Consider the following 71,237-nt stretch of genomic DNA (forward strand, 5'->3'; position numbering starts at 1 on the left):
AGGTCACCACTGAACTTCCTGGGTAGAATGTGCTAGAGATGTGAGTTGTGGTGTAGCCATTGCCAGAGCTGTCCCAAACGGGGATCAGAAGCCGGGATGATCCCACGGGGTGGTTTCCCTCTTTACCATTGGATATTTAATGCTGGGCTTGGTGTGGAAGCAGAAAAGGTGCTGGGGGGAAGATTTTTCAGAACCGATAAGGTGTATGAGGCTTAGTTTAGCACCATGTCACCTCCTCCATGTGGCGGATTGCCTGAGTCGCCAATTGAAGCCCAAGACTCCTCAGAGGTTAGACGGCAGGAAATGATAATTTAATCAAATTTCTTTTATCATTCCTAATCTTTCTAGCATCATCATCTAAAGTTTTCTGGTAGGACTGATAGAATTGAAATGGTTCTGAAGGTCATCCAAATTTCAGTAGCAACAACAGCATACGCCATTAGTTTGCTCATCTCAGGCGAGTACAGTTAAATCTGAAAACCAGTCTGCCTATGTAGACAGAGTCCACTGTTCTCATGCCTTTTTTAATAGTGGGAAGTTTGAGACATGATGAGAAAATCTTTATAGTTGTAAATGTTGATGAAATATTGCATGCAAGAAAAATAAACTTTGACTTGAGGTTTAATAGCAAAATAAATATATATTTTTTAGAATATTTCAAATATGATCCGACTATAAAACCAGAGTTCTGATGTGTAGATACACTCCAAGACAAATGGGGCAAGAATATTGTGTAATTTAGGTTATATTTGCTTAACTTGTATCCACATAGTTCTATCATAATTAGTTGAAAAAGTAAAAAATAAAACATACTTTCTACATCAAATTGGATATTTTTAATTGAATAGTTTTTAAATGAATTAAAGAAATTCCTCATTTATTTTAGCATAATTTAAACATAATTTTTATTCTAAAAGTCAATTTAAAAAAATTAAATCTTATATAGCATCAGTTGTTTATGGGTTTGGGTAAGAGTATTTCTCTATATCAAGGTTTGTAATCAGCCCTCTAGAGCTAATAAGTAACACTTAAAATTTTATTGTTTATCTTTCCAAAAATTTCTTCCAAATAGGTTCCCACCTCCAGCCTCCAAAATAGTATTCTCGAAATGGCATTGTTTAGATCTTAATGATTATTTACATTTTCACAGTATATGAATTAAAATGACATCAAAGAACAAGACAGCAGGCTGCTCAAGTTACCATACACAGGCCAGGATCCAAGAAAGTGATCTTCGTTTACCCAGAATTGATAAGGTTCAGGGCGAGTGACCCCTCTAACTAAACTTACAAGAGACTGATAAACCAGAATGTCAGTGTATTTATTTACAAATTAGGAGACTTCTTTCTTGGGAGTGGATTCTATATTTCCATTCTCCGGGGTATCTAGTTTCCCAGCATTAAGTCATGGGACTGAATTGCTAATCAAAAGGTTGTTGGATTCTGAATTAGAATCACAGTGTGAAAACTGCATGGTTTCAGAGATTTTTTATGAGAGCAAAGCCCAAAGAAAGAATGAAGTCTCCAGGACAGAAGATGTCTTGATGACAAGGGAACAGTCATATCCACCAGATAGAATGGCTGTTTACACCGAAAAGTTAATATCAGCCTTAAATGCATTGACTGTCCATTTTCCTGATTTTTGATTACAAGCTGTCTTCTTAAATCATTTTTGAACAAAAACAGACTTTAAAGATTAAGATAATTTAGGTATATTGCACTCCCCACAGAACACCACCTTCCTAGTACTTCACCACGGTTTCGTAGAGGTTGGTTCCAACGTAATTATTTTACACCCTTCCTTAAGAACATTTCTGTTTGAGAATGACCTTGCTTACATTTGGCTGTGTCTCAGGTCTCTCTCAGAACACAATGACAAACTGACTCGTCTCTGACTCTGCAAGCCATTACAAGTTGATTCTAACCAGCTTCACTCTCCCATTTTTTGAAAGGCCAATATATTGAGATAAGAAATTCAGAAAATCAGTTCTCCATTAGGCATCTATGTTCCTTTGTCAAATCTTGTTACTCTATCTTATAGATAGTTTTAAGGGGACTGTGGTTAACATATTGTCTTATTTACTTACAAAACCATTTAAACAATTTTTAATGTGTTAAACTGTATTTATAAATTTAATCTGTTTTTTATTCATCCTATGGATGTGTACTTGTGATCTCCATTTTTTCCACTTTATTTTGAAAAAAAAAAAAATTGCACCTATAGAAAGATGAAGCGGTACAATGTTTGCCCATAAAAACCTCACCTAGATTTGCCTTTTGTTAATATTTTGCCATACTTGCTTTATTTATAAGTTATAAATATCATGACATTTCAACAAGCAGTGCTTCAGCATATATCAATTGAAAACAAGGGCATTTTGGTATTTGATGGCATATAATTGTTTATAGTATTTTTGTGACATGGATGTACGTAGAGGGTAGTATGCTAAATGAAATAAGTCAGACAGAAAAAGACAAATACCATATGATCTCACTCACATATGGAATCTAAAGAATAGAAATGCACAAACAGAAAAAACTCATAGAGAACCGATGGTTGTCAGATGGAAAGGGGGTTGGGAGCTGGGTAACAAAGGTGAAGGGATTAAGAAGTACAAATTGGTAGTTACGAATAGCCATGGGGATGTAAGTACAGCATATGGAATATAGTCAATAATATATATACACATATGAAAGGAGAATTCTGTGTAACCCCGCCATTATGCCACCTAAGAAAGCACTGACACAGTAACCAGGTCTAATAAGTCCATATTCAAATTTGCCTGTCTCCAAAATGTCTTTTAGGGTTTTTTTGTTTGTTTAACCCAGGATCCAATCACAGGTTATGAATTGCATTTGGTCATCATGTCTCTTTAGTTTTCTTTAATCTAGAACAGTCCCCTGCCTATATTTGCTTTTGTGACATGTATATTTTTGAAGATTCAGGCCAGTTGTCTCATATAATATCCCACAATCTAGATTTATTTTCTCATGATTAGATTCAGTGTAAACATTTTGGCAAAAATACTACAAATAGTGTATATTTCCAAAGACATCTACAACATGAGATAAACATTAGATTGTGCTGTTATTGGTAATGTAATTGCAACCATTGGTTAAGGTGTATCTGTCAGGTTTATCCATGTAAAAGTACCTTTCCCCTCTTTTAATTGAGGCGTTATTTAATTGAGGTGTTAACTTTGCACCCATTGGCAAAAATGCCTGAATCAGTTATTACGTTTGGTGCTTGCAAAGTGATACCTTCCTTCTCAATTTCTAGTTGGCATTCTGCTGTAAGGAAGAACTTTCCTTGCACCCAACCCCACCCCTTTTTATTTGAGAATCCCTATGGACTTGGATTCTTTTATTTTGGGGGACCATCTATTTTTGCTGATACTCAAATACTGCCAGATTTAGCCAGTGGGAGCCCCTTGATACACCAATTTATGGAGTTTATTGGCTTATGTGTTCTTTTAGTATATCCCAATCTTTCAAGATCTCCGAACCAACTGGCAAGAAATACGGACTTTCCTGATTGGGTTACTGATCAAGATCTATCCACGGAGCTGGCAAAGGTATCCCCCGAGCCACACAGAGTCTTGGGAAGAAGGCTGGATACTTAAAGAAAAAAAAAAAAAAAGCCTCTTTTATGAAGGCAAAAGGGTAAAAGATGATGGGTTTAAGCTATATTGACAATCAACAGCTCATCAATATTTTGATGTAACCATATATTTAAAGAAGTATATGAATTTAGCAAATTCCATCTCAGAGAACATTGCTGGAGCAGTGGTACATGCCTATTCCTGGTCATTCACTAGAACCAGAGAAGCGCAGTCAGCTTCTTCAGAACCAGGCATGTCTCTCGCCCCAAATCCAGGGCTGTTGGAAAAGAGGAAGAGAAACGTGAATGTTGGGAAAGCAACCATCTGCATTTTCTAATATTGGCCAAAAAGAGAAGTATTAAAGTCATTGCTATTGATTACAAATCTGACATAAAATTTATGGATTGGTTGTGGAGAGTTCATACCAATGGCTTCTTGTTGCCAAGGGAACTGTAAAGACCTTTTGCCTGAGTCACATGTAAAAATCACCTCAGACATAAAATATTAGCTTACTACACAAAATACTCCAATCCAGACAGGTGACCAGGACCTGTGAATATCCAGCAAGAGTAACATTATCGGTTGCCTAAAATACTTCACTCTAAGCTTTAGAAATGTGAAAACAGGAGTGAGATGAGGTAGAACTTTCCAGGGAAGTTGGTTCCAGGGCAGTTGAGGTTGATAGCAAAAGGGGCAATGATTACTACAAAAAGTCCTTACAAAATTTTATCCTGATTGCAAGGATTTGTACATCACACCCCAAAAAACACAGGAAATAGCAAATTACATGGACAAAATGGCTTTCACATATTTTGCCAGCCTCAAATGTGTTGAAAATAATTCCGTCTCCCTATTTTATCGATAAAACTGATTTCAGCTTCTGTCCAGTCTAACGTCTTAGGGCATAAAGTTGTGAAATGAAAAGGCCTCAGCATATGCTCTCCCAAAACATGTTCCAACATTTTCGGAAAGAGGTCCAAGGTGACTATTATTATTTTTACATACTCTATTGTAGCTGCAGTAGGGCTTCTTAATTTAAACTGTTAAGGATTTTTTTTTTTAAATACCCACCTTTTACAATTAACACTCTAAAGATCCAGCTGGGTGTTAAAAATTTGGACGATGTTGCTTAAAAACAAACAAAAAAATAAATAAAAAACGACAGCGGTGCCAGTGATATATTTTGGAGGTCTTGAAACCTTAAAAATGTAGCAAAAGTTTTTTTGAAAAAGTTGAAAGCCTGTCAAGGTGGTAGGTTACTACTTTCCTCATCACAGGAATTCACATCGGCACAAGGATTCAAAACTTGTTATGCACAGAAACGCTACTTAGCAAATACAATGATTCCCAAAAGATGGAGGGTCTGGAGGGGCTTTTGTTAAACTGTCGTGGGAATAATTTCCAAAGAGCGTTGCAGACCAGAGGCAGCCGTTAGGCCCGAGAGTGGCCACACCAGCGTGTCCCTTCTCGGCGCAAAAGCCGCGGGACTCCCTCGGGTCGGCTGGCCTCTGCGTCCCCGGAGCCGCACGTCCCCACCTCCGCACGCTGCAGCCGGCAGTCGGCGTGGGCGCTGGTCCGGGATCGCGGCGTCCGGGCGCCCCAACCCCGGCCACCACTCTGCCTCCTGCTCCAAGTTCCGCGATCCGCAGCACAGAGTCCACACAACGGAGCCTTGGGAAGTTGCGGTGGGAGTTATCCCGCTGCTGACTTCCGGAAGGTCAGCGGGGCTGTGGCCGCCTAAGAGCTCATCTCGGGCCCGGGGGGCTCACGTCAGAGGAACCCCCACTGCTGCGACGCGTTCAGCGCGGCAGCGAAGGGAACCGGGTGGCGCACGCGGAGGTGGGGCGGCGGCACGAGCGAGAAGGCAGAACAGGGGAGTCCGTAGTCAAAAGCGGAGCTAGGGCCCGTGGCAAAGGTGAAATGCCCCCACTTCCCGGCTCTCACATGTGCCCCCCCACGCTTCTCGCTGCGCTCTGGCTCACCCAGCTGCCTCCCCACGGGGCCACCCATGTCCTCCCCACAGGTGCTAACAACCCGACTTTAAGACCGCGCGGAAACCGAGGAGAGAGGCGGCCGGGTAGCAGTTGGGCGTGGCTTCCCGGAGAGGCGGCCCCTGGGGGCGGGGAGACCACGCAACCGTCGGCTCGGGCCGCCGATTGGCTGCAGTGCCTCCGCGGAGCCCGCAAGCGTCTCCGCCCGGCCCGGGCGCTCCTCCTCTTCTCCCAGCCGCTCGGTCCGCCCCCGCTCGCGAGGGAAACGCTCCGGCGCCGCCGCCCCAGCCCAGTGAGGACGACAGGAGAGAGGGAGGCCGCGGACACACTCGCTCGCTCCCACCAGCACCAGGGCTCCCAGAGCCGGCGCGGAGCCCAGGGGGAGGAGCTGCCGCGGGCACGCCCCGCCTCTGGCCCGGGAAGACGTCGCCGGCGACCTCGGCGGCCGGCCACCGCCCCCTTCGCCGGCGGAGACCCGCCCCTGGACCCGGCCCTCCCTCGGCGGCATGGAGGACCCCGGCTCCTGACGGCCGCGCTGCCGCCTCGGCCCCCGCCCCTCCCCCCGGCCCCTCCCGCCCGCCCGCCCTCGCTCGCATGTCCGCGCCGCTTTAGCCGAGGATGCTGAGGATGAAGCTGCCGCTGAAGCCGACGCACCCCGCGGAGCCGCCGCCCGAGGCGGAGGAACCCGAGGCGGACGCGCGGCCGGGCGCGAAGGCGCCACCACGCCGCCGCCGTGACTGCCGCCCTCCGCAGCCGCCGCCCGCGGGCCCGCCGCGGGGCCACCCGCTGCCGCCCCGGGGGCTCGGGCCGCCTGTTGCTGGCGGAGCGGCGGCAGGGGCGGGCATGCCGGGCGGCGGCGGGCCCGCGGCGGCGCTGCGCGAGCAGGAGCGAGTGTACGAGTGGTTCGGGCTGGTGCTGGGCTCGGCGCAGCGTCTGGAGTTCATGTGCGGGCTGCTGGACCTTTGCAACCCGTTGGAGCTGCGCTTCCTCGGCTCGTGCCTGGAGGACCTGGCGCGCAAGGACTACCACTACCTGCGGGACTCGGAGGCCAAGGCCAACGGCCTCTCGGACCCGGGACCGCTGGCTGACTTCCGAGAGCCCGCCGTACGCTCGCGCCTCATCGTCTACCTGGCGCTGCTGGGCTCGGAGAACCGTGAGGCCGCCGGCCGCCTGCACCGTCTCCTGCCCCAGGTGGATTCGGTGCTCAAGAGCTTGCGCGCGGCCCGGAGCGAGGGCTCGCGAGGCTGCGCGGAGGACGAGCCCGGCGAGCGCGGCGAGGAGCGCGACGGCGAGGAGGACCCCGAGAAGGACGGCTCCGGCCGGGAAGGCGGCGGGGCCGAGACCCGCGCCGGCGACGGGCTGGGCTTCAGGGCCCAGGAGGAACTGCTTCTGCTCTTCACCATGGCTTCGCTGCACCCGGCGTTCTCCTTCCACCAGCGGGTCACCCTGAGGGAGCACCTGGAGAGGCTCCGCAGCGCGCTCCGCGGGGCGCCGGAGGACGCGGAGGTGGAGCCGTGCAACTTTGCTGGCCCCAGGGCCCAGGTAGGGCGCGCGAGCCTCCCAGCCCCCGCGGGGCGGTCACCGCCCCGGCTTTCGGACACCCCGTGGCCCAGCCTGACCCCGGCGCAGGTGTCTCGGAATCCCCACCGCGCGCTCCCACACCCGGAGTACTCATCTTTTTGCTGGGCCACTCAGTTCCACTCTCCCCCTCACCTCCCCCGCTCCTGCACACACAGGCACCCGCCATAACAGAATGCTCTAGAAATCTCTTCCGTGCCGAAGTGCCAAAGGAGCCGGCGTGTTAGCTGCAGGCTGGCGGCGGGCAGCGGCTTCCCTTTCTGGCTGTCGGGCTCCGCGTGCACGCTCTAGAATAAAGCCCTGCCCTACTCCTCGGCCAGGTGGCCTAAGGTGTGCTGCCAGCCTGCTGTCGTCTTTGGTACGAAGGGACTTTTTAAATTTTTCTTCAGCGTGTGCCTGAGTTAAAAGGGGTCGTAAGGGTCTTTTGGCTCCTGGTTAGAGAATTTGGTTTGCAGAAGAAATCTCAAGCGGGGACTGCGGACTGACTCAAGTAAAAGCGCGCGTTGTCTGGGTAAGAAACCTTTTTTTAGGGTGGACTGGTTATGCCTTTACCTCTGGCGTAACCTGCTTTCTAACGGGTTCGAGTCGTGCCTGCGGATTTGTTCCGAGGGCAATTTGTTGGGCCTTTACTTTAGGCATAAGTATTGTCTACTATAAAGTTATTAAACACCAAAGTGTAGTAGATGAGAGACCAGATGAGTCACTTGTCGTAAACATTAAAGATGAAATTTTTATGGAGCCGCGAAAGCAATTTAATAATATAGGCCCCATATAAAGTACTGGAGCGTGACAGTTTATTTAATGAAGCAAAGAGGAGAGTAGGTTTCAGTTAGAGTAACAATTTTGTATAATAAGTTTATTATGGTTCACAAGTTCTTAAAATGTATTTGGATGGCTTACTTTTCAATTTAGGCGATTTCAAGGATGATATGTTGGAACAGGGGATCCCCTCTCCAACCTTGCTTGAAAGTTACTTCAACTCATATATCTGCTGTCATTCAGTACCTTGGAACTACAACTGGGCATTGTATTTATCTAGTGGCTGTGCGGACTCAATACCCATAGAATCAAGGAATTTGGGGCTAAAAGGGATTTAGCAATAACCTAGGCTGAGCCCCTCCTTTTTAAAACGAGGCTTCTGTGTGAAGTGACACATCAAATTCAGATGTAGTAACGCCTAGTACCCAGTAGTACCCATTTATCTTACAATGTTTATTTACTACTAGTATGCAACTGTGTATTCGATGGTAAAAACCCTTTCAATTCTTCAGCCTATAAAATATTTTCTAAAAGTCCTATATACCACTGCCATTACATTTTGAGATAAATCCTGAACTCAGGAGCAATACTTATTGTTTAAACATTTGTTATAGAACATATTGTAAAGATAACCTTAGATTTTAAGTATAATGAAAATGCCTCATAATGGAACCGTTTATATCATTTCATTCATATCATTACTGGGGTAACCAATTTCTGATTCAACTGCTAGTCTTTTTTTCCTTTAAATTTTGCTTGTCATGCAAGCGTTGGAAGGCGACGAGACAAGGGAGATGCTTGCAAACCAGAGTACTGAGATTTTCATCTTGACTGCAGTGTGTGGCCTTCTCTGGCTACCAGTGAGTGCTGGGAGGAGTATACGAAGTGAGGCTGGGCATGCCGCCATTCATTTCAGCACATCGTTACTTCTCAGGCAGTGCCCTGTGCTGTGGCCATGAGTTGAAGTGGGGCAACAAATTATAGGATTTACACATACTACAAGTGACGCTGAAGGCTATGTCTAGACACTGGGTGGTGTGTTATACTTTTTTCTCCAGCAGTCGTTTAGGGTTACCGGAACAAATAATTTTCGTTTCAGTAAATTGTTAGGACCCCGCATTTTCTGCTTGTTAGCGTGGACTCCGGACCCTCCAGCTGTGGCATGTTCTTATGGCCTTGAAGACATTTCCGCGGATTTTGTAGCTTCCAGGCTGTCACTCCAGAGGCTGCTGATGAGGGTGGATTGATTTCAATCCCAATTCGCTGTAGTCGCGCCCAGCTGTTCCTCGACCTTCCGCCTGCGATGCTCCCGGGAAGTGTTCACCTTGGACTCTGCAAGGAGGCGCCGGAATCTTATGCGTTTCTCGAGCGTTCCTCGCGCGTCAGTGCCGCAGGTCGCGCGAGCGACCCACCGTCACGATCCGCGGCTCACCAGCGGAGGGCGATTGGGGGCGGTCCCGGGTGGCTCCTCCCCTCCCCCTCCCGGCAAGATGGCGGCCGCTCGCCGCCCACGTGACCGGCGCGCAGGCCCCTCCCCTGGGGGGCGGGCTGAAGGCAGTACTCCCTCGCGTCGCTGGAGCCTGCTCTGGGCTAGGCCGGTGCGCGGGTCTCGGCGGAGAACCACGTGGATGGTGTACTCTGGTAGTACTAGGGGGAATTCCCGTGGCAGCCTTTTCTTGCCCCGGAAGAACTTTTAGACACATGTTTGTAACTTTTTAATTGCTTAGGAATCATCCTGCTTCTTACTACGGTTTAAGTATCATCCATATTAATGAATAAAGTAGAACTAATCTTGTGATTTTCTTTTTTGGTAGAGTAAGGGTTTACTGGCCCAGAAAGTGTTCCTGACACTTTAAAGACTTGTATCCAGTACCTAATATACAGCAGCTTCTTTTTAAAACTTTTTAAAAACGTTTACAGGTAGAATTTTATATTAATTGTATGCTTTCAAGCTGAACAGGCTCAGCAACTGTTTAGTGACATACCATAGTTATGATGCCAATAGTTGAGGTGATAAGTCCATAAACTTAACCACTAGAATAGACTTATCAGATCATTTTAGAAGAATGGAGGAAGAGTAAATAAGTGTATTTCGAACAGTAATGTTTCTAGAGTTTTCCTGTGTGATCTGGTTGATTTTAGAGTAAATGTTAGATTGGATTGTAGTTAAGTGTTGGCAATGCCTTTTGGAGACTTGTGTTGTTCTTCACAACTACAGTTGACTGCCAGTCACTTGGGTAAAATTCAACAAGTAGGCCAGTGGGCAGTAGTGAAACTCCTGATTAACAGTGTACCTAGGAAGTTTGGGTGATTGACATAGTTATGTGTTGAGAAAGTTAGAGACTACATTTATAGTGTAAGGAAAAAGATCTGGTTTTAAAAATGGTTCCCTTCATGTTAGGAACCCAAACTATAAATAATGTGTAAGCAATAGCAACAACAAAACTGCATACTTTTTTTTTTTTAAAGGTAATGGTTTTCTTTTGCCTTGAAAAGAGGAAAGAAGAGTCAAGCTTGCTTTCTTTGAATCCTGAAAGACACCCTTTAACTGCTCTTGAAAATATTACAACTTGTGGAGATTTAACTCCCCAGTTACAAACAAAGGTGAAAAAAGCATAGACTCTCATAGTAGTGGTTAGTGGTTAATGTCGTTGGTATGGCAGTGTTTCTCTGGAGATTGTGTTTTCAGTATCCTCAAAACATAGTTGCTTGGCAGATAGTACTCATGTTTGAATTAAAGGTAGAAACAAAACTTCTGATAGTAAGAAATACAATTATCCTGTGTCTTAATGTTATTCGAACTTGCAAAATATATTTGAACTCACAAAAATTAAGTAGCCGTCAGTCCTTGATTTACAGAAATCAATGGGGTTACTAAAAAAGAAAACTTTGCAAAATTGTTACTTTCTCATAGCATAGATTAATTAGCTATATTGTACTTGATAGCAAGTACTTCATCTCATCTTAATAATACAGATCATCATGTCTTGGTAATGTTGGGGCCTGAGAAAGAAAACTTTTCAAAGAGTTTTAACATAAATGCCCTCCTCTGAGATAACTGGAGTGTTTATATAGCAACCAGAACCCTAGTGAGAGAAAATGATGGGAGAAGTTAGTGGTCAGGATTTCAGTTGTTATTTTATTAGGCACTAAAAAGATGCTTCCTAAAAATGATTTCTAAAAAGAACAATTCTAATGCTCACAGGTAATAAATACCTTTCATTTGTGGGCCACTGCTAGGAGATTTTACAGTGAAAAGTATCACTGGGCAGTGGGCGCTGTCTGAGAAAGAAAGCTTTTCTCACTCCTGCAGGAAGGACAATTACTGTGCTTACATCAGGGTTGTTAGGGTTAAATGAACAAGTACTTGTAGAATAATGCCTGGCTCAGGATCTTCCATAAATGTTAGTTAGCAATTGTAGGTAAAAGTTAAGTCTTGTTTGGAAGGTGGTGCCTTTTGAGGTGGTAGTGATTGAATTAATGAGATAAAGTGCAAAATAATTCACATACTGTCTTAAGCACAAGTTCTTTGCTGAGAATGATAATTTCTTTTTCTTTTCCACTGAGACTCAGTCATTCAGATTGTGATATCAGGTCCTTTTAGGAATGGATTTTTTTCCCATCTAATAAAAGTCCATATGGTGTAGTATTTTCTATATCGTTCTCTATTACCGTCCCTCTAAATTGATTGGTGTTCAGGAAGAGTGGGTAATTGAAAAATAGTATTGGAGACACATTTATTTGGGGCAGTTATTTTTGTTAATACTTACATTGTAAAGAGGCCCAAAGAAAGCATTTCTCTGGGTCACAAATCATTAAGGTACATATTCTCCCCATACTGGTTTTGGAGATGGGAGTAGAGAAAATATCTATATTTAGAATTCGGGTTACTAACTGTCGAGAAACCATAGTTTACTTAAATCTTTACCCAGTTTTCACATTTGGCTGGGAAACTATATTTTAAAGCTATTTCGCAGTTTTGTAAGTTTTATGATTTTTCATTAGTTCAATGCACAGTCTGGAATCCATTGATGATTAAGGAACTTTTTAAATGTATTTTTTATAGATGTTATGAAATTGAGAGTGGGGACCAGTGCTAATTTTTATGCTTACTTAATATTTTCATCCTTCTTGGAGAAAAATGAAGCCAAATGTTTTCTTGTTGTTTGTTTTTTAAAAGAAGCGAAAGGCCTGCACCCCTGTCCAAGCAGATGAGCGTCACTTTACCTACTCTGCTTCTTGCTGTGGAGGACTGGGTGTGACAGCACTTCTTTTACTCACAGAGAATGCTTTGTTGCAAAAGCCTCCTTTCTCCAGTCTATGTAAACAGTCCTGGGTGGGGGAGGGGGGTGCCTCATAGGTGTTTATGTTACAGGTGGCAGAGCTGAGGGACTGTCCGTTTCCTTCTGTTCTTCCTATGCTCCAGGGAACGTTTGGCCTTTAATTCTCTTCTAAATGTCTTAGCTCTTTAGAAGTGTTCTGTGCTCATTCAAGAAGTAGTTCACTTAAGGTCAGATTAGGTTTGGAAAAGGTCAGTTTGGCAAGTTATTTAGTCATTACAGGTTTCATATAGCTCAGTGTGAAATAGGGATATTATCACCATTTATTGCATATATAACTGCTGTGATGATGAACATACTATAATGTATGTGAAAATGCTTTGTAAAAAAGATATGTATCAAGCTCTATCGATTGACTACCACAATTTGGTTGCAATGGATGAATGGAAAACAAGTTTGAAGAGGGCCTTGAAGGTCAGGTGAGGAATAAGTTGCCAGCAGTTTGCAGTGGAAGCCATTGCAAATTTGTGTGCTTGTGCACGCCTGAACTGGACACTGTCACTTTAAACTTAGTATGTAAGAAAAGAATGCATCATTGATTTAAAAAAAATTTTTTTCAGACACATCTAGTTCTCTCAGTGGTACCATTATATTTCTAGTCACTTTCTTATTTGCTTGATAACCTTAATCCTGATATACCCTCATCTCCTGAATCTACCCCTTCCTCATCCTTTCTGATGCCATTCACATTTGAAACCTTATGCCTAGACTTGAATAACAGATTCTCCTGCTTTCAGCCTTATCTGTTGGCTACTCCTGCCGATACATCTTCCTAAAGCAGTGTTTAATCACAGCATGTTTTCTGGCAGTGACTGATGGTGCCTGGCCACTAATAAATCTTTGGGCTCAAAATCCCTTTTTCCCATAATTTCTTCATACATTCTGCCTCTCATTCAAGGCTGTTTCATGCCATAACTTCTTGTATTGATACTCTCTGGAATTGTCCCCATGGTGGTCTTCTTATAAGATCTTGCCACCTCCGAATTTCAGTAGAATGTGTATTGTGTTATAATTTTGATACTACTTTGATTTTTTAAAATTACTTTTAATTTATAAAATTGACCTTCCGTCCTGGATTTTAAGTTCCCCAAAAGCTCAGGTATCACATCTCATTTTCTTCTATGTTGCATATATTTTAAGTGTTCAGTCAAAATTTCCTATGCTTATTTAGGCTTTTCACATAATAGCTCTGAAATGTACCAGTATGATAAATGGCTGGAAGACAAAGTGCGTCGGGAGTGATTTTTTTAGTCTTGTATTGAATTATACTTACCAGTTATTTTATAAAAATATTTGCAGTTGTATAGTCACAAATGTCTTAGAAATAATAAAAGCAGTTGTTTAGGCAAAAAGCATGGGATAGTGTAGATTGGAACTAAATTTTCAGTGAGTGAATGTTGAATACTTGTGCTTATTACTCTTAAAATCTTTATCTTTCCTGAGTTAACTAAGCTTCGTGGGGAGAGAGCATACATTGGTGCAGACCTACAGGTGATGTTTTGATGGGATGGAAAAGGTCATAAGTTATAAACTATTTTCTTATTGTTTGGGTAGCATGTGTCGTTGTCTGTTGTTGATCTCCAGTTTATGTTTTGCTTGGGAGCGGTATGAGTCAGATGCCGAGTTGAAATAGAACCTTGCTTATGACCGGAAAGTTAAACACTTTGGTCATTGAGTGACCAATCTATAAGAGTCGTGGAATTTTTATTTTTCTTGTCAGGAATGTCTAAATCGAGATAGTAGAGAAACAGTTTTCTTGCAGTATAATTGATTTTTATTTTGGGAGTCAAATGATTGAAAATCACTAGCGGTCTTAGAAGGGACAACGTGGCCATATGTGAATTAAAATGCTGTAGCATTTTGGAGAGTACTTCCTGGAGAACGGAGTTATCATACTTAAAAGGTTGCTCGATGAGCAGGTGGTGGTGAGTGGTTTTATTATTTTGGGAAGAGTGCCTGTTCTAACAGGTGACATTAAACACAAATCCTAATGCAATGTTTCTCAATGCTAATATTTACAAACCTATAATTCACTCACTTTCAAGGATCCTTCTCAAACCCTATAAGCTTTAGTTTCTACACGGTTCCAAGAACATTTCTCCACTGGGTTTGCAGGCCGTGTGTGGCTCTGGTGTAGGAGTTAGAAGTTCCTGATGCGGTCAGTGGCTGTTACCTTCTGAGCCCAGGGCTCGCTTCCTACCAGGTGCCCTTTTTGCCCCCTTGCTCTCGTCTCCTGTGACCATATGCGGGCTAGGGAGGGGCGGCGCGCACCATCTGTCGATCCTCTTGGACCCCCGTTCACTGGCGTGTGCTTTTCCACCTCACCGGATAACACCCTGGCAAAGTGGGGATTTAAAGATTTGGGGGCTGCTAGCCCAGAGGTGTAGCGATTCCTTGGTTCAGCCTCCTAGTTTTGAGGTAAAAGAGATCTCTTCCCCTCCGTGGTAGGAGAACAGACGGCTGGTGAAGGAAACAGATGCTGGTGCTAAAGAGAGGGGACCCTGGCTGTGGTCCGGGCTGGGGAGCCGCTTCCACTCCCCCTCTGCATGGTAGACCTTGGTCGTTTTCTGGGCCAGTAGTTCATGTTTTTCACCAGTCCTCCTGTTAACTACGGATGGCATCATTCAGGTTGAAATAGAACCACAAAGGGAGTGTGACAAGGAAAACAAGGCCAGTTCTTGGGGAAAAACTGCTGCCCTCACTTCTCTTTCATCCCTGTAGCCTTAGTGTGGCATCGGGGCGCTTTCTTCCGCCGGATCTTTTCTCATCGTGGGCCCTAAGGTTCCATTCTCTAGAAAAGACAATGACATCAACAATTTTAGTGTTTCAATTTGTGATAAATTCATAGAGTTCCTCAAAGCAAAGTTACGGCGATGGATTTCCCTCCCCCATCTTGTTCCACCCACCCGGTTCCAGTTCACCCTCACTCTGCACGGATGACTACTGCTCACTAATGGCATGTTAAGAACTGCTAGTGCGTGGCCTGCTCTGGTCAGTGGGCTGTGATGGGGAAGAGTGAACACAGATTAACTCGTCTGCCCTTCGCCCCACGTTCAGTAGCGAGAGTGCATTTAGTCATGCTTGTGAGAGCGTTCTGATACATCGGTCTCGGGGAGTCACGTTATCCCCACGTTTCTAGTTAAACTAAAATAGTTACATAGGAAGCGAGTCCACGCTCCGCATAAATCCACATTACACTGTTTTTGAGCTGTTGATCGATCGGCCTCTCTTCTCTCTGAACTGGCGCGTCTGTTTGGTCGTTTGCAGCACAGCTTTTATACGTTGATCGGCCATGCCGCTTCTCGCACCTGACCTTGCCTTCTACCAGGTGCTGTAGAGTGATCGAAGGCATTGTTTGGGGTGGGTTGTGCTATTTCTTTGAGCAGAGACGAGACAAACGTCAGCTTTTTCTACTCTGCCCTCTCAATTAAAGAGGCAGACAGTAAGTAAGTCTTAAATTCTCCCTAGTTTCTTCCCTCTTCTCCCGCTAAGTAAAATCAACATCTCAGTAATGTTTCTAATGATGAATCGTTTTCTGACATTCAAGACGTTTTATGGATCTTGCTTAATAATAGCGTTTGCTTCAGTTCTTACCCTGGTTATTTAAAGAGAATTTAAAATTTGTAACTGGATAAGTTACCCCAAAATTAAGTGGCTTAAACTAACAAGCATTGTTATTTCTGACAGTTCTCTGGGCCGGGAATTTTGACAGGTAACTAATGGCAAGGGTGACTTGTCTTTCCTCCAGGATGGGGATAGAGCTGGGGACTGGAGGTCGCTGGCTCTCCCTCTCCTCTCTCTGCATAGTCTCTAGCATGGCAGCCTTCTTGCACGGTGACTCAGGACTCCAAGAGCAAGCGTTCCAAGGGGCCCAGACTGCAAGGTTTCTTGTGACCTACCCTTAGCACTCTGGGACATGCCTTCTGTCACTTGGTATTGGTTAGACAACTCTCTAAAGCCAGCCCAGGTCTGCCGTTTGGAGAATTAGACTCGCCTGTGATGGGAGGAGTATCAAAGTATGTTTGGCTGTCTTTACCACAGCAACTCAATAGGGTGTTGTCGTTATAAACTCATATTAACATTCTAGGTCTTATTTGAAGAGAGTAAAGATTTGTGAAGAAGTTAGTAAATTTGGTTAAAAAAAAAATTAAAGCCGAGAAACTTAATTTCTGCTTTTTTTAAAATAGAGAATGTCTTCATATTTTTAAATTTACAGTATATATCAAAGGAATAGAGGAAATATGTAGAACATTGTTAGATGAGCTAAAATAAACTCTGCTTCTAGTTAGAACTTTGTTAAAGTACAGAGCAATGTGACCTTTGTTCTCATGGTGTGTTTTCAGTGAAGAGTCTTTTTAGGACCGTCCAGCCACTTGACTGTTACACAGACGTCTCCACACTAAAGAAATCTCAAGTGTGTTATTGTAACGGATCTACATGCGTAACGTTAAATCTGAGTAACTTCTGGAATGAGCTGGATGTCCAGCTCACCTTTGTTATATGACACATGGATTTGAGTTAGCCAGGAGCTCTTGGAGCAGGCTGGCCGCCACAGGACAGAAAAGGCTGTACTCAGATGCGTTATAGAAAGAGCACATTCTAATATTCTCTGTGTTCTGCCTGTTTTTGTGGGCTTAGGATTTTTAAACTTCATCATCTTGACCCAAGCAGAGAAAAGTTCTCCACTTTCTGTTTGGTCCTGACACTTTCATCTAACAGGTCTTTGTAAAATGCCAATTCTGGCATGTCATCTGTATTTCATTTTCATGGAAATCTGAACTTACTGGAGAAAGTGGATGTAATTCCTTTGTAAGATTCCATTAAGCCAGTAATTTTCAATTTTATGGCACTCTTTCCCCTGCTCAAAATGAAGGAAAAGCATGAGTAACGTGGAAAGAGGACCGGCATGTGCCAAGCAGAGCTGACCGCCCGTTCACCGTTGGGGCTGGTCAAGTTCATGATCCTGACCCCTGTAGCTCCTGAGGCCTTAGAGATTACATTTTTATTAAATTAGATAAAATTTAAAATTATTCACATTTTAAATTTTATAAGTAGTTTCTAAATTTACTCTAAGTGATATGTGCTGAGTCTTGGGGAGGGAGGACAGAAAACTTAATTAGTAGGTATTTCATGGGTTAATGAACTTAGGTCCTTGGATAAAAACTCAAACTCCATTTTTCTTCCTAGGTAATTAAACAGGAGACTTTTTCTTGGCTGTTAAATTTTGCTCTTAAAATTTTATTTTGATTATGAAGCAAACCACTTTCTCATAGTTGCTTCAATATAATATTTGTGGAGGCAACAGGATAAAATCGCTATTTCAAATGTTCGTTTTTTTATTGTAAAATATACATAACAAAATTTGCCGTTCCAATCCTTTTTGACTGTACACTTCAGTGGCGTTAGGTACACTCACGCTGTTGTGCAGCCAGCACCGCTGTCCCTCTCCGGAACTTTTCTTTGATCCCAAACTGAACCTCTGTCCGTTAAGCAAATACTCCCCAGTTTCCTCTCTCTGGCCCTTGGTAACCACTATTCTACTTTCTTTCTCTTAGAATTTGACTCTTCTAGGTCCCTCGTATTGGTAGAATCATACGACATGCGTTTTTTTGGGGGTTTTTTTGCCTCTCTAGCTTACTTCACTCAGCCTAATGTGCTCAGAGTTCACCCATGTTGTAGCATGTATGAGAATTTTTTTCCTTTTTAAGGTTAATATTCAATTATGTATATACCACATTGTGTTTATCTCTTTGTGCGTTGATGACCCTTTGAGTTGTGTCCTTTCGGCTGCTGTGAGTCGAGTAATGCTGCAGTGCACGTAAGAGTGCGACTGTCTGTCTGAGTCTCAGCTCCTTTGGATGGACACCCAGAAGGGGACTTGCTAGATCCTCTGTGCTTCATCTGTTGAAGAACGGCTGTACAGTCTTCCACAGCAGCCTCAGTATTTTCCATTCCCACCAGCAATGCACAAGGGTTCCAGTTTTTCCTTGCTAATACTTTTCTGTGTTTTTGGATAATAGCCATCCTAATGAGTATGCAGTGGTATCTCATGGTTTTGATTTTTTATATCCCTAGTGGAAATTGTTGTGGGGTTTGTTTTTTTTTTTTTTTTTTTGCACATTTTGCACCTACTTATATTTGAAGGTGTGTGTTATTTTTAATCTATGAACCACATGTAAGCACAGTAGAACAATATATTGTAAGAAATAGCTGACCTAGTCAACTAAACTTCTTCCTATTAACACAAGTATTTGAAAGGATTACAGTGCTTTATTGTTTTTTATTATTGTTATTATTTTTAAAGTACTTAACAGCAGTGTTAGGCTAAGGCGGTTTTATTACTTTGTAGTAAATGATTATATGGTGTGGATTAGGATATACACGATTTTGTTATTGTTAGAGGAATTCCTATATCTACCTTTTTAAAATCAGTAATACCAAAAATTGGTGAATGCCATCATGCTTAATATTTCAGAAATTGGATTTTGACTTAGGAGAGCTGTGCTCTTTTCATTAAGTGATTCTGTTTAGGCAATCTTTATTTCCTTAGTTTTCTAGAGGAAGACGAACTGCTGTATAAGGCTGATACTTAGCTCCCAAGAGTAACTAATGTGATGCTTTATTCCCAGAAATGGAGCTGTCAACTGACGACTCACACTCATTGTCAGGCCAGGATGCGATTAGACAGCAGAACAAAATATTTTGACTTAGGATTCTTGGGAAGTTTAGGCTCTTGTTGTTTGCTTCATTTCTTTATACAATTTTAAAACATGAATGTATATTTATTGCAGATTTATACAATTGTAATTCATTTTTGAAACTGAGGTGATTTTGGTCTCAGTAGTGTTTTAAGATGCTGAACATGGAGAGGGATAAGGTGTAGTTTTGATAAAGATCTATTAAAAGGCTGTTTTATTGTTTGGCTTCACCAGTGTGTTATAGTAACAACATATACATGAAGACGCTTTAATTCTGGAGGGCTGTATATAAGATTACATTAATTAAGCATGCTCTTAATTACTTGAGCAGCTGTCCTACGAACTCCAGTTCACTAATGATTGCGCAAACTCAGATTTAGAGCACCCAGTAGATAGATGGTTTCACTTTAGTAGTACACTCACTGTCCGTGCATTCTTGTTTAGAAGGGTTCGGCATGTATCGATACCTTGTGTAAAACTTTTTCCTAACAAGGCCGCTTGTTAGACTGTCACTAAAACCAAGTAATGAATTAAAATTGTGTAATAATTAATGTAAAACATACCAATACCCTTACATAATGGGGGATTCGCATCAAAGGTACCATCTCTTGTTATATGTGTTCCTTCAGTTCTGGTTCACTTTGGTATAGAAGTGAAATCATTGGCAGTTCTGAATGGTAATATAGTAATAGTAGTAGTAATATGCAGTAATAGTAATATGCAGTATGTCCCAAGAATAATTGGTAGAATATTATTGTTAAATGGACATAAATATTAATTAATACTTCTCCTTTTCCTTACTGTTCTGATCCTTTGTGCCTTTTTGCCCTTACTGTGTTATCATCTATTTGATCTCTACAAATTCCAATTAGAATAGTTGCTATTAAAAATGTAAGAATCTAGAGGGTGTCAGATAGAGAAGGACAAATATGATCTCACTTATGTGTGGAATTTAAAGAACAAAATAAGCAAACAAAACAGACTTATAGATAGAACAAACTAATGATTGGCAGATGAGAGAGAGGTTGGGGAGCTGGATGAAAAAGGTGAAGGGATTAAGAGATATGAATTGGTAGCTATAAAATAGTCACAGGTGTATAAAGTACAGCAGAAGGAATATAGTCAGTGCTACTGTAATAACTAAGTATTGTGCCAGGTGGGTACTAGACTTATCAGGGGCGGGGGGAGGGTCACTTCATCAGTTACATAAATGTCTAACCGCTATGCTCTACACCTGAAACTAACATAAAGTGATATTGTCAACTGTAATGGGGGGGGGGAAGTATGAGACTTTAATCTGGCTTATTTTCATGGAATTTACTCTTCTTAGTCTGCGATGTAGATTGACATGTGCCCCTTTCTCATCTAGAATGACTCTGCTCATGGTGATTACCTACAAAGTGCCGAGGCCAGTTTAACAGAACAAGCCCCGGTACCTCACGACGGACTTACTGTGGCACCTCATAGAACACAGCGAGAAGGTATGCTGTCTTTCTTATGTGAACTTAGAGCATTTTTACCTGGAAGGACTGCAGAGTGCTGTTTACTTTGGTTAACTCTAATTCTTCTGTCTCCTTTTTGGAGTAGAAAAACCTGCTGGTCCTGGGTTTAGCTCAAGTGCCAGCCCTTCCACTTCTTCTGAGTCTGCATCCGGGCCCTTGCTCTGCAGTGCTTGCTTGCAAGGCCTGTCCTAGTGCTCGCTTATTTGGCTCTGCCTTGTAGTTGGTTGTCTTAAATCTGGTTGCATTTCTCTGGAGGGCAAAGACCTTAACATATTCCCAAAGTTTTTAATATCTGTAAAATGTGCTCAGCTTCTACTGAAAAAGTCAGTTTCACAAAAGGGCACTGGAAGAGAGTTGAGACATTTTTTACAAGTCTATGCTTCCTGCAGTAATGCAGTTTTCAAGAGGGCTGGGATGGGGGATTAAAAAGACATTCCCATGTGAAAAAAAAAGTTGAGATATTCTCTTCTTTTAGCATTTGGAGGAGTCCATTACCCGTGTTTAGGGAAAACATCGAAATGGAAAACGTAGCCTGCCAGCTGGGCAGCCTTGGAAGAGTGAAAGATAGACAAAAAAGCGTCACACCGTTTATTTATAACAGCTTTGAATTAACAATATTTTGTCTGTTTTTAGTCCCAATAATAATCCTTTTTGTGTAATACATTTTTTCCCACAGAGGAAAAAAGATATGAATGTTTTTAAAAAATTCACATATTTACCTTTTCTATCCAAGACTATGAAACTACTTGAGTCATAGACAGCTTCAGCCAAGCTCACTGAACATGCGAGTACCCAAAGCAGAATTTGGTTTTACAGCAAAGGTCCTTTTTAAAAAATGAAACAAAACAGAAAACAAAGACTACATCAAAATGTTACCAGTTAGGGTCATACTATAGATGATTTTTCTTACAGTCTTAATTTTTAAACAAATGTTTGTAGTCTGTGCTTTTCGGTTTTAATTTACGAGGGTTGGAGGACGATTTCCCATTAGCAGCCATTCCTCACCACGTACTCTTTTGTCTTACTCATCTTGAGTAAGATTCTGATAGATCACAGCAGGTATAACTTGAAATCAAGGCCGAAGACACAGCCGTATGAGTTTCCATATTCCATAATGCCCCAGTTGTCTCCTGCCTGTGGCCCACTGATCTGCGGGAGTAGAGCTGCTTTGTATTTCCGAACATAGAGTAGTTCAGATGGCTTTTATTTAATAGCATCACATAACGTGATAGAAAAGCTTTTGCAAGCAGCAGACCCTCCGTTCCCCACTTGGGCCCTGATGCTGCTGCAGCAGTTGAGGTGGAGCAGCCTCCTTACCTGGCTTCTGAGATCTTCTCTTGTCTCCGTCATCAATGTTTTTCACCCACTAAGGGCCCAGAAGCAGGCCACCACACACTGAAGGTTGGAGAGCTGGCGCACAGTGCTGGTAATGGTATTGCCTCAGTTTATCATGAATGTCTTTACCGGCCAGTCTCGTCATCTTACGTTCCCTGCTTTCTCAGTGCCCACCTTCTGTGATCTCTAACAATCTTAATTCTTCCTGTATACTTTCGTTACTTTGCACATTCTACTTCTTCTATTTTAACTTCTTTCTCTAAGGCATAGTGAATCCTTCCTTCCTCTTCTCCATCCCCTCCCTGTCTCCTAAATTCAACTGGGACCCTAGTCTGTTGAGTCACTTTCCTAGCTTCCTCCCTGTGACCTTCATTATCTTTATTAGGCCAGCCTCATAATTGTTTAAGTATTTCTTTTGAATGACTCCAAAATGCTGTATTTGTAGTAATCTGAATGAAAGGTTTGAAGATTATCATCTAGAAAAACTCTTTACTGTAAGTGCCTTTTATTATCTATCTTTTTTATCTTTGGTGCTTAGCAGAGTGCTTGAAACTACTTAGTCGCTCAGTGCTGAATGGAGATAGGAAAAAATTACTTCATGGATGGATGGCACATCGCAATGCTTCTGGGTTTTTTGCTTTATTTCACGACTAAAGGGCAGTGGGAAAGGTGGAGATAAGTAGCTTAATCGTGTAGCGTTTGTCACATTGGGTAACTGACGTGTGTACCTATCTCTGTAGAACAGTCAGCATGTTTTCTTTCTTTCAGCTGTACACATTGAGAAGATCACGTTGAAAGGAGTCCAAAGAAAAAGGGCTGACAAATATTGGGAGTACACCTTCAAAGTAAGCTACTCTCACCCACAAAAGATACTTCATATACTCTGTTAAATGATCTTTTATAAAGAATTAAAATTAATCTTTGGAATAACTTGTGGCAGATTTAGTAATTTACAGAAGCCGTGCATATGTATGTTTGTCTTGATGAAGGGAGTGTACTGCTTTCAGTGTTACTACATGGTTTGCCAAGTTTAAAAATTGTACCACATTAAAATGACTGACAATGCTATTAAAAGAAAGAAGAGCCTTAGATTTAAGGAATAAGATATATTTTTTAAAAAGTAAAGGTAAACGTTTTCACCAGCTTTGTTTCAATCAGGATCCTGGGCTTTGTCTTTTCCTGGCGTTGTTTTCCCTGATGCTTTTCTCCCTTTCTCCATGATGGTCTCATTCTGTGGCCATGGTCGCCTTGTCTTCTTATCTCTAATTGCCGTCCTGTCATTCTGTCTCAAATAGCTCTGAGTACCCACAGAGCCCAGCTCTGTCACTCCCTCGTCTCCTCTTTGCCTGTTCATTGTAACATGGATTCCTTGTCCACGTCTTTCTTATTCCTCTCTGCTTGGGCTTCCGGCTCTAGCCTTTCTTCCTAAGGTGACTGTATGTACCTTTAAGCCACGTGGTGGAATGATGCCACGTTTCTGTGTTTCCTCACTTCACTTCCTCTCCAGAGGTGTTGCTTGCCAAACTTTAGCTGTATATTACTCATGATATCATTTCTGATCCTCCAACAGAATCGTTTTTTCATTCACCTGAGACATACTACCATCTTACCTTTCACGGGTTCTTACATTGGGGTTACGTGTTTTTTCTTTCCAGTAAGTTATCATCTCATGGAGAGCAGAAGTCTTCATCTTCTATCATCCCACCATATCTGACTCACTTAGTTCATTCGTTGAATGAATTTCTGAACTCTGGCTTCCGCTTTGTGGGAGAAATAGCCCCACTTTGCATATTTTCAGTTCTTATCTCCGTGTTTTGTACCATTTGGTACAAGCCATGTTTGCTTTCTTTGTTGAGTTTCCCCAGCTCTTCGTTTGTTGCTGGAGCTCTTCGCTTGTTCCTTCCTTAAGGTCTTTGTCCTCGTGCTCTGGAAAGATCTACCCCCAGACCGTGACGCAGCTCACGTCCCTTCAACTCACAGACCGGCTCAAGCGCTCCCTCCGCTGAGGGCTCTTTCGGCACCCGTCCGATGTGCTTCATCCTGCTCCCACACTGCGCCCTGTTTGTTTTCTCTGGAGCACTGACCAGTGATGGGAATCCTTACATACGTCCATTTGCTTTGATCTGCTTCTTGCACTCGACTCTGACCTCAGCCAGCAAAGGCTTCGGCCGTCTTGTCCTCTCTGTGTCCCTCTCACTGGGAGCAGTGTCCAACATACTGTTAAAGACATGTCAGTTAATATGGATATTTGCTTTGAGGGTTGCTAGATAAAATTTTATATGTACAGCAGGTCCTCAAATAGCATCGTTTCATTCAGCATTGTTTTGATATAATGTTAATGAGATGCCTTAGGAACTTAACCCTTGTTTATATCAGATAGCCTGTGGTAGAATTGGTTTCATTTTATGTTGTCTCCTTTAAAGTCACAGAACCTATCAATAACATTAAGTGAGAACTGTATTTTTAAGTATCTAATTATGATACTACTAGTTGGCAAGGCTTAGATCTAAGCATAGTTTAAGTATTTACTTAGCTCAAACAATTATTATAAAGTAGAAATTATTAGTGGCCCACCATAAGGTCCACCGAATTAAAGGTACCCAAGAGGTAAAGAGGCATAATAGATTTCAGTTCTGGCTCTTCTGCTTACTGAGGGTCAGACCAAAGTACATGAATTTTTTTGTTTTAGTTTCTCCATCTGAAAATGAAGATAGTCATACCTGTGCCCCATCCATTTAATAGGATTTTAAAGAATTAGGATAAAGTTGATATCTCTTCATAAACCACAAAGCCCCATAAAAATACAATATAGATTACCAAAGAAGGGTGATAAACACTAGTTATTTCTCTTAGGAATGTATATTTTATAAGTTCCAGGATATACAATTTTTCTCTTTCTTGGGGCATAGATCTGTATTGTCAGAGTCATTTAGAGTCCTACAACTTCACAAAAAGGAATGTAAGACACTTCCCTTTCTGAAAAATTACTAAAATATAGCCAAATTTTTAAAGACAGCTTTTTTAAAAAACCATGCAATTTGAAACAAGTTATTTAAAAATTTTTTGAGACTATGTCAATGTGCAATTTTAACAATTTTGAAGAAATTATGACAATGTCAGGTTAACTTTATATTGCTAATTGTTAAGCTTAATCAATTTAAATGAGGCCCTTTGTTTTACACATGGCTTTTTTCTAGCCATTTCACTCCTAAGAAATAACCATATGTGTGTTTTTTTTAAATCAGGTAAATTGGTCTGATCTTTCAGTTACAACAGTAACAAAAACTCACCAAGAACTACAAGAATTTCTACTGAAGGTAAAAGTATAGATTTTGTTGTTAAACTGATTTTTACATAACACGCAGAATCCAAAAACATAATATCAGAAACACCAGAAAAATTAAAACACATATATGATAAAGGTTTCGGAGAACTCTCCATGAACGTTAGCTGTAGAGAATATCCTTTTATTCTAAACATAAGTTTCCTCACCTTGTGTTACTAATATAGGGAAATAATGAAGGGGTTTCCCCATATTAAAAAAAAAAAAATGAAACCTCGTTTCTACGTCCTGGCTGAGATGTATACTACTGTTGGTGGCTGCTTGCAAGAATAATTCCTATGAAAAGAGTGCGTTTGCAAAATGAGATGAAGCTCGTTTGCATTTGCCAGTGATTCTCAGACCTAACAGCTCTTCAGCTCTCAGTGGGCTTTCCTAAATAGACGTCCATTTGTTCCTTCTTTGAGTTCCAGGTCCTCCTCCCCTCCCCAAACTGATAGAATATCAGAGTATTGAGAATAAGAGATAATGGAAGCATAGACTTGTAGAGGTGAAAGGTATCAGGTCACTTTGTTCAAACTTTTGTCTGTTTCTTTTATACTTATTTTATTGAAAAGTGTGTGGGTAGAGATAAATATTAAAAAAGGAATAGATTTAAATGGTTAATCAATAAAATAGTATTTCTCAATAAACAAAAATTTATTGTTAATAGGAAGATAGAACAAAGCCCAGAAAGAGGAAACACACCCAACTCAATTATTAACTTACAGGTAAAGGTGTGACATAGTTATTGAAACAGTAACAGCTGAAATTTTCAGGATAGTGCTGGTTTTTAAGTTGTGTGCTTGTCACGATAAGTATATACTTTCAGAGCACGCGGGTCTCCCTCCATTCTTAAAGTCAAGAGGCTGTTCGTCACCCGCTTGCAGAGCTTCGAGCAGCACAGCGGGTGCTGGCTCTGAGGAGCACGCAGTCTGATGTGCTGCCACAGTGTGAGTTCTGCTGGTTGAGGATACTCAGCGACAACCTGAATGTTCCCATTCACCTGTGGCTTATTGGATAAGGGATGAGGACTCCCTTCAGCCGCTTCAAGCTATTGACCTAACTACATGTAAAGATCGGGACATCATTAATTTCCAGTCGCCGAAGGTCACATGCAGGTGCCACGTTAGCCTCGGACAGCGTGGGGAGGAAGGAGAGAGCGGTGGAAGGAATGGGTGCATGCGCACTGTCGTTCGGGGAGAGGGGCCATCAGCACCCCCAGTGAGGAAAGGCAGGCCTGCCTCACCCCAATCCCACACGTGCACTTTTAAATAATCTACTTGTTTGTGACTTTTCCCTCTTGCTAGAAAAAATCATCACAGTTGAAGTGCACACCATCATGAGCAGCTTCGTCTGGGTTAGGGAGGAACGTGCTCTTTCTTCTGTTGTCCTTTCCATGGCAGGATTCCGATGCGATGCCGGGGCAGGGAAGAGGGAGCTGCAGGGGGTAGAGAGCTCAGGCTGAAACACCTCGCAGTGTGGAGTTGGACAGGGCGGGGGTCCAGCACTGCCTCCTGTCAAGGCAGGTTACGTAACGAGTTTGGCTTAGGTGCTTTAAAATATTACAGCCCCACTCATTCATTTATTCTCAAGAATTATGGTAATTAATGATCCTTCCCTGCTTAGCGAACGTTTGAATGTATACAGTATTTTCTAAAATAGGGCATATGCCTTATCATATTATATGAAATTATCTGCAACATCATATACTTCTAGAAACTAATCGCCTGTTATAAATTACACTTTTTAGTTTATCATCTTTTTTCTTTCTTACCTTCCTTTTAAAATCATGGACAAAAGAGCAAAAAGTATCTTTTTGACAGCTGTAGATTCTAGCTTGTCGATGCTGGTTAACCGCACTTCTCGTTTGCTACCATGCAGAAGAGTGAGTTTGAGGTCAGTGCTTTCAAATCCTTTTTTCCCACGTAAAAGGCAGCCTCTGTCCTCCGCATCCTCCTAGCCACCTTTACCTGCTGCTCTTAGCAGCTTCAGCTGACGCCCTGCCTGTCGTTTCTCATAACCGGGATGGAAGCTCCATGGAGACGGGGTTTTGTGTCTTCTATCACTGTGTATGCACGGGGCCTAAAACAGTACCTAGGACAGGGGCAGAGTTCGAATATTGGTTGACTAAATGAATGAACGAGGACTTACGAAAACTAAATTGTGATGAGATATTATAAATGGTTATCCATTAGGCCTCAGTGCTTTTAAAGAAAAGCTTGCAGTAGCAGGGTATAAATACCTTCTAGCACTCTGAGCTTGCTCTGAGGCTGAGCCAGGGCTCTGGAGGTCGAGGCTGGGTGCATGGTAAGAAAATCCAAAAGAGTGACTACCATGGAAGAGACATGATCTAGAGCTATATTTTTAGCAAATATGCCTTCCTCTAGCACTGGAAATTGTCTCTGGAAATTAAAACTACTTGAAAGTAAATCAGTTTGCAAATACTGATGCCTGCACATCTGCCCTCTGCCCAATCACATGAACAGTCATTGACTAGGTAAAAAAAAAAATTGATGTCCTCCCACCTTCCCGTTTTTAGAAGAGCCATCAGCCATTCAGTAGTTAAAGTAGACTTGTCCATGAAGCTGGGCGGATTTGGCTGGGTACAGGTATTCAGGAGACATCATGTTTAAAATGGGGGTAAAATATATCTAGTGTCCTAAATCTGTATTAAAATGATAATGTCAAAATGTAAATATTGAATAGTCATTTCTTTGTTTGGAAAGCATGCAGATTCAGAGTTTGTTTCTTCCCGTTAGTGGTCAGAGGGCTGACTTCTGCGGTGGGTATGTGGGTCACCAACAGAGCCTTCCGCCTTACCAGGTTAATGAAAGAACCAGAAGAGTTTCATTTTCACATAACTTCTTGATTCCATAGTCTCACTGTGCCTAAAACTAGTAATACTTTTGCTGACTTTGTTATATTTTCCATTTCTGAATTGTTGACTCAAAATCTTTATTTGTCAAAAGAATACTTAACTTTGGGATCTCAAATTAAAGATTGATATGTAAAATGGCAATTGGAATAGATTGATATCTTCCTGGGGCTCCTTAGGTACTCTTAATTTTAGTGAAAGTGCCAGTAATTCAGTTTATTGCAAAGACTATCAAAAGTCAAATTTAAAACTTTGAATTCTTGAAAGACTTGGAAAGTTAGTTTTTTAAAAAAGAATACATTCATTAGGAGTTTTTTAAAGTAAACTGATTAATAAATAACTTAAAATTTTGTTTTTAATTTAAAAATTTTTTGGCCAAATATTAATTTTTCGTGGTTTCTTTTATATTACTCTGAGGGTGACTTCATCATCACATCAAGAAAAAGGTTTTTTTTTTTTTTTTTTTTTTTTTTTTAAGTAAGATTAAGAGTTTTCACCACGTCTTTCACACCCAGTTTTTTATCTGCCGTATAGCATTGGTAATCTGACCTTGCCTCAGGTTCAGAGGTAAAGCAGGAAGAATGAAAGCGATAACTGTAAAGGCAGAGATAACACTTTTCAGATTATAATTTGAGGATAAAAAAAAATACTAGCCATGTTATGCAAAATGTGCCCCTTATGAAGAACCTTGGTGTGGGAGTCACTGTCGTGTAGCATGTGGAACTTAGAGTGTGAGGTATGTGCAGGCGTGTCCCAGACCAGAAGCATGTCGGGTGCTGCTGGTTCCCCTGCACCTTGGGGCGTCCGGGGCTGTGCCTGGAGGGCAGGCAGCGGCTTCAGAGGGGGGTACTATGTGGAGAGGGTTAGAACAGGAGCTGCTCTCAGATGGTGACCGAGCAGGAGGCATTCCTCTCCCCGTCATGCCTGTGGCTTGTCACATACTTAACAAGACGTGAGGAACTGAACACTGGCCATGCTCTTTTTCTTTTCCAGCTTCCAAAGGAATTGTCTTCAGAGACTTTTGACAAGACCATCCTGAGAGCCCTGAATCAGGGCCCCTTGAAAAGGGAAGAACGGCGGCATCATGATCTAGAGGCCATCCTAAGGTAACGATTTCTCTGACCCTGCCACAACAGTGTCACACGCAGACTGGGTCCCGGGCTGTCCTGAGGACTTAGACTGGAGCGCTAAGGGACCTCACAGAGCTTTCGCTGGAGTACTTTTTAAAGTGGACTTTTTGAGATTTGTGTCGTTTAAGTCTAGGCTCACAGTAAGATACCAGACTGAGTTTTTTTTATCATTGTACTCTTCACCTCTCTGAAATCATAAATGAGTGCTTCTAAAATAAGCAAAGATTCTGTGAAACCTCTTATTTTCTCTGTAAAACATTTACTGAAAAAGGTCCTTGTCCAAGAGTGCAGCCTTTGCTTTGCGTAAGTTGTCAAGTAAGAAGATTGGGCTAATGGGTGAGGAAGGGAAAGGAAGTACTACTTCCGGAACGTCTGCTCTCTGTCCAGTGGTGGTTCAGGCACAGCGGTGGCGGTCGAGGTTCCCTGGAGGCTGAGGGCAGGTCTTGGCCCTTGTGAGGTTGACGGGTTGTTGGAAAAGAGGGGTGTAGGTGAGGTGAGTGTTACCTGTGCTTTCTGGGTGGGGGCGGGGCACAAACCTTGTCTTGCGTTAGCTCCCTCATCACCGTGTGCCCTCGAGAGAGGAGGCAATGAAGACAGAGGCCGGAGAATCATTGGTGGCACAAGGGTCCTGCACAGGTGTGGGTGTGGCTATGGGTAAATGTGCTCGTTTCATGATGGGTAGTGAGGGATCTTCTGCCTCCTGGCTTATATTTTTTCTAAAGTAAGAGAATTCCTTAAGGGGTAGATTGAGGGTTGGGGGGTGGGGGGGGGGGTGGATCAACCGTTTGAGAGTAGAAAGCATTTGAAGTATTTGTGTGGGGGTGTGGAAAACAACCCCGGCGGGGGAAGCTAGTCGGCCGGGCAAGGGTTGGAGTCCGTCAAGATTGAAGATCAAGAAATGACACTGTGTGACTTTTTAAAAAATCTGGCTGGCAGTTCAGGCCCAGGTGTTAGGAAAGCATGATTGGATTTGTTCTGGATAAGGGCCTTATTGGATGTGACAAGGACAGTGAGGGTATATTTTTTTAAAGTGTTTTTAAAAATGACGGAAAGCTAGATTCTTAGTGAAAATAGCTGAGTTTGCTGGATGAGCGTGGAGACGGGCGTCATGGGAGTGATGGAATTATCGGGTTGAGATGAGATGAGACGTCAGGGTGGTGAGTTTGAGGTGACAGTTGCTTGCGATGTTAGAGGCCTGGAGTGCAGTTTGGGGGATTGTCACACTCACCTCTCACAGAGCTTCCCTTTAGGGGAGAGGAGTAAAGTAACTGGCCGAGGAAACAAGTGCTGTTTCACTGGAAACTTGCAGTTCTTACTAATCAAGACGACCAAAAGCAGTGGCCCAGAGTCAGGGCTTGAGCGAGGCTTCTTATCTGCCCTCTGAACGGAAGACGGCCCAGTTTCAGACGCAGACTGCGAGAGGGAGAGCAGACAGCGCCGTCATTTCCTTGGGGGGGCGGGGCAGTGAGTGTTCTCAGGAGGAGGAGGAGCTGGGAGGAAGCCATGAATGTTTGCTCTTGTGGGCGAGAAGCAGAAATCGAGAGGGACAGTATTTACATTGAATGCCAGGGTCCAGGTTGTGACTGTGGGAGTAAATGACCGAAATAAAATAGGAGATGGAGTCACCGGGGCCAAGGCAGCCAAGCCTCGAGTGTTCAGTGGTCACCCATGTGGATTTCGGGGTCCCCCAGGTGGAAGACTTGGAGTGAAGAGGACAGCGAGGCAGGGACTGATACTGAACGTGAATGTGAGGGGCGGCCCGGGGGTCGGTGCGTGACTCGGCCAGCCTCGGGAGGGCCCCGTCCCCGCAGCCCGCGCCCGGCAGGAGAGCCGGCGAGTCCCTTCCACCCGCACGGGCTGTGAGGGAAGCCGGGCCCCGGCAGCCGGCAGGATTTTACTCAGAATGAGGAGGTGCAGGCCGTGTCCACCGAGGAAGGAGCCTGAATGTCTGGGCCGTCTCAGAGGGCACAGTGGGAGGGTCTGGAGAAAGAGGAGGGGCCGTGGGTCCAGGGAGTGGTCACAGCATTCCGGGGGTGAGGCCGATGGAAGTGTGGGTCATGGTGGTGAGGAAGAGTCGGGTGAGTTCCTAGGTCCCCACGCTACCCAGACTTCCATGGGCACGTGCGTCCCTGGGGATCTTCCGAAAGCGCGTGTGCCGTAGGTCTGAGGTTCTGCTGGGCTGCAAGAGATGCTGGTCCCACGTCAGGTAGCAGGCCTCACTGGGTGGTGGGCACTCAGCTGTATCTGGAGGGGGCTCAGGAGGGTTTCTGCAGCTATGACTTTGGGGGGGCTGCTCTAGCAGTGCGCGCCCGGTGGTCTGCGCTGGAGGAGATGGTGAGGACACCAGATGGCCGCCTCTGGGGTGTGGTGGGCCGAGTCGGCGTGTGCCGTCACCTGGTCCTCGCCAGCTTCAGTGTGTGCTTGTCCTTAGCCAGACGGTGCTTCCTACATGGCTTCGCATTTCAACCAAGGTCCTTACCTTGCCTGAGATCACGTGACTGACCAGTGGTAGACTCGAAGTCCCACCTTGGTGCTGCTCCAGTACAGAGTGATGAAATACAAGAAAACCTTCAGTGTGTTTTTACACAAAGTGCCTGATAAAGAATCACTTCATTTATCTTAGGTAGTTTGGGGCTTTCATGGTATATCTAATCGATGCTTAATATAGAACATTTGGCAAATACAGAAAAGTAATAAAAACATGACAATTGCCCAAATAGCAGTTATTGACATTTTTTAATTTTTCCCTTTAGCTGCTTTTGTTTGCCTGTAATACTAGTCATGTAGTTTATATCCTGTTTTTACCCTCAAATTATAAGCATTTTGTTTCTAATTCTTCAGAGTAGTTTGGCTGAAGACTATGTCCCATCTGGCTGTATACTCCTTTGACTGTTTCTTCTTTTTTTTTTCCTCCAAAAATAAAGCTTTCATCGTTTTTATGCCTCAAACATTTCCCAGATTTATGAGTAAATACTGAGAAGTTTTTTGAAATTGGTTTACTGATTTAAAGATCGTGGCCCTAAGAACCCCTGATAAATATGATACTATGTTCCTTGCGGAAAAGTTACATAAGTAGCAGTGCACACTCCCAGTGTTTGAACTTGCCTGCTTACCACAGCCTGGTGAGCGTTGAGTATCATGTTTTAAAATACTTGCTAATTTGATAGATGAATGATTATCTCATTGTCTTAATTTTCATTTCCTTAATTAGTGAAATTCAGTATCTTTCCATAAGTTCATCCATTCGTGTATTTCTCTTAGATTTTTAAATGAAACCCATGTTAACGACGTTAGTATATAGTATTTTTTAGTTAGCTATGATTTTTCTTTAATGAAGGTTGAAATATTATGTTAGATCTATCAGTCTTTGTTCTGTATTCCTGTGTACCTCTTCACAATTAAAAAGTCATTCCCAGATTTGTCATTGAATATTAACTGTATCTTGGTAGTTATGTGGAAAACAATTAGGCTGCAATGCTGTCATTCCTTACATCACAATTAACTCCAGATGGCTCAAAGATTTAATGCAAAAAAGAAAATATGAAATTTGTAATCTGAGTATGAGGAATTTTTCCAAGCATCACAATACCTAGAAATCATTAAAAACAAATTTTAATATTCAAAAATCAAAATTCTGTGTGATGTAAAAAAGAAAATACACTATAAACAAAATGAAGACAAATCTCAAGTTCAGGAAAAAATGCTGTAATAACTTTTTCTTATTAAAAAATCTCCTAAAAGTTAGTGATGTAATAAAAACCAGTAGCTTAAAGCAGGACGGGGAGGGAAAGAAGCAGGTACGAACATATAGCACACAGAAGCTGGAATTTTAGGTGCCATTTAAACATAAAAAGATGCCCCTAACAAGAAATATAAATTAAAACCTTGAGTTTTTATTTAACCTGTTGAATATGCAAAGATCAACAAATTTGGCAGGTACTCTTGGTGATGAGAGACCTAAATTGAGTAATCCTTACACCCTTTGCTATTTGATGATAATGTAAATTTATAAGCAGATAACCTTTAAATAATAGTTCCACTTCTATTAATTTATCCTAGATTTATATATGTAGATTTATTCCCACTTACACATGCAAAGATGAATTTCAGGAATGTTTACTGTCCTGATTTTTTTAAGTAGAGAAGTCTAGAAATGTTTAGATGTTGATGAGGATTTGGTTAAGTCACGGTACATTCATTTACTAAGATACTGTGTAGCCTTACCAAAAGAGAGAGAAAGGAAAGATACGTTAAGTAGTGCTGGGTGAGAGCAAGGCGGGAAAGTTAGTGGAATGTCACCATTTTAAAGAAAGGATGTGGACATGTTTGTGTCCATAGACTATCTCTGAAAAAAAAAATAGCAAAGAGGCTTGTCTCTAGGGAGGAAGAGAGGGTGCCTGGGGAGTGAGAGAGAGATTAATTGGTCACTTTGTAACTTCCGAGTTTGGGCCCTCTATGTTTTTTACTTATTTAGAAAAATTGAAAGCTAGTCCTCCTTGGAAACACAATCATTTACTTTTCCTGTGTGTGATAGTTTTGTTATTTATTAATTTTTTGAATTTATTTTTTTATGCCCAATGAAGTCAAGATCTAACTTTATTTCTATTTCCAAACAATGAGTTGATTCTTTCCTAAATTATTGATTTCCTGTGTAATTCTTTGTCCTGCATTCTTAGGTCTGTAACATGTTTCTGGATTTCTTATTCCATCAGTCTGTCACTTTTTCCAGGGTCACTTTTTAATTATTACATCTTTATAATTTATTAATAGCCGATAGATCTGGTTTTTCCAATCCCCGGTACTGTTTCTAAAATACTCTTCCATATTCTCAGATATTCTGTAGCTTAGACAGTTATTTTAAAATGTATTGCATATGTACTCTAGGAAATATGTTCATCTGTGGTTCAAGGCTTAGTGATAAAGTGCCTAGGTCCTTTATATGATTCATTTTTCAAGAGTCACTGTCAACTCCTACCCTCTTTTCCCCTGTCCTGAATGGTGGAGTCCTGAAGCCATTCAGTGGGACAAGGTATACAGCAGCGTCAGGTTTGGAGGATGTGGCCGAATGGACTAGAGAAAAGAGCCCTCAGCGAGATGAGGAAGTCATTCACTCCTCAGCAGTGGCGGGTGGCCTGACACAGTGTTTCAGAGGACATGCACATGAGGGTGGCCCAGCAGGGACTTGGAGCCCAGGCCAGAACAGCTGGGCATCTGCACAGGGGTAGGAGGGAATGTTGAGAACCAGGTTTCTCTTTTTTGGAGAAGGGAGACAAATAAGGAAAAAGAAAAAACCAGGATGAACCCTGAAGTGTCTGATTGGAGTAGAAGATGGTGGTGCATGTAAGTAGATACAGAAACAGATACGGTCATGTATGCACATGCATTGCCTGGCTCTGTCCCTCGCAGGGGCCTGGAAGCAGCTGCTCCCCAGGAGCCATGGGCATGCCTGGTGTCCAGAGCTTGTATTGTAGCACTGTTCCCGGAGGACAAGCGGGTCGCAGGGCTGGAGCCAGAAAAGTACAGAATGAGCCTGTTGTGCCAGAAAGTAAGGAAGTGCTTGAAATGGTGTGGCTTGGGCAGAAAGACACAGAAGCCAGTTTGAAGGGCCTCCTGGTGGTCAAATCTGGGCAAATTAGACATCAAAAGAAGTAGTAGTAACATTGAATAAAATAGGAGCCCTGAGTCTCATGTTGAAATAAATAATAAATGAATTGATAATTTGAGAAGTAGGACATTTACAGTATCAAAGCCCCTTCCCACAAAAGAATGCTTTTTATTTACAAAGGAAAGAAGAGTAACTTTAGAGTGGAGAGGCCTGACAGTAAAGTGCACTTGATGAGTGAGGAGTCGGTCGTGACTGGCCACCGCGCAGCGGGCCGCAGTGAACGAACACAGCCTCAGGCCCGCGTTGAGGAAGCGACAGACAAACCCAATTTGTGACCATGTGACAGAATCCCTGGGCTGTCCTCTCAAAACCATGAGAGTCAGGGAGGGACAAAGAGCTGGCAGCTGGATGCGGCGCAGTATCTGAACTGGGTTTTTGTGGTAGAAAGGACGCTTTAGGGTCAGCTGGCAAACTTAATTGGGGTCTGAGGATTTCCACAAGGAGCCACTTTCAGAAATTTGGCTTTTTTTAGCCGAGACTGCAAATAAGGGGCACATGTCTGATTCCTTGTTACAGTTTTTAGGGGTCTCAGCGATGATCACGGTGTATGTATGTTAAGTAACCTTATTATTATAAAGGTGTTTATGCAAACTATTTATGAAGAAAGTAAAGGAAGATACAATGTGGAAAATCCCTAATTTTTCTTTCTCCAGGTCTATTCACTAGACATAACCTTCATTAAAAATCTTACGTAACATTTCAGAAATTTTCTATGCAGGTAGACACCTTGAATTTATATATTATATTTGTGTGTATTTTTTTTATGGTGCAAATTGAATCATCCTATACGCTTTTCTGCTGCTTAGTCTTTTCATTTACTAAATTAGACTTGGTGACATGTCAATACACAAAAACGACTGCCTCCTTGTTTATTATTTGCTGCGTAATATTCTGTTTTTAGTTGTTCTGTAATTAATCAACATATTTCGTGGCTATTATGGTTATTTCTAAATATTTTGAAACCACAAACATTACAATGAATGTCTACATGTATGTTTTGTAACATTTGGGTACATTTATTTGTAAGAGAAATTTCTAGAATTGTAGTTGGTCAGAAGTTTTGCATTTTTAAATATGTAGTATTTCCAAATTACTTCTAAGAGGGGGTAGAGCCACACTTTATACAGTAGGAATCCTCGTATTTGTATTTCCTCTCCTCAGCAGACGTAAAATACTCTGAATTTCTCATCTTTGCCAGTTTGAAAGAGGAAGATTATCCCATTTTAATCTCTTTGGCCATTTGCAGCTTTCCTGTGAATGGCTTTTTCAGTTCTTTCCATTTTTTTATGTAGTGATTTACAAGAGTTATTATATTAGAGAAAGGATCTTTGCTTGTCATTTCTCGACCATGCAGAGTTTAAAATTTTATGGACGTATTGTAGTTGGATTTATCAGTCTTTTATTTTACGGTCTCACGGTTTTGTATCCTCTTATAATTTCAGAATTTTGTGTCTTGCTTGGAAAGGCTTTTTCCCCCCCTCAAAAATTATATTTTTAATACTTCTCTTTAAAAAAAAAATCTTTGATTCATTTGTATGGCCAGCCTGTGGTCTCAACACCATTAATAGGGGGTTAGGACACTTCATTCTCAGTTTCTGAATTTTAGATTAGTATCGTTTCCATTCGTTGCATAGGAAATGGAGCAGTTGTGAAGTGGGGGTGGGGAACGTGAGTTCGTCAGTAATGTAGAGATGGGTTGGCGCAGGACATAATGCATTCAGTTCAAATGCACCGCACATTAGGAAAATGAAAACACGGCACTGAAATGTACATTTGGGGTTGGATGATTTGTCAGGTCAAATGTAGCCCCATTTTTAAAATTTAATTTAGCAAGTAGTCAATGACCACTTTGACCTTTTAATGTGGTCATACGTTAATGAACCTTGACTTCAGTCTGTGTGCAGATTCAAGCCCATGCCTGTATCTCAGGTGTGGTTTCCATAGGGGATTTGCAGTTGATATGTGGAGCTGTAGGTGGGTTCTAGGCTGTCTTTTGGGACTCAAAGCCTTAAATTGAAGGTGTACCTGCGTGTCCTTCTGACCAACTATAGTTTGTAAATGTAACTGGATAATAAATTCTACCACTGCTTTTGGATTTTAATTGTGTTCAGACCTGGAAATTTAGATTATTACTTCTTTATTTCATATCTCAATTTTTTCCCATCTCTTCATTTCTCCTATTAGTCTTCCTATTAAATAGCTACCTCCACTTTTGAGTACCGAGAAATAATTTTGCCTTATATACAAGACACCTTTGGCCCACAAGGGTCATCTCTTGGTATGATATTTAATAATTTATAATTAATCTGAATGATAAGTCAGAAACCTTGGGGAGAAATTAAGAACTGAAATTTTAAATGAGCATTTTTTTTTTCTTTTTTAGGCGAGGCAACCCTTGGTTGACCTTACAGATTGCAAAGACTTTGTCAGTTTACAATTCCTTATTTTTTATTTTTCACGCCTTCAGCACCTGGTCTTCCTAGGTGGTCTCCCATATAAGTACTAACCAGGTCCAACTCTGCTTAGCTTCCGAGATCAGACGGGATTGGGCTCGTTCAGGGTAGCATGGCTATAGACTTAAATGAGCATCTGAAGTGTTCAGAAGCAACGTAAAGGGATTTGTATGTTGAGCAGCAGGATGCCAGTTTCATTTACCTGTACCGTTCGAGTGTGATAACCTTGAAGAATTGGTAGTATTTCCTGTGAGGAAATCGAAGCCGAAAGACTGGATTACTTGTTTTAGGGTGATTCAGCTTTTAAGTGGTTGAGCTGGTATTCAGATCCATGAGTAACCTTTCCATTAGACTGTGCTGTTACTATGCTGCTATTTTGCAGGGTCCCTTCTATACAGAAAACCTCCAGTTGGAATCTTTTAATTACATTAATAAAATAGGAGGAAAGCTGGTTTTCCAAGATAACAGCTTGGAATCAGAGTGTGATGCACATTGGTGAATCACCACCAGTCAGTCATGCCCCAAGACGTAGTAGTAATGCTTGTAACCGGACCACAGTGTTCCATAGTTTCCAGGACTCTTATCCCAAACTGCCCAACCTCCTGTGCTCAAGAGGAGTGGAGGATGGTTTTTTCATAGTAGAGTCAAATGATGAAAAGTAACACCTGTGAAGGAAGAGTAAAGAAATTATAGTTTTTTTCCCAAGTAGAAAAGTGGCTGATTGGACCACTTGGACAGAAGGTTGCAATAAAAACTTACCACTTGATTATAATAAGATTTAAGCCTGTTTATTAGATTTTTGCAAATAAGTTTTAACTTTTCATTCAGTTCTTCCTATGGGAAATATATTAGAAAATAGTATTGTTTCTCTTAGGAAAACTTTTTTATACCTGAATTAAACTGCCTCTGAAGTTTGCTTTTCAATCTAAACTGAGACTTGTGGATTTACAGTACATGACACTAACAAACCTCTTCTCTTTTCATGTGCAGGCAGCTATTCTCGACTTCGTCACAAGCTTTTCTCCAGAGTCAGAAAGTGCACAGCTTTTTCCAGTCCATAGCGGCAGACCCTCTGCACAGCCTCAGTAAGCACCTCCCCCTCCTCTGTGGAAACCTGACGTTTTCCCCGCTCGGATTTCTCGCTTCGCCATGCCTTCTTGTGTGAGGCGGTCATTTATTTAAAGTAAAGGAATAGCGGCATTTAATTAAGAAACATTCGTAGTTTTAAGTGAATTTTACACTGCAGTTTTAAAGAAAATAATGTCACAGAACAGACCGATTCCAAGGCCGGGGCCACATCTCTCAGACTCGCAGGCCTACGGGATCTTGGACCTGGCTCGCAGATGCCGCGGTGCTGGCCGCATGGTGTATGACGTGCTCTTACAGCCTCTGTCCCTGTGATGAATTCCCCAGCCTCGCACACGGGGACCTCGGCCTTCCTATTTTCACTTTTCCCCTTCATGCAGCCATTTAAAAACCAAGTCGCTCCAAACAAAGGGCCTCTTCCTTTTTGCCCTCTCTCTACTAATCCCCTTCTTGTCAGGCCTTTCTTTCATGCGCAGAGCGTGCAAAGCCTTGCTCTTCCGTCAGGTTCTAGTTTCTCACTGTTCTTTAACCTATCCCAGGACTGTCTCTGGGATCAATTTGTTAATCCTCTCTTCAGAGCCAGCATTTATCACATTCTGCCTTGTATTTGTTTTTATGCACATCCATCTCAGCTGCCTTTTTATAACAAATATTTTGCCAGTAACTGATGTGTGCTTTAGGAGAATTTCTGCTAACTAAGCAAAGCCACTGTGCAAGCAGCTAAGTTTTTTTTTTTTAATCTTCTGCTTTCAAAAAAGTCATTTCCTATATTTAAAAGGGAAAGAAAATGCATATTTTCTCAATTTGAGTTTGGAGAAAAAGAGGTAAAATAATAATGTGATTGACTATTATAACATATAGGTTAACTTTTTGAAGTTTTCTAACCATTTGTATATATATGTGCCTTAAATATTTTAAACATCACTAATGACTGTTCAGGACTAATTAAGACAAGATGGACACCTCCACGGTTAAATTTATGTCTGAATAGTGGCAATAGCTTTCTTTTAAAGAGAATCCTGATCATTCTAGAGTTGTATAGATTTAACAATCAGTGCTTTCTGCTTAAACTAAATGTAGGTACTTTTTATTGAATCCCTATGAATACCATCTGTTTAGTTCTAAAAAGACATTGCAACACAAAGTTAAGCTTTTAATTCAGATTTTAATAGGCTGCCCAGGAAAACTCACCCAGGCGAGTAGTACATGTATAAATAACAGAAAACTCATCTTGGGAGTCTGGCAGTATTTAAATTACATAAATTACAGTATTTAAATTAATGAATGCTACAGTGGCTGGTAGATCTTAAGATATCAACTTGTTATGAAATTAAAGTAATGCATTAAAGTATTTTGAGATTAAGGAAAATCTGGTCAGGATGTCCAGTCTGCTCCACCAAAGAACACATTGTTCATTTGCACATACTCTTTTGAAAAATGACAGCTCTACCTTCCCCTCCCCCCAACAAGAGAGCAACAGTCCATATCCTGACAACTGAGAAAACAAATGTTCACTCCTAAATGACTTAAAACATTGGACGCTGGCATCCCACTGGTCTGTATGTTGATGGAGTGGTAACCCAGTGCAATTACTGTGTGTCCTCCACAGATTGCTTGTCACTGGTCTGTAGTAGAAGAACAGACACAGAGAGTACACTGAATCTTTTGTTGCAATTTGATATTGCCACAACATTATTATATTTTATAAAAGTAACAGTTCACAACATATCAGATTTTAAAAAGCCTTGCAATACTACAGATTTTCGAGAAGCACGAGTCTAGCCCGTCTCCTCCTGGTGGGGGCCGGAAGATGTGAAGCAGCTTGCTCCAGTCCCGTGGTTTTTCTGGGGAGAGCTGGCTTTGTGAATCAGAGTCCCTCTTCTCAGTCCAGTGTTTTTTGCTATGTCATCTTGCTTTTTCTAAAGGGTCCTACATAGTAGAAATATTCTCTTTGCCACTAAGTCTCCACCCTAATCTTCCTTGGGAGAAAAATAACTATTATATGTGTTAATGGCATTGAATACTCCCTACAGATAACTTACAGTCCTCACTGAAGACTTCCAAGATACTAGAACACTTAAAAGAAGACAGCTCAGAAGCTTCAAGCCAAGAAGAAGGTAAATGTTGATTCCCTGGAATAAGTCATTCTGCCCGATGCTGGCACAGGGATAGGCAAACAGACCATTATTAGAACAGATTAAGGAGCCCAGAAACAGACGTAAGGGAACATGGAATTTGATAGGTGGCATCACAAGTAAGTGGAGGAGAGAATAGACTGTTCAATAAATGGTGTTGGCTGGCTTTCCAGCGGAAAAATAGAGGATTAGATCCCTGTTTACATCATGCACAGACATTTCAAGTGAACGACATTATATGCAACATATAAACTTAATGTGATATGTAAAATATAAAACTTAAACTTTTAAATGTTAATAATCGGGGACAAGAAGGCTTTCTCGACAAGATAGAGCATGACGACAATAGAGCTCTTTCTAATCTAAATTAGAACTTAACATGTGACAAGAAACCAGACAGAAGACATTTGCAGGATAAAAACTATTTACAGATAAAAACTACGTCCAGATTATAGAAAGATTCTTTTAATATCAATGAGAAAACATACCAATGGGTAATATTTACATAAGATAGTCAATTCATAAAAGAAGAAACTTGAGTGGTCATAAATAGTGTTCATCCTCCTCAACAGTCTGGAAAATGCAAAAATAAAAACAATGAGATATCATTCCACACTCATCAAATTGGCAAAACATTTTCAGTCTGACATTATCAAGGCTATGAAGTAATGGGAACTCTCATCTATTGCAGGTGGGAATATAAATTGTCACAGCTATTTTGGACAGCAGTTTGACACTAGTGAGGTTGGAGGTAGTTTACTTTCTGCTACTGCTTAACATTAAATTGTCCATGTGCTCAGGGGACAGGGACTCGGGGAACCATTCTATGTTATAGCAAATCCATAGACATTATCCAAAATAATGTCTATGGACATTATTTAAATGTTACTAGGTGGCAGTTAAAATACTTACAGTATATTCGAATATGCCACACCACTGGATGTGTAAGTAAGTACGTTCACAGGTAGTTAAAATAGAGTCATGTACTGGAGTACCGTGAGTAACTAACCTCTGTAGAGGGAAGGAGCTGAATGGAATGGAGGAAGGCCTCGTTTCTTAGTAAGAAGAGAGATACAGAGATATCTGGGAGGTGGGTACATGAGTGTTTGTTTATAGATATAATTTTTTAAATATTTGACACATTTCATTTTTTTAATAGTTAAAAAGCCTGAAGTTGAGTGTTGTAGTTTTGCAGTGGCATGCTCATAGTAAACTTTCATGGTTTTGGACAAAATTGATTTGCTATTAGGTAGAATACATTTAAGAAGGTTTTTAAGGAAATTTAGTCATTTGTGAAAGTGAGAAATTACTTCTTTAAGGAATTTTCTGTGAAAAATGCTCTACATAATCTGTTGACACTGTTATGGTCACATAAATTAGTTGCATCATCCTTTTGGATTTTTGCAGAAGCATTTGATATAATAAATTGTTTTTTCCTATTCTCTAGATGTGTTACAGCACACCATAATCCACAAGAAACATACCGGGAAAAGTCCCATTGTGAAGTAGGTATCTAATTCCTAAAACAGAATAAATCAGTGTCATATTTACTTCAAGTACTGATCTATATTTGGCTATAAGTCTACCATTTTACTATTTGCTTATTATTTGTCCTGTATTTTCTGTTTTCTTTTTTCTCCTTTCTTTTGGGTAGTTTTCTATTTTGTTTTTCTCTTTTTAGCCTCGATAGTTATACTTTATTTTTTTATTCTTATATATTGTACCTCTTTGACTTACTGAGGTGTGATATTGATTGTGCTTGTAGCACTTCCCTTGCGATGACCTTCGATCACTGTAACTTCACTTATCTCCTCTCAATTTACAAACTGTACCTGGCATGTGTTTTAATTCTCTCCATATTTTAGACGTCATGAAACTGTTTTCATTAATTTACAACTGATCATTTCATTGTTCTCGATTCCTTCCTGTGTCTATGATTGATTTACATCTAACTGAAGAACACTTGAGTATTTCCTGTAGTCATCTGCCAGTGATGAGTTCACTTGTTTTTATCTGGGAAAAAAAATGTTTATTTTGCCTGCATTTTTTTTGTCACCTGCCATAGATTCCTTGCTGTCACCACATATTTGACCCCTTTTACCCCATCTACCTTACTCCTGCCTTGCGTGCATTTTTGAAAGACATTTTTGCTGATTTAGGATTCTAGATTGGCAGTTACTTTGTTAGCTCTTTGAAACTATACAGGCGTACCTCGTTTCATTGTACTTTATTGTGCTTTGCAGATATTGTGTTTTTTTTTTTTTTTTTTTTTTTTTTTTTTTTTTTTTTTTTACAAATTGGAAGGTAAGACCCTCTACCAGCAAAAAAGATTACGGCTTGCTAAAGGCTCAGATGGTGGTTAGCATTTTTTAGCAAGAAAGGGTTTTTTAATTAAGGTATGTACATTGGTTTTTTTATAAATAATGCTATTGCACACTTAATAGACTTAGTATAGTGTACACATAACTTTTATGTGCACCGAGAAACCAGAACGTTTGTGTGATACACTTAATTGCAATATTCACTTTATTGCCGCAGTCTGGAACCAAAGCTGCAGCATCTCTGAGGTCTGCCCGCAGTGTCGCTGTCTCCGGTCTTATGGCTCTGGTCCCTTGCATCATACCCTTTCAGCCCAGCTGATTCCCGCTGCAAATCACACAAAGATGCCGATGAGATGCCTGATCCCTTTGCGTTATTGTTGTACCACAGCAAGCCTACGAGACTTTCCACCTTCTGCCCAGGGCCCCTGCTGATTCTCTGGGGCCTGCTTGGCCCTTAGACAAGCACAGTCCAGAAGTACAAGTTAATTTGCCAGGGAGTCCTCCGCTGATGGGGGAATGCCAGCTTCCTGTCCTTTGTTTAGATAATTCTGGGAGGTCCCAGCCAATCTGAACCCCTGTCACTTCCAGTGGCCCCCTCAGTAATGGGCCCTCACATTGTTCTGTTCTCCTCTCCTATTTCATTCTCCCCACTCCTTGCCCCTGCTTTCTGGGATCACCCGCCGAATCAGCTGCCATCCCAGATTCTGCTTGCAGGGGTGGGGGCGGTACTCAGGACAGCTGGCATTCACTGTTTCAGTTTATAGTTGCTCATCGGAAGTTTATGTACTTTTTCAAACTCTTCTTTTTGAGATTTTCTCATTGTCTAGTTTTCAGCAGTTTTCTTAGAATGTGTGTGTAGCTTTCTTTGAATGAATTCTGCTTCTTGAGTCTGAAGCGTGATACCTTTTGGTTTTTAGAGAAGTCTAAAGCTCTCTTCAGATCTTGCTCTGCCCTATTCTCTTCTGCCCTCTTCTAAGACTTACAGTACTTAAGTGTCAGACTTTTTAATAGTCCCACACGTCTCAACATTTTTGTGTGTTTTCATTTTTTTTCTTTTCAGTGCTTGTCTCTTCTGACAAAATTTCCTTTTCTCTGAATTTCTTCATCTGTTTCTATCCATCGAGTTCTCAATTTCAGGTGATTTTACAATTCTAGAATATAAATTTGGTGCTTTTTTATATTTTCCAGTATTTTTCCAAAATTCTTAATCATCTTGTAGTCATCGACCATGTTAAACACTATTATTTAAAAATTAATGGACTATAAAAACTTCATTCTCTAGATTCTTTTTGAATCTGTGTCCGTTGTGTTTCCTTTTCAGTCACGTTGTCCTATTCCTTCACATACTTAGTATTTAGTCAGCAAGTTGCTCAAGATCGGAGTCGCGCCCCAGCTGTAAGTGGTGCGGAGGGGCCATTGATTGCATAGGGTCCAAAAGTAGGACGTGCATTTGTTATTAATCTCTTCAGAGACAAGTATCAATTATTTAAAAGATAAGATAGCCGTGTACTGCTTTCTTCTCACAGTGTACTTTTTCCCCCCATAGAGCTATTACTAGGCATTCTGTAAAATAATATATTGAAGAAAGGGTTACTGTAGCTTTTTCATTATATGATGTCGTAGGTTAGGTCACGAGGACAGATTTTCATGCTTGTGTAAATTTTTTTTTTGGTAGCACTGTTGGTACGAGCTGTTCTCCGTTAGATGGACTCACCGTGCAGTATTCTGAGCAGAATGGAATCCTGGACTGGAGGAAGCCAAGCTGCAGCACCATTCAGCACCCAGAGCACTGCGTGGCCGTGGCTGACCAGGTATTCGGGGTTTCGTTTTGTTTAATACCATGTTGTTAAAACACTGCCACTCGATAGAATCGAGTTCTGTACACATTATTATGTCAGACAGTGTGTCTGGTAAGAAGAACTGAAAGAATGTTTATGTGTTAGACTTTAAACTTAATTGATGTATATGATCTAAGCTCTTCTGAGCTGAAAAAGTAGTTTTAGACTACTTTCATTACTAAAAAAATTAGTACATTTTAATATGATGCCTAAAATGTTTATTCTAACTAGGGATACATTAAATCGTTATGCCATATTTTTTTTCTTTTGAAAGAATTACTATATTGGTACTGGTGATGTGAATTTTGAAACTGACCTTTCCGCATGAATAGTTGGGCCAGTTCACCATACTTCAGTGTAATTAGGACATGCTTGCTTCAGCGTAGTCAGGAAGCACAGTGCCGTCAGATGTGTTCAGGTGATTTGGCAGCACCCATACAGGGAATGCTCATTAGTGCAGCTATGGGGAGAACCACCTTCTCACTAAAAAATAGATTTGTTAACCAGATTTGTATTTCTGGCCAACACTCAGAGTCAAATGTTAACCTTTACTAGAATGTGTTTTTATGAGCTAAAGCATTAAAGCATATTTGGAGAAATTGTATGTTATCTTAGCCACACTTATTTAATGGCTTATTTTCAAAGTCCATTATTTATACATTTTCTCCCTCTACTTAAGTGCCTACACCTTTTCTTCTTAGAGTTGACGAAATTGTGTGTTGCAGTTTTACTTAAACTTTAAGAGAATATTATTAAAACTATATTAGATACCAGTTGCTTAATTGTGTTTTATTTTGTGGTCAAAAAAGAATAGAGGTCCGTTTTAAAAGAAAAATACAAAATAGATATTCTTTTCATGATTAATATTTTAAGTATTTGTCAGAGACTATAAAAATGTTAGCGATTTGGGTTAGGTAACTTCAAAAATAGATTGAACATCAAAATTTATTATAATATACAGCCGAGGATATATTATTTTAATGTTTGATATCAGAATAAGAGGTTATCTACATGAGTCTGGTTTAGCTTTAGTCTCTTTGATTTCTTTTTATTCTTTTCACTAGCATTCAACTGAAAAACGAAACTTATCTTCAGTGAATAAGAAGAAAGGAAAGCCACAAATAGAAAAGTAGGTTCAATTTAATGTCTCCAGTAATAGAAACCTGTAAGAAAAGGCAACATGCGGCATTTGATTATGGGCGTATTTAGTTTCTGAAGTATAAGTAGTGTGTTTCCATTAATTTTCTTTATATTTTTACTTCTGGGCTTTAATTTTTTAGTTCAAAATAATCAACATATGCAGGTGATAAAAGTAAGGCTTTTGTCAATATTATATTCAGTTTGGTGGGGCAAAGTTCCCAGAACTATATACTAAATCTTGTATTTAGATTATACCTTATCAAAAATTTTTTAATTATAAAATTTTGATGGGAAGTTTAGTAATACCACTGCCCTTAATATGCTCTTTAGAGAGCCTTATCAAAAATGCTGGTAACTTGTATACTTTTGGTTTAGGGAGAAAATTAAGAAGACTGACAACAGATTGACTAGTCGGATGAACGGCATCAGACTCTCCACTCCACAGCACGCCCACGGTGGCTCCGCGGCAGGTGAGCGCATCTGTCTGTCTGTCCAGTGCCCACCACCTGCATGCGTTCAGCGTAGTACGTATTACAGCAGGCACTGAGCTGTCGCCTCACATCCCGATACTATACTTTTATCCCGCGTTGATGTGAATAGCGATTTCTGAACTTAAACAGTTCCGAAGGCTCAGGGGAGTTCACGCAGGAAATGTGGTTCAGCCGTGGGGGTGAGCACTGCCCTCGCCGCAGCCACACCGGCCCGCCGTTCCCGCCCTCGGGTGCCAGCAGTGCCCTCACTTGCTTCTGTCCCCGCCTCAGAGGACAGGGCCGGGGGTGCTGGACCCATTCCCAGAAAGTCGTTGCTTTTTTCATGTTTTAATGACCGTCCTCTGTGGAGTTCATGGGGCTTCAGGGCAGTTCCGACCCTCAGATTTTGTTCAGGAGTTGTGTGGTTTCCACTTACCCATCATTATTTTCAGATTCCTTTATTTGTAGGTGAAAGGTTTTGTGTTCATTTAACTGGGGAATGTCCCTTCTGCTGCTTCATTGATAACTTTTCCATGCTATGTTGACCTTTACTATTAATAGTAAAGATAAAAAAGAGTACAAGCCCACAGACCTCTAGGAGGTTGCTTTGTTCACTGTTTACCTAACGCATTTGTTGACTAGACTTATCCCACAAATAAGGATTTTTAAAATTTAGATTTTATTCAAATGTTAGTACATTTGGTTCTGATGTAACATAAGTAAACAGAATAATTTTTTAATAGAGCATACTTTTAACTAGATATTTATATAGAGAGATTGAATATTGATAAAGGAAATATGGTTAGTTTTAACTCTAAAATCATTGGGCCAACTCATTGAATTAATTAACTGAGATGTCTTTGGGGGAAAAAAATGACAAGAAAAAAACCCATGTTCTTTATGAGTATATTGGGACACTTCCCTGTGTTTGAGTTTTCTCGTGGTGATGGCAGCTAAAAGAAGAAAGAAAAAGCTAAAATAAAACAAAAGACCTTTCGGCGGATGCTGCTTCTCCCGGGTCTCCTTGTCTCTGTTCTTCTCTCCTTCTAGTTCATGTCCTTTACTGCCACCGTATTTGTCTTCTGAAGCACATACTAAACAGGTTATTCTCCAGTCGACATTCCTGTCAAGTATACGCCACCCTCACACGATCACTGTGTCTCACATACTTTGGGAACTACTGCTCACCAAGAAGTTTGCAATAGTTCTTTTTAGCTTCATCTTTTCAGAGAAATGTGTGGACTTTGATCTCAGACAGTGTGGGTTTGAATCTTGTACTCCACCAGTTTCTTAAATGTGCAGGGTCTCTCTGAAGCCTTAGTTTTCTCATTTGTAAAAGAGGAATAATACCTACCTGACCAAATTGGTAAGAGCTGAATATGATAACGTATGAAAAACATTTAGCTAGTACCAAGCACATAGGTGTTCAATAATCTAGTTCCTTTCACTGTTATAAGTTAGAAAACATATACTATAAAGGTTATTAGTAACTTTTAAATAACATCTCAAGCCTCAGAATTTTTTTTATTAAGAAAACATTTATTCTGTGTATATGTCACTGATTCACCTACACTTACAGAGTTGACTCTAAATGAAATATACTTTGTACAACTTATTGATGTCAAATGTAGCTGAGAAAAACTTCTCTGTTTAGTAATTTTTCTTTGAAATATCAAGGTGTCAAGAAAGAATCCTTTTTGGCATTCAGTAAACTCGAGATATTTAAGATTTTTATGGAACAATCACACATATCATAAAATAGAAATACTCTTACTGATGCGGAAAATACTAGGTCCTTCTGATTTGTAAGTGTCTGGATCTTTAAATAACTCAGTCTACTCTAAGATAAGTATTATCTTTAATTTAAAAATATAACTTGTTTTGAGTAATAATACATTCATGTAGTTTGAAATTCTAAAGGTACAAAAGGGAGCACAGTCCCCCAGTGCCCCTCCATGTCGCCCCCTCCCACGAGCAGTCAGCGCTGCTCGTCCTCTGTGTCCTTTGCAGTGTATGTGCGTTAAAACCCCCCGCTTTGAATCTCCACTACAGAGAGCTAAGCATCGCCCTGTCTGTCTTGCTCCGAACCCGGTAGCGGTCACCCACGTCTCCCACCCCACGTTCCCGTTGCTGATCGTGGTGCCGGGAAGTTGGGAGGAATGAGGCAGTTGACCTCCCGGTTTCTTTGGAAAGATTTCAGTGACCTTCAGTAAAGGTCTCCAACTCTTTAATTGTAGTATCTAAGCAGTTAAGTCTAACTTACGTTTGTCCATAAATACTAGTAATCAGGATTTTTATTATTAGAATAGCAGCCGATACTGTATAATTTTGCTTTTTGTCTTCTTGCATGGTCTCCTACCCTTTGAGACATGATAACAAATAGAAAGAGTTTCTATTTCTGTTTTAAAGGGCAAGTTAATGGAATATCCTTTGGCGTAATTGTTTCATCCACCTTCACACCTTCTGACTCTAGAGGATCCCATAATCTCTGATTATAATAATTCCAAAAACCATTCCAAAAACCGCTCAATTTTGAAGCACCTTTGGGTGATCAAAAAGAAAATTACTTTTAGCATAGATTCAGATTTATGTATCTAGTTCTTTGAAAACCTTGTACGTTAATATATGATAATTTGGTGATTAGAATATTTACTAGCTATGTAATCTAAAGAAAATAATTTTTCAATGGTGTCATTGTGAGAAATGGCTGCCTTTTTTTAACATACTCTGTAACTTACTCTTGAAATTTCAAAGGCTCCACTGTAGGTTCGGTGCCTGAGTTTTACTGAGCAAATCCCACTCACTCGACGCTGTCGTCCCTCCTAGCTCATCCTGTCTGGTGTGACACTGGCATCCTGAGTCTTTGCGTCTCTTGCTCTTTGAATTGTTCATTACTGTTGAATGTACCGGCTGACATATTTGTATGCAGAATTCCCATATGTGCCACAGTCTCGTCCCATTTAATGCAGGGCTTTTTGGCCACTGCGGCACATCAGATTGTCTTCAGAGTGGACGTGGGCTTTGGTGCATGCTCCTCTCCTTAGTTACTGCGCGATGGGAATTTAGAACCTGTGATCGTGTATGAGTACACTCCCGGTTACTTTTCTGTAAAATCATTAACTCCCCCCGAGTAACTCCACAGCCTCAGGAGATTTTGTGCAGTTTTCCTTTGGCAGTTTGGCATTTTATTACTCAAAAGGAATTAGCACTATCTGCATTCTTAATGATTTTATTCAGTGTTCATTCACCATTTAAGTGGCCGAGCTAGGCTCGGTCATCTTTAACAGTTTTAACACTGTTAGAAACTTACTCCCTTCAAAAGACACAGATTAGTTAGCTAACTTGCTCATCACAAACCATATCTTTTCTCTAATACATATTTTGTTCAAGTGATTTATAGTTTCTTACCTTTTATTGGTTCTTCCAGGTTGCCATGGAAATGATTCACTCATCTTTGGTACTTAAGATCCCTCTGGAATCCCTTATACAGGGATTTGTACACTAAGCAAGTTGAATGCTTGCTGCAAGAAAGAAGCTATGCTTAGCTACTGGGTTTACACAAGTGAAAAGGACAGTATCCTAACTCAGAGCCATTGCAGGCATGTCTCATACTAGGCCCACCAGCAATCCTACCTCTGTGCTCAAAACAGACGTAGCTAATGGATTGATAGGTTCTGCACTTCACCCCAGACCCGCGCATCCGTGTCACGTTGGCTTCTGGAGAACTCAGGGGGCTCCTCAGTCCACTAGATGGGATTTTAGTCTTTTCAAATACTGAGGCTTGGTACTTTTAACTGAATAGGCATTTTTGGCAGTAAGTTCTAGTCTTGAGGTCTTTTAACCCATTTCCCATTTAGAAAAAAAAAGTGCAGCTCACTGCCAGCATTCATTTAATTTTATGTAAACATACTCTTTGAGGCTGCAGCCAATCTGACTGCTTTTCAGTGTGAAAATAAAATATAAAAACTGTTCTTGGAGATATTTCTAAACAGAACTCGTCTCTAATCCTAATGTAACAAATGTGCACATAATTCGGATTCATCAGGTGAATGAATCTTCAGCTAACTGTTCGAGAACAATGTTGACATCGCACATGGGAATGCTACGTTTTCTAGGATTTGACATTTGCAGAGGCCGAGAATTTTGTAAATGGAAATACCACTACTGAAAACAGAATGCCATAAGTAGAATGACGTCATTTGTTTCCAAAGACTACCCATACACTAAAGCGACGCGAAAGTGCGATATTCCGTGGCAAACGTTGGGGGCGAGGTTAGGACTGTGATCCGCAAGTCACCTCAGGGTGGACGCTGCCGCCGCCGTGCCTCTGGCGAGTATTCTCGGGGCGAAGGGGGCGTGGGTTAACACGCGAATTTCCAACAAGCTCTGAGGAGCTCAGTATCTAGGTTTAGAAAGTGGCACAACATGCTGTTCCTGGACGGACTCTACAGAGAACCTTAACTCTGATTTTTTAACGTCAGTAAGATTAACAGGTTCCTCTGCCTTTGTTTTAAGAACGTTTATCCATTATTTTCCATTAAAATCATCATTTTGTAATGAATTTTTACAACTAAGTCAAGGACCAGCTTTTTAGGCGATCGTAGAAAAACCGAAAAAAATTATAGCAGTAACTGATTTCTAATGGTTCAGTTCTGAAATTTAGGTACTTAACATGATTTTTTAAAAATAGAACTGTTATTTTTAGACACGAATTTGGACATTGGATCTGGACACGACACGTGTGGAGAAACCTCTTCAGAGAGTTACAGTTCTCCGTCTAGCCCACGACATGACGGAAGAGAGAGTTTCGAAAGTGAAGAAGAAAAAGACAGAGGTTTGCTCTTGGAGGGGAACGCGAGCGTAGTCGAGGGGAAGTGCGTGTTGTCTCTTAAAATCATTCAAGCAAGTAATTTGGTGTTCTTCTAAATGCCATTTTTGCTTATCAATTTGATCTAAAAGGTGTCATTTGACCATCGACTTAGCAGGCCTGCAACAGTGTTGATTTTTTTAAACTTAATTCACTGTATATGCAATTATATAGAAGACAGTCATAAGAAAACATAGAGTCAGTGTAAAAAGATTAAAAATTCGTATGTTATATGTTAGATGCACATATATTTATAATTTTTGTCTTCCTGATGGATCGACCCTTTTTTCATAAAATATCCTCCTTTGTCTCTAGTAACAATTTTTGTTTTAAAGAAATTTTATACTAATTCATTAAAATAGTAAAGAATTACTCTTTTATCTGATAGCAGTAAAGCCACTCTAGCCCTCTTTGGAGTAATGTTTACAGGGTACTTCTTTTTCCATAAATTTCTTTTACTTTAAACATATTCGTGTTTTTGAATGTAAAGTGTGTCTTTTGTAGACAGCATATAGTTGGGTTATAGTTTTTAGCCTTTCTGCCCATCTCTGTCATTCAATTAGAGTGTTATCTTTTAAGATTTACTGTAATTATTGATAAGGTAGTACTTACATCTGTCGTTTCGCTATTTGATTTCGTACGTATTTTATCTTCAGTTCCTCCTCAAGGGCTCAGAATTCCGCCGGAAGTGAGAGTAGGACCTTCTCAGGTCTTGGGCACAGATACAGCCCCAGCCCTGAGCGGCCTCCTAGACTCCCAGGAGTCTACCGAAGCTTTTCTAAGCTCCATGACATCTCATTCTCCAGTTTTCCCCTGAGACTCTGCTTCTGTGTTACAGTATCAGGTCATATCTGAGGAACAATGGCAATAGTTCTGCTGTAGTACATACAGTTAAAGCTACCCTTTACTTCACAGTTATTTTCAAGTCATACCAAATGTAGCATGCAGTGACTACCACCAATTCTACCAGTCTGCGGCTACACTGCACTCCTGATAGCAGTTTCCTCATCAAAGAAAAAAAGTGAAAGTAACCTCTCAGAGCTTTTACGAAGCTTAAATGAGAGCGTTTTGATGCCTTACCCAGAGTAGAGAAGCTTTCAGTATTTCTCGTTTCACAGGTTATGCTTCATTCTGTAGGAGGTGCAGATACTCCTGCGGCTCTTAAGCTAACAGTGCAGATTTTAGCCTCTTTGTCAGAACTGTTACAAGTACATCTGTTCGCATCGGTTACTTTGCAGCATCCCTTTTCTGTCGTCGATAGGGTGAGTTGTTGGGCCTGTGTGGAGGAACTCGCTCTTTTTCAGACAGGCTCAGTTACCAGTGACTTTATGAAGACTCATTTGGAGTTCTCTGAAACCAGCGAGGGGGGTATATACCACTGTGATAAAAAGCTTTGATCATTTTTAGAATTTTGAGTGCATGGAAAGGTTGCTTTGAAAACATGTGGCTTTGTCATTGGTCGTAAGGGGTTTTGTTTTGAGACTGTATACTTTTCAAAGTCAAAAAAGGCCAAGACCTATCTCTAAATCGCTAGACGAGTCCTTAACAGTGCTCAGAAAACCATTTGGGACCATTGAAAATCATGGGGCCATTTGCTATGACTTAAGGTTTAAATTAAAGCCCAGTTCATGTAGGAATTTAATTGACCATCTGAAAAATGTTACGGCTTTTTTTGAGCTTAAATGTTTATCTCGAACTTTGTACTCATGATGATACAGATATAAATATAATGCCTTAAATAAGTTATTAGTTTTTGGATACTTTTTGTCTTGTGAAGTTTAGCAATAAACACTTCAGTTATTAAGGGGAGTTTATGCTGGAATCTTTTACTCATAAATCGAACCTCTCTTGTCTAATGTAAATTGTCGTAGTAGAATTAATTACCTGGCTGGCACTCTGTCACTGAGTAGGTTCTGTGTAACCTTTCTCCAGAAAGACTTGTATTTAATTTAAAGATTTAATTTAATTTAAAGATTTGTTTTTAATGTTGTTTAAAAATTTTTTAACATCTTAGCTGAATATTATTACTAGTTGTTACCTTAATAACATAAACATTTTTAAGTAATACAGTTCTACTTATATGAGAAGAAAGATGTTAAAACAGGCATTGCATTGCATAGTCTTATACATATTGCAGTATCTGGATTTATGACATTTAGACATTATGAGTTAGGCTTTATCTTTTGCCCCCTTTATACCAAAAGTCAGGAAACCCAGGGGAGGTCTAGGTGGAGGTGGTTTCTGCAGACAGGCCTGAGCGACGCGCTAGTACGGACGACCCTGCAGTCGTGTCCCTGTCGCCTCACCGTCTGCGCCTGGAGAAGCGGCGGTGCCGCCATGTTCCAGCACATCTGTTCCGTGACTTACTCGTAGCTCTCACTTTTCTTTTCCCCACTGAAATACTTAAAAGTGAAAATGTTTATTCCATTCTAAAAAAACTTTCTTCCGTTCTCTACCTCTGGATATTTGAGCTCAGTATAGTCTTGGTTGAGCTCCTTTAAATTGTATCATTTATGTGAGATGAGTATGGAGACCTTGGGTTTAGCAGTGCAGAATGTAAATCAAGTGAATCTCCTAGTTAGAGTTAAAGATGCCTGATCCTTTTTTCAGTAATAAGGTGATATTAAATAAATCTCTATCTTATACAGTGCTTCCGTTTCCAATTAACCTTTTGTTGCTTTTCTCTCCATGGATCTTTTTTTAACTTCATTTTTTAGAGCAGTTTGAGGTTTACAATAAAATCAAGAGGAAAGTACCGAGATTTCCCGTACCCACCACAGCTCCCATGCGTGGGTGGCCTCCCCCGTCATCAGCATCACTCACTGCGTTGGTACATTTTTTACCGAGGACGAACCTGCGCTGATACATCGTTATCGCCCAGAGTCCATAGTTTACCTGAGAGTTCACTCTTGGTTGAGGGATTTGCTTCGGACAAACGTATGGTGACACATCTGTCATTATAACGTCATACCGTGTGCTCGCAACTAAAATCCCACATGCCTCCTGCTCATCTCTCCCCAGTCCTCTGCCCCGGCAACTGCTGGTTTTTTTATTGTCTCCATAGTTTTGTCTTTTCCAGAGTCTCTATATTTTAAATAAAGTCTGTGGAAAACGAAAAGTTAAAAGAAGGTCAGCTTGGCATTAGGACACATTTATTCCAGTTCCAAACTTGAGAGGTCATTGTAGATGTAATTAGAATGTGCCCTATCAAGAGCGATGGGAGGTAACACTTGCGTTTGTTTCCCTTAGACACAGACAGCAATTCTGAGGATTCTGGGAATCCGTCAGCTTCCAGGTTTACCAATTACGCTTCTGTCAGCCAGACTGTCACTGTCAAGCCACCTGTTGAAATTGCTTCATTAGGAGACGACAGTGGAGGCCTTTTAGAAGATTCCCTAAACTCGCCCAAGTATCAGCATCTTTCCTTTATGCCAACTTTACACTGTGTCATGCACAGCGGCGCCCAGAAGTCTGAAGTCGTCGTTCCCCCCCGCAAGTCCGCCGACGGCAGAACCATTGGCATGCTTGTTCCGAGTCCCGTCGCTATTTCTGCAATACGGGAGCCCACCAGTTCAGCCCCCGGCGGGGTGCTGGGGCCAGCAGCTTCCACCGGAGAATCCGAAAAGCACCTGGAGCTCCTGGCCGCCCCGTTACCCCTCCCGTCGGCGTTCCTCCCGCACAGCGGTGCCCCCGCTTTGCACCTGACCATTCAGAGGCTGAAGCTGCCGCCGCCGCAGGGGTCGTCCGAGGGCGGCGCAGTCAGCGGCCCCCAGCAGCCGCCCGGGGGCCTGAGCGGTGGATCACCAAGCGCTGCCTTCATTCCTGTCCAGAGCCCAGGCAGTTTTCCAGGCTCTCCCGGTGCCGCCACGGACCCCATCAGCAAACCTGCATCCCAACTGGTAGGACTCAGTCAAATGGTGCCTCAGCTTGAGGGAAGCCCGGGGACAGCCCCGCAGCCTCCCAGCGTGAAGGTCGTTCTCCCCGCAGCCGGCCTGGCCGCCGCACAGCCACCAGCGCCCTACGCCGTGCCGGGCTCGCCCCTCGCCGCCGGCGCCGCGCCCGGCCCGGGCGCCGGCGTGCCGAGCCCCGCGGCCACGTCCGCGCAGGCCGCGGTGCCCACGCACACGCCGGGCCCCGCGCCCAGCCCCAGCCCCGCGCTCACGCACAGCACGGCGCAGAGCGACAGCACGTACATCAGCGCCGTGGGCAGCTTGGGCGCCGGCGGCGCGGTGCTGCCGCCGCAGCCGCTGGCGGCGGGGCCCTGCGGCTCCTGCGGGCGCCGGTGCAGCTGCGGCACGGGCGGGAGCCCGCAGCTGAGCAGCTACTACTACCCCAGCCCGGTGCCCGGCCCCGTGTACCGCGTGCCGTCGTTCTTCACCCTGCCGCCCATCTGCAGCGGCAGCTACCTCAACCAAGCACACCAGAGCAACGGAAACCAGCTCCCTTTCTTTCTGCCTCAGACTGCGTACGCGAACGGGCTGGTGCACGAGCCGGTCATCGGGAGCCAGGCCAGCTACGGCATGCAGCAGGTGGCGTTCGGGAGGTACTACCCCTCGTACCCGGCGCCCGGCGTGGTCGCCAGCGCCAGCGGCTCGGGGCCCAAGAAGAGCGGCAGCGCTTCCTGCTACAACTGCGGCGCGAGCGGGCACTACGCGCAGGAGTGCAAGCAGGCGCCCATGGAGGCCGGCCCGCAAGGTAACCACGAGGGCCCCCGGGCGCCCCGCTAGCGGGCGTGCGCGCCGGCGCCGCGGACCCGCCGGGGCGTGTGTGTTTACAGGTGTCGTGCTCTCAGTGACGAGTCATGAAACGCAGGCAGCAGAGCCTAGTATGTGCCCAGGTCACCCAGCACAAGGAAGTTTAGAAAATTCGGTTTCCAAGTAAGGAATAAACAGTAAAGGCACTTTTCGAGGAGTATAATGGGAATTTGCATTATAGGATGTCCAATCCCTTGTTTGCAGCACTTTTTTTAAAGCTACAATCCTGTTCATAAAGTGAGCGAAATTTTTAAATATTGAAAAACTAGGAAGTAGTATAGTCATCTGACATGTAAGGTTTTTAGTTGTTCTTTAGTGTGTCTGCATAACCAGCTGGCCTCAGCACGGTCCCCCATGCCACTCCTTCCTTCGCGGGAGATGTGGGAAAAACGCTCCTGCATTTGAAGGAACAAAACATTTTATGCACTGGTTTGGGAGTAAGGAAATTCTAACCAAGTATTATTGCCACTAGAAACAAGAAAATGTTCTTAAGTATGAGTAAGGCCACCAAATTTCATACAGACCTCAAACCGTGATCTTTCACTTGCCTTTTGGCTTTCGTCATTTTGCCAACTCTCACCCGGAAAAATAAAGTCTTAAATTGGAAGTATATATACTTGGCATTTTTAAAGGAAGCTGGAGTTTGAAAGCTTTAGGTCGAGCTTAAAGCACAAAACTTCATAGTACTTTAAAAAAGTAATTTCATTTACCATTTTGGAATCGTAATAGTGCAGAAAGGTGTCACTTCCCTCTGACGAGCATGCCCATTTGGTGTCTTTTAGTGGTTGTGATGCATTGCGTTGTAAGCAGTGACTTAGCAGTTCTGTCTTTCCCGTTTTAGGCACGTACAGACTGAGATACGCACCTCCCCTCCCCCCTTCTAATGATACGTTGGACTCTGCAGACTGAAACAAGTAAAGCTTGCCTACCTAGTACACTGAAGTGTGGGGGGTCATGGTGGGGTGCGGAGGGGAGGAAAGGGAAGGTCTTTTGTTTGTGCTTCTTTGTCTGTACAGTACCTAGATTTCTCTGCAGTTGGGGCTTTTCATTTCTCTTGTACTGATGTCTAAAGCAAAAAAAACAAACAAAAAAAAATGCATTGCTTTTGAGCCTCTGGTCTCCTGGTTCAACAACAGGCTTATCTGTATGATACATGTAATTTAAACATCCAAACAAACTATCAAAAGGAAAATGTGGATGCGTGCTTTTTTTTTTTTTTTTTTACACTGAATACTTGCTGTGTGCAATGTTTACTGAATCTTTAAAACTGTGTATTTGATCATCTTTTTTACAACACTGGGGACAGTCGTACAGTTTGAAAAAAAAAAAAGATACTTTGCTTCTTCCACAGCTCTCCTCACACCCTGAACTACACTTCCCTCCCAGCCACCCTCCTCCTGGTCACAGGCTGCAGGAGTTTGGGGCGGTGCCTTGATCCACACTTTTGTAAACTGCTCTGCATATAGATTGAGGGTAAAATGTTTCACCTCTAATGTTAAGGGAGAAATCAGATTCCCAGACTGGTGTGTATATCTCTAATAAACAGCGTCTCCTAAACGGCGCGCATGTGTAGCACTTGCTGTCCAAGTAAAAGTTAAACTACGTGGAAGGGAGAGGAAGAAGTAAAACCACATGAAACAAAAAATAACAGTGTACGAAGTGGACAGAGAGCTTTTTTCTTAAAAAAAGAAACAACTTTTTTACTTCATCATACTTTTTTAGCCTGTTGCTTCAGAGAGACATAAAGTGAACAAACCAGTGTGAATGTCGCTCTGCTGTGTTTGTGTTTGTAACGACAGTCAACGCCAACGTAGTCTCCCTGTGTGGTGCCGACACTACTTAAGTAAAGATTTCTTCTTGCCCTGCGCCAGCTGTTACAGTGTTACGTTGTATTAACGTGTATGGTTTATTGCGATCTGAACAGAAACTCTGCATTTCTGCAAAAGTCAGGTATTTGTTCCCTAACCTGTCTCTTGTAGCAAAGTCACTTTTATAACAGTTTACCACTATGCTCGATTATAATGTGAAAGACTGAATTCTGAGTGTGTTAAGATGGTATTAATCATGTCAGTGTCATGTCACTAAGTTTAATGCTGCTGTTTTAAAAAAAAAATTTTTTTTTAAAGCAAATCTATGTACTAAATTGCTTCCAGGTAATTTTTGATTTCCTAAAGTGCACTGAGGTTGTCTGGAAGAGTGGGTGTAATTTTTTTGACTGCTGCGTTCAATAGCAACGAGCAGCCACCCCTGTAAAGTCACAGGATATGGGCTCGGCCTCGGGCCTGGGTCTCTGTCCCCGCTCCTCAGTACAGAGCAGAGGCGAAGGGCGTGTCATGTGGGGTGGCCTTGGTGTGCAGCAGGGGAGCCTGACCTTTCGTCTTGGTTCAGAAGCCTACCAGATTGCTAGACAAAAGGAAAAACTTGAAGAAAAAAGAAGCTTCGTTTAATGCTTCATAGGTAGCATTTATATTTATAGCACCAATGTACATTTTGAAACTTTCAGGGGTGGGCGTTAAAGGGGAACAGGGGAGAAGGGGTGGGTGTGGAGGGGTAGATGAAAGCTTTAATTTAAAAAAAAAAAGAAGTTTGAGTAAAGGAAATTATTTTGATTAAATATATTTTATTTGATCTGGGTATTTTTGGACCACGTTATTAAATTAATTGTTAAGCTGCAGTTGAGTTGTTCAAGTGAGAGTTTTGATAAGCCACGTATTGGACCGCATTGTGACTCACTTGCCAGTTGTACTTTATGGAGCTTATTTTATGATTTAAAATACTGTACTGTACATAGGAGGTATACGCTACCTTCTCCTTATTTGTATGTTTACCATATACTTTGATATTTGAAATGTTATGTACTGGAAAGGCCACTTATATTTCTAGAACAGATTGGATTTTATGCAACCTTTTTTTCTTGAATTAACAGCAATAAAAAAATGAAAAACAGCTTAAGAATTGCGCTTCTTTGCAAACTTAACAAGTGAAAGACAGGACATCATACATCACAGTTTTTTCTTTTTGAAGAACCATCCCACTATCTCCCTGTAGTATGGGCAGTGAATCCCAAAGTGGTTCCCCGTCTGGATGTCCTTCAGTTTCCCACAAACCGCCTGACTTTCTAGGTCGCTGTGTGACCACTGGAAGAAGAGGCTGCATTGCTGTGCGCCGGAGGCTGCTGCGGTGGCCAGGTAGGCGTCCTCGTCACCCCGGAGCTGTGTTTGTGGCGCAGACGGGCGCTTCCGCGCCAGGAGTGTGGAGGGCTTCGCTGACTGCCCCAGACTCATCGGCGTGGTTTAGTTGTCCAGGCCGCTCTCCCCGCAGTGTCGAATATCTTTTTTTCATTGTTTCTGTCTGTAATCCCGTCTCAAGTCACTTTTTAAATAATCGGTAAATGATAAGAGATTATGGGGAGGTGCTTTCCAAATATCCACAGGTGCGTTAAGTCCTCTGGTGATGGCCGATGTCTTGTTGCTTGGCCCAGGCCCCTCGGATTGTCCCCCAACATTGCGCACAGTAACTGGGAAGGGCTCCAGCCCCCAGGGCACACTGAACGACTGTCTGGAGCCACCTGACGAAGGTCCCCTCTGTGCTCGGTGGGCAGCGGGTTTGAAGCGAGGCCAGAACCACCAACAGCAAACGGCGCACCTGCTTCGCCTTCAGCCAGACACACACCCGGACGTGACACGCAGCTTCCAAGCTGCCTTTCGTTGACACGCTCGGCCCCAGTGCCATCGCCCGGGGCCTCTCCCTTCCCTTCTCCTTCCTTCCTCCACCACACCGGGGTAACCGCTCCAAGCGTCCTCCCCCGGTACCCGCGCGTTTCATCACGGGGGCCTCCTGGACCTGTCTCGTGCGGCCGGCACAACTCCTCTGCTTTTATGGTCCTGCTGTACTCTCCTGTGCCTCAGTCGTTCTCACTATCTTTACAATAGTCCATTGCGGGGGGGGGGGGGATATATAAAAATATATATGCGCGCACATCATTTATTGATTTTATCAACAGGTATTTGGGTCGGTTTGGTTTTGTTCTGCTGTCATGAGTAGCCTTTCGAGGTCCCTCTCGGTGCGTTTACTTTGTTTCTCACAGTCCCACTTACTGCCTCTGAGAGGAGACTACACTGTGGAGTGTTACCCCGTTTCTAATAAACTTTCCTTTTGACTCTAAGATAGATAGATGGTAGATTAGATAGATAAATGATAGATTAGATAGATGATAGATTAGATAGCTGGATAAGGTAGATTAGAAAGATAAGGTGGCCAGCCCGCCTTTTGTACCAGCCTTCAGGTTTGCAGGTGGAAGAATTTTCTCATGTGTCTCGAAGTGCAAGTGCCGAGTTGTAGGACATGCAAATATTTAGTTTTCCAAGACGTGCCATTTTGCTTCACACTCACAAGCCCCTTGGTCTGTATATCCTGCCGAGGCTCCCGGGGGAGGGGGGGCGGAGGGAGGTGGGCGTGAAGAGCCCCGCAGTGCGGGCAGGCTTGGCAGGGAAGGGAACGCACCCTCACGATGGGTAGGAAGTGCGATTTGTGGTTCAGGAGAATAGAGTCAGACTGGAGATTTTAGTTGACCGAATGAAACTTTGGAAGTCACCAAGTTTTAAATAGAGGAAAAACCTAACGACAGTTTTCAGGGGAACCATTGGGTGGTTGAGCACACAGCCCGGAATTCAGAGACCTTAGGGGGAGGGAGCGGCCGAGGGAGGCGGGGTGCAAGAGACCAGCAGGAGGCTTGGGCCTCTGGGCTTCGTTTTCCCTAGCGATAAAACGAGGTTATTTGTTTTAAATTATGGGTATGCGGGTTAAGTGAAATATGGGAACGGTCCACCGTAATGGATGAAAACGCACCGGGAAGGCACTGAGATGTCGGTTGATCTTAATTTCGATGAACAGGAGACTTGCAGTTCTGTTTGAAGGGACAGGGAACTCATGCGAGGGAGTGAAGGCCCCGTCCCCTGGGCGGGGAGGTGCCCAGCAAACGTCGTTCTTCATTACATCAAGGTCGGTTCCGCGCGATCCACGGATAAAAGAAATAAGTATTCCTGGTCCTCAGAAATTAAGTCTAACCAGAGAGCTTCCCAATTAATGGCAGCTTTGGGCTATAAAAACATGGCCTGGGCCCCACAGCCCTGGTAATTCAGCACCGAGGTAAGATGCGTTCATGACAAGCCAAACACACGTCTACTTTTCTTATGTTTAAGTGCTAAAATCAAAATTTTCTGAGAAGGTCCCAAAAAAGATTAAATCACACTGTAAAAAAAATTTTTTTTTAGCAGGAGGCATCTCATACTCATCCATTTCAACTTGGAAGATACCTTCTGCCAATTCTGCATACAGATCATAAAAGCATTCGAAGGTTAAGGCATTGAAGCGAATGGAGGCAAACCGACAGTGGATCCGCCCCCGTAACCCCTCGTTCCATCTCAAATAAGAAAACACGCTGAGTTCCCCCACCCTGCCCACCCCACAGAAAGGGTCCACTCATTTTTATTTTCAGAGAAGCTGAGGAGAAGCCGAGGTGTGGGGGCCGACGTGAGCACAGCGGGTGATCAAACTTGGTCACCGTGTCTCTGGCCCTTTCTTACAGGGGATCGGGGGGACCAGCTGTTGAGAATGGAGGACTTGGGTCCAAGGGTTAGGAGGCCACCGTGAACTCAGGCACAGGACGTGTGTCACCTGCAGCGCCCACGACCTGTCACACGGCCCCGGGCAGAGTCCCGTGATGTCCACTGGTACGTGGGCTACACAGTTCGGAGTCTTAGGGTCAGCCTCACATCGGTCCGCTTCCAAAAAAACGTGAGCCCTCTAGACTGAGCCCGTCCGTACACGTTGCTCGACGCCTGTGTGTACACGTGTCTGTCCAACTTGGCAGCTCTGGGGCTCCAGGCTTTCTCTTGCCTGCTATGAAAGGCGCCCGTCACGGCGGGGGCATCCAAGACTCTTCCTGCGGTCACACTTGCGCAGTGGCCGCAGGCCTTGGTCACCGGTGCTCCTATTCCCGAGATCCTGTTTTGCTCCTTGAAACTTGAGGTGGAGGTGGGGGACCCGCGAGGCTTCGTTGTTTTTTATCTTGCAGCTCCGACTTGATCTGGCCTCGGCCCGAAAGAAACCGCCGCTTGGGAAGCGGCGCCACCTCGTGGCGGATGAGGACAATGCGTACGAGCAGATGTTACTCACCACTGACCTGATTTAGAGAAAATGGAACGCAAGACAAAACATTTGAGAGTGTAAGCCTGTGCCCCAAACTTATAAGAGGGCAGGCAGCTGGCCACAGAAGCAATTTTAGCAGCCTCCTCCCTCTGCCATTGCAGCCTAAGTTTGTGACGAGCGTCTCACACGCATCGGCGGCACCTCACGGCCCCCTCGGCCCTCCCCTCTGCGCTCATCGGTCACCACCGTGAAGGGCATGGGCTATCCCTGACTTCACGGATGACCACCGCGGGGCTCAGAGGGCTTCGAGGCCACAGACACGCCGATGAGGGAGGCCAGGCCCCGACTCCAGACTGCCACGTCCTCCCTGCAGGCCCAAGCCTCCTGCTGGTCTCTTGCATCCCGCCTCCCTGCCACGTCCTTCCTGCTCCACGGGCACCCGCTCCTCCCTGCGACCGAGGGCGATGACCTTTCAAAACCGGACAACATGACGGGGACCCGCGCTCTTAACCACGAGGCCCCTAGATTCCCGAGACAGGACCCGGCCAGGTCCTAGTGGGACAGAACGTCTCTTTTCTGTGTCTCTGGTGAAGGGTTTGAAGATGGCGTGAAGGAGAGTTTCCAGATGAACCTCAGGGCTTTTAGAACTAGGCTTTACGTTCCTGCCTGCCTCGGATAAACTCAAGGGGCAGCAACTCTTGCCTACGTCCAAGGTCTGAAACGTGCACAGACACACTCTGTTGGAACTCAAAGCTTTGCTCTGCAAAGGTTTCTGTTATCCCCAGGTGTCTGGATAAACTGAGCATTAAGTCACTATTCCATTAGTTTTAAGACTTAAGAACTAAAGAAATAAAGTAGCGGGGCAAGCAGAGAACGTAGCTGCTGATATTTTCTAAGCTCCGACATTTGCATACAGATTGTCCCAGGCTCTCTGTCTACCCGCCACCGCCACTCAGAAGCACTCTGATGGCCAAGCACGACTCCAGCAAATTCACCTTCAAGCAGGAACGTGGCAGCTACACCCCCACCAGGAGCCCTCCGAATGCTAAGAACGAGACTGAGTACCTCGTAGTTCCTGAGCGCTCATTCTCGCTGGCACGTCAGGCTCGGGGCGCTCGTCACATGGTAACTCAGTCGTGCACTGGCTGCCTTCAGCACACGGACTTGCACGGGAGGCAGCACCGATCGCGGCTTGGTTCCCAGCACCCTCAGCCTTATGTACAGAATGGGGGTAAATCACTTTGTAGACCAGTTACAAGGGTTAAATCAGACAAACTACATGAAGCACTCGATGCCTGACACATAGTAGGTCCTCAGTAAATCCGTAAGGCCGTTAGAGGCCGGGAGCTGTTGGCTCATGTCAGCCTCACGACGGCCCTATGACGTAGGTACTCTGCCCCATTTCGCGGTTGGGGAAATTGAGGCACAAAGGCTGAGAGTCCAAGGACGCAGGGCAGTTAAGCAGCGGGGCGGGGATAGGAAGCCACGGCTCTTCCCCGCTGGGCTACTCCGCTTCTCCGGAGCCCGTCCCAGGACGCCTCGCGGGATGCCAGTGTGAGGCCGCGGGCGCCCTGTGCCAGCATCGGGACCACCAGGCACGCCCCGGACCCTCGTCTTTCTTACCTGAGAGCCGGGCGCCTCATCAGGCAAGGGTGGCAGAACCGAAGTTCAACGATCTCAAAATCCTGTGACTTGAAGCTTTCCACTTTAAAAAACTTATCAAGATTTTCTCATTCTTTACATTTATTTTTTTGTTTAACCGCTTTGGAGCCCTTATGGGGTGCGATCAGCAACAGGGACCCCAGTGGTCACCATTCACCGACGGGAGGTGAAATAATGTTTTCCAGGCCCTTGAGGACCAGCCGAGAGGAAAGAGCTCGCGCGGGGCCGACCGGTCACTAGGTGGCAGCATGAGCTGCGTCCGGCCGGGCTCCGTCTGGCCCGGGGGCCACGTCCACCTGCCTCGCCCTCTACCCCAGGCTCTAGGCTCTTCTCTACTTGTCCCGGTAAAGTTTTCATCTGCGGGTCTTTCAGTTGGAACATAAAGCTTGTGTACAGTCTTGTGCCGAAGGACACAGGGCAAGGCGTAGACCACAGAGGGGACATGAGGGTGGGCAAACCACGGCCCCCAGCCAAGGATGGTGCTCACATCTCCACACGGTCGAAGAAGAAACGACGACTTTTCATGACACGTGCAAACTATATGAAGTTCTAATTCCAGGGTCCACCAGTGAGGTTTATGGGAATGCGGCCACTCTTACGAACATGTCAGGGCAGCCACCTTGATCCCACACGAGCGACACCGAGCAGTTAGGACAGAGGCCCCCTGGCCCTCGAACCCGAAGTGGTCACCGTCCTGCTGTGGGGAAAGCCTGCCCAGCCCTGACACATGTCAACCTTTTCTCAGGAGAGCTGCGCCTGCCCGGGCCTTTCGAGGTCCTGATGTCGTGTGATGCCGGAGTCTGCACTGTGTCCTTCCCGCTGCCCTGTTCACAGCACCGTGGACATGCCCCTGCTGCCCGCGTCCAGCCCACCGCACCGTGGGACGCGTCTCGCCTGGGAGCCCGGGGAACGACTCGCTGCGACGGGGCGACAAGCGGCGGCATCATCGTGGGTAGAGGCGTGAGCTCTGCGTTCCGAGAACCGGGGAAGGATTCTCAGAGGACACGGTTTAGTTGGGCCAAGAAGGAAGAAGGCAGACACTCCTTAGTAGGGAGAGGAGAGGTGGCGCAGGAAACAGCATCATCAGCATCATCAGAATCGTCCTGCAGAGAGAGCCCTGCTGTGGAATGCCCCAGGCAGGGGCACGGGGCAGGGCCGGGGGCAGACACTACCCCAGCAGGGGAGAGAAGGAGAAGTAGGTTTGGATGAGAAAAGCATGAGCCCTTTTGCTCATGCTGAATCTGCGGTATTTGAGTGACACCTGCAGGTCCAGGGTCTGTCTCGGAGCGTGGCCCTGCGGCATCTGCAGCCGAGTCCCCTGAGGGGCTGCAATAAAGACACAGACTCCTCCACGGTCCCTCCCGCAGACACAGACCTGCAGAACGGAAGTGCCCGGTTTGGGGGTGGGGACCAAGCAGAGCCCTCAGAAAAGGCTGAGCGGGAGGTCAGAGGCGCTGCCGAGGATGGAGAATAAGGCGTAAGACCCCCCCACACCCTACCCCAGAAAAGGATTTTGAGAAGGAAGTGGTCGTCAGAGCCGCATGCAGCAGTCGAGGTCAGGACTCGTGGCCAGCGAGCTGGACAGTGGAGGTCGCTGGTGACTGAGATGAACGTGCAGGGGGGGCAGGGAGGGGACGGGGAGCAGAGCAGAGCGGGCACAGGAGGATGTGGGGGTGGCGCCGGCGCCACCGGCGCGTTGGAAGCGGGCAGGAGGAGGAAGGGGACCCGATGGCCTCTCCTTTCTCAGTGCTCGAGGAGCGGGTCCAAGGTCTGGCCCTGCAGCGCGGCCAGGGCCTAAGGCGCCTGGTGTCGCTGGGCCTGGAACCGTTCACCCGAGGTGCGGCCAGTCGCTCGTGGGGCTGAGGGGTGTTTTCCTAATGAAGCAGGACCGCAGATCGGGGGGCGGAGGTGCTTGGGTTCCCGGGGAGCACTGTGCCCTGGGCCCTCCGGCTGCCTCTGTGGGGTTTTTCCTTCTTCTCCGTCCCCCCATCCCCCGCCAGCTCCGTTCTGCTTCGTCCACGACCCCGACTGCCTCACCCGCTGCCCAGTCGGCCCCCAGCGGCCCCGAGTCCCGGCCCCAGGATCCCGCCGCCTCCGGCCACCTCGGCCTTCACTTCCCGGCTTTCGGTTCCGTCCCTGGCTCCCAGGACACTGCTTCCAGGTTCAGTCCCAGCAGACCTGAACGTTGCCCGCAGGTCACCATGAAATCCCGCACTTCGCAGTGAGTGGTCAACACGCCGCCGGGGACGCGAGGGAGGCCCCAGCCAGCGGGGTGTGACGCCAGGCTCCAGGCGGCGGCAGCCGCGGCCTGCGGGGAGCCACCCACAGGGCACTGGCGAGGGGTTAACGGAAATGCGAAGGCGAGCGCTGACTTTGCCTTCCACAGGGCGGGGCACGACCCTGCAGCTGGCACGACCACTAGGTTGTCTACAGTGATGGGCATGTGAAATTCCCAGAAACCGAGCTAAGGTGGGAGCATTAAAAGCCGAGCGAAGCCTGCGAATCTGTGCTCTCACATGTTTCAAAGATAAATCTGAATCAGAGTGTGACATTGCATGTTCCATGACGATGCTGGAGTATGACCAATAATTTTTTCTCGTCTTGCAATGGCTCCGTCTCAATATCGCATGGCAATTTCTCATCTTTATTTAGTCTCTGAGCTGAGGACAGCTCAGCAAAACCTGCCCAGGAGGCTTGGGCGCCACCCACTCACATCTACGCACCCAGAGCATGCTGCTCACAGTTGGCGAATCTCCCCGACAAATGTGAGTGTGTCGATCAGCAGTGAATTAGGCCCAGAGGTTTTTCTTATGAAACCTTTGTCCTGAAGTGACTTGCTCAGGAATGCACAGGAAGTGCAAGATCTATTGACCGAAACCAGAGCCCCTTCGCCAAACGAGGACGACACTTCTACCCTGAGACCGCGAATAGAGGGGAAGCTCTCTACCGTAACCCACTGAGTTCTGCAAGTGAAATAAATAAACAATAAAGCGGCTACACCCATCCATGTGCAGGTTTTTGTGTGGACATTAGTTCCCAGCTCCTGTGGACAAAGCCCAAGGAGCATAACTGCTGGATCATGTGGTAAAAGTGTGCGGAGCTCCGTAGGACCCCGCCGGACTGCCTTCCAAGGCGGCGGCACCATTTTGCCCTCCCACCAGCGGTGGGCGGGAGTTCCCGACGCGCCACATCCTCGCCAGCATTCAGTGTTGTAGGTGTTTTGGATTTTCGTCATTCTAGTCAGTCCGTAGTAGTATCTGACTGTCGTGCGAGTTCGCAATTCCCTAGACCTATGATGCGGAGCATCTTTTCCCCAGGTTTATTTGTCATCTTTTTTGGGTGAGGTGTCAGTTCAGATCTTTGGCCGATTTTTTTAACTGGATCGTTTGCTTTCTCACTGTTGAGTTTTAAGAGTTCCTTGTGTATTCCGGTTACCAAGTCTTTGTCAGATAGGCGTTTAGCACATATTTTCTCCTTGTCCTTTTCTCCTTTTGAATGCTTCGTTCTTTTTATCGTAATGACATGGAACGTGGGGGCAGCAAGGGCAGGCACCAGTCAGAGTTTCAGCTCTGTCTTTATCCTTTTTTCCCCCGTCTTTGTTTGTATCAGATGCAATGCCTAGCGGTCTCCAGCAGTACTTCCTCGTGCCTTCAGACTGTGAGAGAAATGGATTCCTCAGTAGTCGCCACATCCTCGGCCCGGAGCTGGCGCCGCTCTCCTGCCCGTGGGGTAGACCCAGGGGGTTCCCAGGTCTCTTCCTTGGTGGGAACAGCCAGGCACTATGAGGGAGCGGGCAACTGCTCGCCCCTTTGATTCCTTGCCCAGAGGACAGAAATTGTGGGCCAACAGCGCCATAACCTCACAGCTTCTTAAACCTTTTTTGGGACACAAAAGACTGAGTTCCTCCCCCGTGTATTTATAGACCTGCACAGTAAAAAGGAGAAGTAAGTGGTTTCTAAATCCAGGCTTCCAGCCGGCGTTGCAGGTGTTGCCTGCCTTCTGGAACACTGCAGACCTTGGCAGGGCCTTGGCGGAACAAAAGACAATAGCCCAGACTATTAATCCTGTCTGCTTCCCACGGGATGGAAAATCACGGCGTGGCAGTGGGAGGGAGGTTCAGCTCTGTGGAGGGGCTTTTCCTGCGAGACTCCTCCCGCCCCACCCGCCTTTGACAAATTGATCGATCTGGTGTCCTAAAGCTTCAGAATAGCTTCACATCTTCTATGGAACTTGACATTAAAATGTACAGTTTTCTGCCTCTACTAAGAACCATGGCAAGGAGGAAGTGAACCACACTAGAGCAGCCCCAGTGAAAATAAATCATTGTGCCAAGCTGGTTCCGAATCCCAGTTTCCTCTGAAATCAGACTTTCCACCTAGCAGAAAGGGGAGGTGTGTTTACTCTGGCAAAGACGGCAATTCTTGGTTGAAGATAGTCGGTAAAGACCCTTCAAGTCCAGTGACAGTGGTGGAGGACAGTGGGTTACAGGGCCTCTCCCAGCGTCATCCACGGGCCACCAGGGAAGTCTGTGATTGGCAGGCTTCAGGGCCCAGCCCGGTGCCTGGGGACAGGGCCGAGGATGTGCGTTTCACACACCCCTAGGAAATTCAGGTGCACCTTGCCACTGAAAATCATTAAGGTGGAAAGCACAAACTTTAGAAGCCTGAAAACCTGGCCTTAGATCTTGACTCCATCACCCAATCGCTATGTGACTCTGGGCAGATATTTAAATTCCTTCATCCTTATCTGCAGAGTGAGAATAACCATAATGGGCATGTTGAAACGTGCCAGGAAACACACAAAGGCGTCCCTGGAGACAAGGGGCAGGGTTTCAGAAAGTAGAGAATGCCGCCCTCCTCTGCTGCCTTCCTTTTGTTTTACGTGGAGTAACAAGAGTGACTAGCTTTTATGAAGTCCCTACCATGTGCCGGGCATTGTTCTAAGCACGTCGATGCATTTAATGCTCAAGCAATCCTGTACTATAGGTATCCTATGATCCCCTTTTTATGGATGAGGAAACTGAGCCAGGGAAAGGCTAAGCAGCTTGCCCACGGTCACGCCACTGGAAAGTTGCTAAGTTGGGTGGGACTTGAATGTGAGGCCTCAGAGCCTGGAGCTCTCCCGTCTCCTTGGTTCTGACAAGGGCTGAATGGAGCAAAACTGAAGCCGGTTACTGAGAAACAGTGGGAGCCTAACTCTTCTTGAGCAACCACAAGGCAAGAATGTTCAAATAATTATTATCCTGGAGCCTAAGGCACAGCAAGAACGTTTCCTCTGATGAAATTTACAAGCAGTATCCTTACTGAGATGCTCACGGTCTAAATCTAAGCTGTCCGGTTTGGTAACCAGTAGCCACAGGTAGTTATTTAAATTCAAAACCAATCAATGGACTACGACAGAGAGTCCAAATACAGACCCACACATACACCAAAAACTGATTTTCAGCAAAGGCATGAAGGCGCTTCAGTGGAGAAAGGACAGCCTTCAACAAACGGCGCTGAAGCAGTGGACATCCATCTGCGAAAACCTCGACCCCTACCTCGCGCCATCTACAAAAATCAACTCAGAACAGACCGTGGATCTAAATGTGAAAGCAGAAACTACAAAATTTATAAACAAAAACATTAAAAAAACTGCGTGACTCTGGGTGAGGCAAAGCTTTCTCAGATGCAACACTGAAAACACAATTCATAAGACTAAATTAATAAATTGGACTTTGCCAGAATTGAAACTCCGCTCCTTGAAAAACACAGTTAAGAAAATTAAGCCATCGACTGAGAGGAAACATTTATATATTCAAGAAGGAACTTGCATCTAAAACATGTCAAGAACCCTCAAAACTCAATAAGAAAACACCATAATAAAAAAGCGAGTGGAAGATATGGATACTTCACCACAGAAGATACACTAATTTCAAGTCAAGGCCCCACGGAAAGATGCTCAACAGGAGCAGACATCGGGGAAGCGCAAACTAAAATCACGACGAGATGCAATGCACCCATCAGCACGGCTACGACTAGACGGACTGACCACACGGGGGGCGCTGAGCCCGTGGAGGCGCCGGCGAGAAGGCGAAATGGGCCAGCCACGCCAGGTGAGCCCGCCAGCTTCTTAACAAGCTAAACACTCCGCCATTCTACTTTCAGGAGTTCGCCCGAGAGACGTGAGCGTGTATGTCTATACACAGATGTGTGCTGGAACGTTCGTAGAAACTCTATGTGTTCATAGCCAAAAAGCAGAAACAACCCAAATTTCCATCAACAGGTGAAGCTGTGGTATCTCTCCAGAGAGTGAAGTGTTATTCAGCAATAGAAAGAAACAAACTGAGACACACGACGTGGCTGAACCTCAAAATGATTTTGCTGAGCGAAGGAAGCCCGACTAAAACAGAGTGTCAACTGCATGATTCCGTTGACATAGTCTTGAAAGAAATGCAAACTAATCTCTGAGATCAGCTGGCTCGGCAGCTGAGAGTGAGGCTGAAGAAGGGTCGTGGAGGTGTGAGGACAGAGGAAAACGTCCCCAGAAGTGGCCGGGGCGAGCGGGCGAGCCGGCGGGGACTGGAGAAATGCCTGGTCGCTCAGCATCCCAAGGGGCTGCCCGCTGTCTGTGGTCATTTAGGGAGAGACACGCCCATCGTGGCCGCGCGTCTTCCTTCAGCCACGCGCAGCCGTGTGAGCAGGGGCACAGGGCAGGCGGGGCTGCATTTATCCAAGGTCGGGGGCTTTGCCACCACTGTCTCCCGTGGACCGGGATGCCGCGGCCAGCTTCCCCCGGCCTGGCGTTTGCAGAGGGCAGGTCGCGGGACCTCTGCGCCTCCGTGACTGCGGGCGCCAATTCCCCGTGACACACCTCTCTCTGTGTGTCTATATATATCCTATTGCTTCTGTTTCTCTGGAGAACTCTGACTACCACAAGGCACACTGGGGACAGTAATAGGAGGCGAGAGGCGGGAGTGTGGCAGGCTTAGGAGAGAGAGAGTGGGGGGAAAGTTCTGGAAGTACGAGGAGGAGCCAGGGGGCAACCTGGTGCTCGCTGGCCTGGACGCCTGGACACCGGGGACAGGCATCCCCTGAGAGGCCCTCGGGAGCCAGCCAGGTGTGGGCTGGAGCGTGAAGGTGAAGAGGACATTCAGAGGAGAGGTCGCACAGGAAACCCCAGGAATCGCGTCGCGCAGGGGCCAGGCGCGGCTTCGGGCACCGGGGGAGAAGGGGTTTAGGTCTTGGGCAGTTAAGGAATGCGTGTCTCTCTGTTCAGAGGTCAGAAACTCACCCGGAGTCACGAGCCTGCTCAGTGACGGGGACGTGATTCCGACGCCATAGGCCAGATTCCCCCTCTGCATTGCGCGCGGCTGGGCGGGAGAGGGCCCGCTGCCCACCCCGGTTCCGGGAAACGCGGGGTCTCCAACCAGCCTCCCTTTGCTACCAAGGGGACCCCGATATCAGTGGCGTTAATCCCTCTGGACTCACAGATCTCTTCAAGATGATGGCCAAAATCTATGGGTTTTTCCCGGAAATATATGCTTGTCCACAAGGTGTTACATGCCATTTCCAGGGGTCACGGAC

The 71,237-nt window shown here is 44.0% G+C and overlaps 1 protein-coding gene, 1 long non-coding RNA gene and 1 pseudogene across 6 annotated transcripts; 1 reads left to right on the forward strand and 2 right to left on the reverse strand.

The window, feature by feature from the left end:
- Nucleotides 1-2,697: 2,697 nt before the first annotated feature.
- Nucleotides 2,698-5,796, reverse strand: LOC118609937. The gene is made up of 2 exons (XR_004953497.1): nucleotides 4,673-5,796; nucleotides 2,698-3,878 (listed from the first exon to the last, which is right to left on the reverse strand). It is a non-coding gene; the product is annotated as an uncharacterized LOC118609937 (long non-coding RNA).
- A 399-nt stretch (nucleotides 5,797-6,195) lies between these two features.
- Nucleotides 6,196-57,505, forward strand: ZCCHC2 (zinc finger CCHC-type containing 2). 5 transcript variants are annotated; one of them, XM_036229077.1, is made up of 15 exons: nucleotides 6,196-7,134; nucleotides 20,337-20,448; nucleotides 22,573-22,649; nucleotides 25,050-25,121; nucleotides 28,995-29,107; nucleotides 38,240-38,334; nucleotides 40,369-40,452; nucleotides 41,918-41,975; nucleotides 44,467-44,602; nucleotides 45,694-45,758; nucleotides 46,145-46,239; nucleotides 50,945-51,145; nucleotides 54,356-55,005; nucleotides 55,567-55,801; nucleotides 56,702-57,505. In XM_036229077.1, exons 1-15 carry the CDS (start codon nucleotides 6,211-6,213, stop codon nucleotides 56,767-56,769), a joined length of 2,985 nt encoding a protein of 994 aa, XP_036084970.1. In that variant the 5' UTR covers nucleotides 6,196-6,210; the 3' UTR covers nucleotides 56,770-57,505. The 5 variants fall into 5 exon arrangements, with proteins under 5 accessions (XP_036084970.1, XP_036084967.1, XP_015983142.2 ...); XM_036229074.1 differs by having other exon boundaries at nucleotides 54,356-55,801; XM_016127656.2 differs by having other exon boundaries at nucleotides 50,945-51,073; nucleotides 54,356-55,801.
- LOC118610379 lies at nucleotides 37,255-37,373 on the reverse strand (annotated as a pseudogene).
- Nucleotides 57,506-71,237: the final 13,732 nt, after the last annotated feature.

The sequence above is a fragment of the Rousettus aegyptiacus genome, unplaced genomic scaffold (assembly GCF_014176215.1).
Source record: "Rousettus aegyptiacus isolate mRouAeg1 unplaced genomic scaffold, mRouAeg1.p scaffold_m13_p_12, whole genome shotgun sequence".
Taxonomy (NCBI): Eukaryota; Metazoa; Chordata; class Mammalia; order Chiroptera; family Pteropodidae; genus Rousettus; species Rousettus aegyptiacus.

What these genes read in the sequence shown, in the direction of transcription:
- ZCCHC2 (XM_036229074.1), top strand. Translation starts at nt 6,211, where the DNA reads ATGCTGAGGATGAAGCTGCCGCTGAAGCCGACGCACCCCGCGGAGCCG. An exon ending in GATCTAGAGGCCATCCTAAG is followed by an intron (nt 29,108 to 38,239) that starts GTAACGATTTCT and finishes TTTCATGTGCAG; the next exon opens with GCAGCTATTCTCGACTTCGT. An exon ending in GGGAAAAGTCCCATTGTGAA is followed by an intron (nt 41,976 to 44,466) that starts GTAGGTATCTAA and finishes TTTTTTTGGTAG; the next exon opens with CACTGTTGGTACGAGCTGTT.